Below are 72,089 nucleotides of genomic sequence, written 5' to 3'. Positions count from 1 at the left end.
TTCTTAAGGCCCATACTGCTGTTAGAAGTTTATTACCAGAGAACTTCTGCCTTTGCTTAAAAAAAAAAAAAGTTTCTAGCCCTCAGAGTTGCAGAGAAGCTTGAAAATGTGATCCCTAAGACTCCAGCACCAGAAGGCAAATAAAAAGAACTCAACAGTGATTTAAAAAAAAAAAACTTGTGATTTTTAAGAAAATTCTCATGATTCGGGGGAGGAGGGGCTGATGCATGTTTTTTGGATTGGTTGGGGTTGACAACTCATGCTGAGTAGGACTTTATTCTGTGAGGATACTCCACAGGAGTAAAAGGGGGCAAAGCCATCCATCGTAACTCCTGTGCCAGTTAAGTCCAGGGGGTGTTCTGGATGAACAAGGAATACAGGGTCAGGTCCACATTTTCCTTTATCATTTTTCTTGGTCCCTTCCCTTAGTTTGTTTCCCATATTTAAAAAAATCTAATAAAATGATATACCTAATAATAATCTACCCCTTTGTTCTCAGAGAGACAGGAAAAGTGGAATCATCAAAGAAGCCAACATGACTGTGATAACAGCATTCTTTTGTACCTATTATGGTACTGTACATTTGAATACATGTGTAAATGTGTGATCATTCACCTTCCTGTCCAGCCTTTTTGGAAAATACATTCTGTATTTAGGCAGCTGCTTTAATTTACGCATTGTTTCCACATTAACCCTGAAAAGGTCTCTTAGGAGCCTTCTCATTTACTAGTCAAAAATTGGATGTTGTCACCCTTTCTGTCACATTGGATAGTTCCTTACTCCACAAGTAGTTTCACGGTGGTCAGTAGCTCTAAGAAGGATAAGGTACTAATCAACTTAAGATATCAGAATAAGATTGTAAGTGCAAAATTTCAAGTCTTTTGAAAATGCATTGTTTTAACCACCAGACCAAAATGGTACGAGCAAGCCATATTCTTTACTCAGTTCTCAAATCAAGTAGTATGTTACATTGTCAAAACCTTTAGAAAATCTGGTCCTTTGGTTAGGTGTCTCATCGAGAGATGAGATCTTTTGAACAATCTGGCCATTTAACTGGGTGGCTGACGCAGGTGATGAGCATTTTGGGAGATCTGGCCCATGGTGATCATGGCTAGAACAAACACGTCTTATTAGCAAAAAGAAAAGGCGTACTTGTGGCACCTTAGAGACTAACCAATTTATTTGAGCATCAGCTTTCGTGAGCTACAGCTCACTTCATCGGATGCATACTGTGGAAAGTGTAGAAGATCTTTTTATATACACACAAAGCATGAAAAAATACCTTAAAAAGATCTTCTACACTTTCCACAGTATGCATCCGATGAAGTGAGCTGTAGCTCACGAAAGCTGATGCTCAAATAAACTGAAAAGGAGTACTTGTGGCACCTTAGAGACTAACCAATTTATAAATAAATAAATTGGTTAGTCTCTAAGGTGCCACAAGTACTCCTTTTCTTTTTGCGAATACAGACTAACATGGCTGCTACTCTGAAACATGTCTTATTAGCTGCATGTTCAGCTGTTAGGGTTTTTTGTTTATTTCTCTTTTCAATGCTACTCCTTACTCCTGACCTTCAACCCCATTGGATCATATAAGGAATCAGTTAACTCACAGGATAGATAAATGGAATAAGCAGATTACCCCAGGTATTCCCTGTATTTACCTGATTAAGTGAGGTTAGCTAATTGCAAAGACAAAGTTGTAAAGATTTTATTGGAGGCTGTATTTGGCTTGTAAAAATCATTCTGAATTGCACTATAGCTACTTTCCCAACTTATTTTTTTTCTTTTTCACATTTTTCTTTTAACCATGCCTTTTCTTGTGTTAAGCCCTCATCATGTTGTGCAATATCTTATTCCATGAATAATCCCATTGCAATGAGTCAGACTAGTCACAGAGTAAGGTGCTACCCAATGGAAGGGTATCAAAGTCTGTCCCCAAAAAGCACATTAGAAATCTAATTCCTGGGTTCCAATCTGGAGTTCTTACTCAGACAAAGATTCTGCTGATGTTAATGGGCTGTTCCAAGGACTCAGGAATTCTAGGTCTGTGTCTGATGGGGTTTAGATTCAGAGGGAAGCCTGTACAATTGTGCAAAACTCTCCAGGTAAAACCCAAACCAGACAAAAAACTCAGCTTGTTTTAGGTTTTCATTACAGGCTCAAAATTCAACCTAAGTGCTGTGAATTCTTCACTAGCTTAGGCCCAGCTTTAAGTGCACCTGGGTAGATTTGTGGTTTCAGATGGAAATTATGTAATATTTAGTGATCTCTCACAAGATGGACTGCAACCAGGAAAAAATCTTGCTGGTTTTGGCTATCATTGAGTTTTGGGGGGTTCATTAGAACTGGAAACGTGAAAGGAAACGTCTAAAAAGATTTTTCTTAACTAGAGCTATTTCTGCGGGGAAACTGCAAAAAAAAGTGTTTGAATTTTTTTGTGGCCAATTTTGATTTTTTTATTTAAAAAAATTCATAATGATATGAAAATTAGTTTTCTTTCCAACTGAAATTTGTTTCATTTCAGTTTTGAAAATACCAAATGAAAATTTCAATTAAAACACTAAACAAAAAATCTCTTTTTTTTCCAATTGAAAAATCAAAAATTTGGTAAAAATCAAACATTTCTACACAACTGCATTGTTCAATGAAGAAAATTCAGCCAGCTCCAATATGGACTGACTACTACAAATAGCAGCCACTAACTCTATAAACAGACCCCTATAATTCACACACAGTTCTATGGCCCAAGTCTTAGACAATCCTTCATAAAATGGAGAAAACATTACTTTAGAACAAATGTAGAGGCATGCAGGTAGAGTAGTGAATATTATAAGCAAACAGAATTAGGCATCTTCATGATCAATCCAAAGGTTTCTTGAAATGTCAGTTTACTATCCAATATAATAATTTTAAGAGGCACTAAACATAGTTCCTGTTTTGTAAAAAGAGAAATTAAAGCAAAATATTTGAAAAAGTCAGACATCATATCAAAATGAAAGTAAAGTTTCGAGCTACAATAGACTCTCACAGTTATGAACTGACCAGTCAACCACACACCTCATTTGGAATCAGAAGTACGCAATCAGGCAGTCGGAGAGACAAAAAAACCAAAAATGCAAATACAGTACAGTGTTGTGTTAAATGTGAACTACTAAAAGAAGGGAAAGTTTTTTTTAAAAAAAGATGTGACAAGGTAAGGAAACTATTTCTGTGCTTGTTTCATTTAAATTAAGATGGTTAAAAGCAGCATTTTTCTTCTGCATAGTAAAGTTTCAAAGCTGTATTAAGTCAGTGTTCAGTTGTAAACTTTTAAAAGAACAACCACAATGTTTTGTTCAGAGTTATGAACATTTCAGAGTTATGAACAACCTCAGTTCCCGAGGTATTTGTAGCTCTGAGGTTTTACTGTGATCGATATCAGAAATAATAAACTTTCATATTAACTCCAAATTACCCATCTCACAACCGCTTGTCTTTTCCAAACTTTGCAAATGAGCAGTTAGAAAAAGCTTAGCTGTGTGATAATCAAGACAAATAGACTATTGACCATTAAGGTTTATACACTGTTTAGCTGGAAACAAGATGGCCATATCCATTCCAGGTTAGCCATAACCATTTTCAAGGAGATTAATCTTTTTCTTTTAGGCTTGAGCAGCCCAGTCTATGCACATCTGCTCTCTGGGATACTGATTCTATGTCCCTTCCAAGCTGGAGAGAGATAAGGCTCTTTCCTTATCTCCAGCACAAGAAAACGAATCAAAGGTTTGGGAAAGGGTCAAATTCCATTGCCATTAGGATTAGCAGCCCAATTTAGAAGGAATACGGAAAGCCTTTGTAGTAGTTAATGGAGGATCACATTGTTCCAAAAGGCTATCTGGAAATCCTTACTCAGGTGAAACTCAAACTGTAGCCAAGGAGAGTTTTGTATGAGCAACCTGGGATTGCAGTACTTATCCTAATAACAGTAGTTACTCTCTCCTCCATACATTTTGCTTCCACCTCACAGAGTCCCAATGTTTGAAGATTACTCTTATTTTTGCAATAAAGTGTTGCCTGTACTGAGAACACCCATGAGAGCCTTAGAACGAGATAGATGGGGTTTGTAGGGCCTGAACAGAACTTTGAACTCAATATCCAGTGTTTAAGCCCATTTATTATGAGAGGCTCGCAGTTATTGAGGTTTCTCATTCACAGCCATCCTCACCAAACGGATATTCACAGAGGGGCTATTGGGGGAGAGGGTCAACTTTATTGTGCTTTTTCACTGGGCTGCACTAAGCTTTCCATGGCCCATGTGCTCCAGCGATCAGACCATGAACTCATCCAGGGTGAGACTGATCCAATCCCAGTGAATTGGGGTTTGGGGAGTGAATTTATCAAATGCAGGGGATACATTTCCCCTCCAGACCATAGGCAATTACTGCCTTCCTCCCCCCGCGATGAACTGTGTGGGTATGTCGGTATGGTTTCTCTCCACATCCGTCTTCAAGCCTCCGTGTTTGCTAGCTTTCTCAGAGCTGGCGTGGAGCCCCATCTCCAGCGTGCCAGCAGTGTGCATGACCCACTTCATGGCCACTCTGCCTGCACTGGCTTCTGTGGTGCAGAGAGCCCAAACTGAGCCAGCGTGTGTCAGTTAAAGGCAACTGATAGAAGGTGTTCCCAAACAAGTGCTTAAAATGCTGAGAGCAGGGAAAGGGTTCCATATGGCTAGAGATTGAAAAGATCAGGACTCAGTCACTTGGGGAAGGTAATGAATAAGAGGGTACATGATAGGAGTATGTAAAATAAAGCATGGAATAAAGAGGTAAACTAGGTGATCCTATTTATCCTCTCTCATGGTAGAAGAACCAGAGGACATCTTGTGAAATTGAATGGCAATGAGTTTAAACTTGATAAAAAGAAATACTTTAAAACACCCCCAAATAACCTGTGAAATTCTCTGCCACTAGATATCACTGAGGCCAAGGTTACATTTGATAGGATTAATACACATGTACGTGTGTGTGTATGTAGGAACTCTGATACTATAGAGGGGGCGGAAGTATGAAACCCAAAGATGAATAAACTCTCATGCTTCCCTTCACCACTGGTTTCAAGTAAAAATAGGTCAAAATAATTTCTCTCCTCCTCCCCCTACGCTCAGTTCTGGGAAGGACCCAATTCTCCTGCAATACTAAGAAGGAAGCTACTACTTTCTAAAAATGACCTGATTTCATCTTCAAACTAGTAAATAGCCAACTCTCCTCATTCATTTGAATGCACATCTGAACCAACGGGGACTGCCACTAGATGGCTCATGGGATACGGAGTTTTTAACTGGTTAGTCTCCGCTTTCCATTCAGCTGACATGGGTAGTGACTAAAAGTCATCCCCAGCTGATGACTGCCTGGTGATCAATACAAAATGCACTGGTGATCTTGGGTGTCTGCATCATAAAACCATCCCCGCAACTTGTACTTTGTTACGAAGACCCAGCAGAGAAGCCAAGAACTGAATAATGCAGGAACTATTCCTGAAAGGAAGCTTTTCCAGTTTTAGCCTGGATCAAGGCTATGGCTTTCTTACATGCTTGTGCAGTGCCTAGCACCATGGGGGCCCTAGCATCTAGGCACCAACATAGTACATAGAATACATAAGATTAGTAATTGGTGGGGTAGTGGGGGAAGCTTACACTGCTGCTGCCCATGTTCTGTAGATAAAAGAGAGGATCCCATGCTATCAGATGAGTACATTTCAGGCCTGCAAAGCACTTGAGAACCTGTTGAAATCTGAGCACATGAGCAGTGTCATTCAAATCAGCTGGGACTAACAGATTGCAGACAATGGGACTACTCATGTGCTTAAAGTTAAGCACCTGCTTAAGTGCTTCGTTGAACTTGGGCTTCCATGAGAGAGGAATACCCTGCTAATGCCAGACTTGCACATTCCAGACACTACATAAAAACAAAACAAATTCTTTACCACCCTATTTTTTACATATTTCAAACAAGGATACAAAAAATGTCACTCCATGCCCAGTGCATTACCCAAAAGTACAAATTCAGAGGATAGTGCCAGCCAGTTCTTCCCCCCACCCACCCCCCTCCTTTTTTTTTTTTTTTGGAGGGGGGCAGGTTACACATTTCATTACACTTAAAATGGCCTTGAACTCTTCAATCTACGTGCAGCATGATTGATCAATCAGCGTTTCACCCATATATTCATGCCTTGTGGTGGGGGAGGTGGGGTGGGTGAACTTGCAAAATTTGTTTGCTTTATTTTCGTTACTCTGGACAAAGCAGATAACAAGCTGCAACTGCGGCACATTGCGTAGACTCCAAGCAGTTGGTAACATATAGATAGATACACCCGGGCAGAGATGTGCCCTGGGCTGGAGATAGCTTTCTGTATAGGACAGCACATTTGGGCTAGATGCATTTCGTTATAACGCTGTTTAGCTAGGAAAGGGGGAGAAGTGGTAGAATGGTGATGAGCCAGAAAACATGCCTGAGGGGAGAGCGTAAAATCTAATCCCTCCGCTGAAATAGCTGTTCAACATTGTAACCCTATAACTCCAAGGCTTGCCCACTCAGCTGAGATTTTTAATAGCCCCCTTCACGCTTAAAGTTGCTTCACTTGCTAAATTACTCATTAGGCCATGATACTCCCTCACGGGGATTCAGACACTTGGCTGAGCTTTAGGCCTTGGGATACACAGTGGTGTAATTGTGTCCTGATAAACACACCCCTTCACGTTCGCGTTTTTCTTAATGAGCCTATTTCCATACAAAAAGCATTTGGCTTGGAGTAGAGCCGGTACTTCAGAGATAAAAACTCTTATCAGCTTACCCTTATGTTGTAAAGATGGGTATGAGTCTGCCCTAGGCCCCTGAGTGGGACAGAGTGTACTTCCTAGGCTATGAAGTGTGTTAGTTTCCCCCAGTGATTTATAGAGCTTTGCCACCGAGGACTTTCAATCTGCCGAGCCTGCAGCCATTGTTGTTGTGTTAAACAGAGCCAGACATCCCCAGTGAACCAAGAAGAGTGACAAACTGTTCAGCACATGCCTGGGCACTGCCAGCAAGAATGACTCGAGTACAGTAATGCTCCTCCCCATTGTAGCTACCAGCGTGCAGACTCCGCAGCAGACACTGAGCCTGGGACCTATAACCTCTTCACCACAACCCTCTACTGCTCACGCAGCGTCACGTCCCCCACCACCCAGTTCTCTCTTTTAACGTTTTGATGGGAAAGCCCAGGACCCCGCCTCCAGCTCAGCAGGGTGTAACGTCCTTCTTTTCTTCCCAGATGAATATATTCGGCGGCACCTCCAACACCGCCTTTCGCCTTCCTGGCAGTGTCACCAGGGCAGCTGGGAAGGAAAATTCTAACCCCAGGGTAACCCCCAGTTACGTGCCAGATAGTTGGAGACTCCCACGAAACAAAACACAAACACCCAATATATTCATAGTAATTATATTAAACAAGAAGTAAATATAACATAACAGGGTAGAACATTACTCAGGGTCACAGGTGCCGAGGCTGATAATTCCCTTGTATTTCCCCACTCACATGACCTGATAGACGAAGCTGGTACGCCTACTTTGTAGGGGCCCTTGGTGACCTGTGATAACAATCTCTTCTGTAACAACAATAAGCAACTTGGCTGACTTGGTTCAGCACAGCCCAAAAGACTCTCATGTGGGATAAGATGCAAGCCTCTCCCCAGGTTTAATAGGCAGCAGGTAACAAAACCTCCAAACCCTCAGCTCCTGGCCTGAAGATGCAGTCAGGGAACTGGGGGGAATGTCTCCAAAACCATTTCCCTGACTGGTGCACTCACCACTCTGTGAATGATCCCCAGGTTCAGAGATCCATCTGGACTGCTCAGACACTGCAGAGGGGCTGACAGTCTCAGTTGGTAGGCATCGTCTTCATGCAGGCTGCTTCTCTTTCTGAGATTTCCCCTCATCATAAAATGATGCAGGGATCAAGGTGCAAATTATAATAACTACTAAAAATCCTAGCTCTAATCTCCTACCTTCATGCTCAGCGACAATCACAGCAGGCAGGCAGCCCTGAATGAGCAGCCAAAGCAGAACTTGCCACATAGCAGCTGCTTTTGGAGCTGAAAGACTCGTTCAGCCCAAGTGGGTATGGAGTTTTCCCACCAAGATGCTATAAACTGGGCCTCATCTGGAACAGGGAAAGGGCCAAGCTTAGGGATATTGCTTTCAGGTACTCAGAGGCCAGTTCTGAAGAGGGAACCAGCCTGGGACTCAGGAGCTCACCATAAGGCAAGTCCTTCCCCTTTCAGTGGCTGGCTTCAGACTCCTCCAAATTGGCTTCTTCCTTCTCGCCATGCTCCCAGGGGAAGGCATCTCACTGAGGACCTTCCTGTGGGTCAGGCTAACTCTTCTTCCCGGGCTTTTACTTGTCAGGCATTTGACTCTAACACGCTCCTTTCTCTGAGACACTGCTCCTCCTCTGAGCAGGCGGCTAGTGGCCATCCAGGCACCCTGCTATCGTCCTCCAACCTGAGTGGGGCCCCATTGCTCCAAATAGGGGCCACATTACTCTCCTCTCTTCCTATTGCCAAGCAGACTCTCAGTGAAGCAGTGGCCCCCCTTCCTCCCTGGGATAGCTGTGCCTCTTCCCGAGTTACAAGCACACAGAGATCCAGGAGCCAAGCTCCTTGGAAGGTACAGCAGTTACCACTACACTGTTATACTCAATGGGCCTAGCCCCTCAAGTGAGGCATGATCACATACACACACACTAAGCCAGTGAGTCACGCTATTTTGGAAGCCTTGCAGTCTTCATAGGAGATAGAGCAGAACAGGCATGTAAGAGGAGACATAAGGGCCAAATTCAAACTGCTCCCTCCCTGGGATGCTAGAAAAGAAAGGGTACAAGAAGCCCATTCCTCCTGCAGGCATATGCCATAATTAGCCTGATAGGAACAAAGGGGCAGGGTGTGAGGACTGCTACTGCTGATTGCAGAGTTAGCACCCCAAAAGGGGCATTTCTGGCCACTGTGAAGGTGGGGCAATGCCCTTCCCCACTAGCTAGTTTGGCTCTGTTATAGGGTTGTTTGCTATATCTGTTCACTAGATGTAATGGGGCCATGTCTCCACATGCTTCCTCGGTGTCATGACCCACAGATCTTGAACCTGGGTCTACAGGAGGAACCACACTACAACCCTCCCTCTGGCAGCCTGCTGATGCTTGCGTACCTGGGATCCATGAAGCCCAGCACCAGTTTGAGGCTCCACCCCTGCAGTCCTATTGGTGAAGTCCTGGAACAGCTGATTGGCCTGCTGGCCCTACTTAAGACAGCAGCAGGAACAGGAAACTAACTGAGCAACTGGGCTCTACTCTGTTCTGGACTCTGTGCTTACTGCTCCCCTGGCTTGATTTCCTGGCATTCTGACCTGGAGTGACTCCTCGCATCTGATTTGTGGTTCTGATCTCCAGTTTGTCTCCCGCCTCTGACCTCCTGGTATCCTGACTCCTGTCCTGTGACTGTGAACTCTGGCTCTGGCTACTTGGTCTGGCCGCCCATAACCTGGCTGTGACACTCAGCCTCCCCTCAGGGCCACAGGGACGTGCTCGGGGCCAGGGCAGGCAGGGAGCCCACCGTAGCCCTGCTGCACTGCCAGACTTTTAGCTGCCTAAAATCTCCTGGTTTGGCTTCAGTAGCCTTCTGGAGATAGAGCCCAATTCAGGGAGACTTCCAGCGAAACCGGGCGGGTTGGCAACCCTCTTAGTAATCTGTATAAACTGCAATGGGGAGCTCTAAAACATAGGGCCATAGCATTAACAGAGTTAATTACTTGGACAGATGATGTAGAATATTATCAGGCTTCTTCTTATGTGGCATAGCATTACTAACGGTTTTCAACCATGGTAGGCCATTCCATATGATCCTCTGATAATCTCTTTGTGTATGAACAGTCCTTTTGATCCACCCACAATACCATATTGTCCATCTAAGATCTTCTATTTCTGACTGGTATTCTTCTGCCATCAACTTTCCCTTCCAGTGTCCATAAACATACACTGCCCGCTGAGTCTCTTAAATCATGTCCTGCCATTCAAATCTTTCTTTTCATAACATCTCTGACTAGCATTGGCTAAGTTCCAATCATCTCCAATACTTTTTCATTGGTTATGCAGTCTACCCATAATATTTTCATAATTCTTCTCTAACACCATAATTCAAATCATTGAAGTTTCTTTATTACCAGTTGTTTGAACGTTCATGTTTCACAGACATAATTTAACACAGACCAAATGTAAGTTTTTAAGAGTCTGAATTTAGTCTTTAGAATTCAGGATTAGTTAAAAAAATAGTAACCTAAATGTATAGGATAGAGATAAAAATAGTGGTATAGTGATAGGTTTATTCATTTCAGAGTATTGATTTAAGTCATGCAAATATGCCACACTTCTTTAATTTATATAATAAATATAGTCAAATCAATTTGATCCATTTAATTCTGCTTGCTCTGATTTCTAATATCCCACAGTACATATAACACAGCCTGTTCTGAACCAGCAAGCCCAACATTATAAGACTGTCCTAAACTGATAAAACCAACAACAGCCAAATACAACAGAAAGGTTCTCAAGCCATTCCACAGCTCAGGTACCCATAGCTTGGACAAGGGAGCTGTACAATTGCACGTGTTCTAAGAGTTAGCGGCAAAGGTGGGGATTTAGGTGACATAGGCCATAATGTTCAGAAGTGGCTTCTAATATGGGGTACCTGTCTTGAGAAAAGATGGGCCCGAGTTTCTGAAGCGCTGAGCATAGGGAACTGGGGGTGTTCAACACCTCTGAAGACAAGGCCCAGGTTAAGCACCCAGGCACTGAGGAACCCAAGAGCAGTGACCATTTATAGCCATAATGCCTTTCATCTGTGGAGACTCTGGTTTAAATCTATTTCTATTCCTCAGGAACTTTCAAAATTGCATTTTTTTGTTCTGCTTTGGAACAAAATCTTTTGAAGTTTTGGAATTTTCTGTGGAACAAGGATTCCAGTTTCTGGCCAGCTCCAATTTACACACTTAAACAATACAGACCTTCCAGGTGCATTTCTTTCTGAATTCTCTAGCCTACTCAGTGACCACTCATGTCCCTTATGTGCACGTGAAAAGATTCTCTTAGATACAGAAAGTAACATCAGAGTTCAACATAGGAAGCAGAAGTGAGAAAAGTGGTGAACAATGGGGGCAGTTAATCAGGGGCATGGCCTTCTTTTAACAAGAGGAGAAGCTGATGCAATAACGGTGAAAGCTGAAGTCTCTAAGGCCATGTCTACACTGCAAAATTAAGTCGACCTACCTTACGTCGGTATACAGCTGCTGCAGTAATTACAACGCTTGTGTGAGTCTACACTTTGCTCCTTGTGTCAGTGGTGCGTGTCCATACCAGGAGTGCTTGCATCAATTGTATTGTCACTGTGGGGCATTGTGGGAAGGCTCCTGAAAGCCAGTAACAATTGACATAAGCAACGCAGTGTCTACCCTGGCACTGTGTCGACCTAACTACATCGACCTTGACTCTGCGTTGCTCGTGGAGGTGGAGTTATTAAGTCATCGTAGCAGGGCAGTTAATGTTGGTAGGAGCGAAATTTAAGTGTAGACACTTAGACTCATAGACTTTCAGGCTAGAAGGGACCAAGATGATCATCATCGTCCCACTTCCACAGTCAGATCAATGTAAGCTGCCTTGCGTGGATCTATCTCTGTAGTGTAGACCAGGCCTAACAGAGTTTGCTAGTAGTGAGAGATATTATCAAGTGTTGTGAAAGAATAGGCCTTTCCAAAGATCTTCTGCTAAGTTCTCGTGATTAACACACTGGTGGCGCAGGTAATGGCATGCAGCTGTGACTTAGTTTGTTTCAACCCTCCTTGCAGGTTTTCATCCATAATCTGATATTATAAAATGCCTGTGTAGGCAAGTAGTGTCACTGAATAAGAAAGATTCAACTGAATTAAACACAAAGCTTTTGCTGGGCTCTGAAATGACACAGGGATGCCCTTAACCACAAGGGTTGATTTTTCTAATGCTATTCATTTCTTTTCAGCTTTATGAGTTTCTGGACTTCAGCATGGAAAAGTCTCCCTGTTGTGTACTCCAGTAATTTTGTTCTCTCTCTCTTTTGGACAGAATGCAGAATCCTCTCTCTCTCTTGCCCTCTGTATCTCACATCAATCAGAGTTGCAGCCATGGTGCACTGTACAGTGTTCTTTGCACCTTTTGGGGTAGATTAGTGCCCGCTCTTCCCTTCCAGTACCAATAGCCTATGGCAGCTGCAATTCTGTTTTCCACCCCTCCAAGAATAATGAGCTTATGAACTCTTACACTTCGTAAGGCTTTGCGGGATCTGATCCCACTCAGCTGAGTGGGTCTGTCATTTCTACCTGTGAACCCAGTGGCTGGAACTGCAGCACTAACAAGATTTGATTCCTCCTTCTTCCAAGCCAGTTTCCACCATTATCCTACTGAGGGCTCCCCACAGTTGGGTTAGGGTGAGAGGCCTAGAGTATAGCAGGAGTCCGAAAATATTTATATGAATAAGGAGAACAGCCACTGTTACAGTAACAAGGATTAAAAAAGTCTGAGAATTCTGGGAAACATAAATCCTCATGCGTATGGATAGAACACCTATTTGGTAATGTGCTTTACAAAAAATATTTCCCTGTAGACAGGTTCATCTACTGGCAGGTTTCTTGCTTCTTCACATGAGACAGGTGGTACTGGCCTCAGTTGGATATAGGATACTGGATTAGATATGCTCCTGATTTGATCCAGTATGGGAATTCCTATATTCTTCTGCCTAGGTTTCAATCTAGGCTGATGGCACCCAGTGCAGAACCTCTAACAAGTAGTGTTTCCACTTCGGCTGCTCTGGAGAAATCAGTGGGAGTTAAGAGACTAAATACCTTTAAGGATCTGAGCCTCAGTCTCCAAAACCATCAGTTTATAATCCCTGCACTGAGCTCCTGAGCAAGGGAAGGTGAGGATCTGAGCTGAAGTTAACCCCTTGTTCACTGGACACATGGTAGTACCACTAACCTTTGTCACATGACAATTATTTTTTAGCCAACAGAGCAAAAAGAACCTGTGAAGAATTCTTTATGCTTTGTTTTTAACTGCTGGAGGTTTTCCATTTCTTAACATTGGAAGTGGCAGTCTGTATCACTGCTCAATAGTAAGAGACACAGTAAACTCACACACATACCTGGGGTTTTTTGGTGGGCGAATCACAACTCAAAACTGTTAGCAGATGAATTAGTAAGAGTACCTTCTAATGCAGAGAATGTCCTTAATTACCACCACCATCTCCCATACCACATTTCATTAGCTCAGTCTCCTCTCCTGAACCAGACCTAGGTAAATACTGATGAAAGACTTGTTGTTTGCTCAGTTGGTTCCCCACCCCCACCAGCAATACCTTTGCACTCTAGTTTGAAAAACAGAGATAAATAACTAACCATACCGAAGCTGAATTAATCCCCAGAGCTCCCTCAACCAAGCATGTAAATTTTTAATATTGTATATAAACCTTGTGTTTAATATAGTGTATAATATTTTTAACTACTAGTATATAAACCTTCCCCGGCACTTACACATCCCAGAAGAACTGCCAGAAGACACACTTCCATAACGTTATTCCAGAACTGAGTGGTATGCAGCACTGCAGTAGCCTATGCATTACTCAGTTATTCAAGAGGAGCCAGCACCAACAAGTCCATCCAAGACAGGTTCTTGACACTTCTGTAGTGGGAGCCATTTTAAGTGCTGGACCTTAAGTGCTCCTCCAAGAGTCCAATGGCCTTGTCTAGGCAGACTCCACTCCTGAGTAGGGGGGATTGCTCCTGGGAGGCCTAATCTGTCATTTTGTGGCTCCTAGAAAGGGGATGTAGGAACTAGACATGAGCCAAAGCTCGAAGCTAAACATCTTCATGTTTCAAGGACAGGGGAATAGATGTGACTTTCTGGATCTGAACCTGTTTTGATTGTTCTGGTTCTAGGCCTGATCAGAAAGCCTTCAAGGGCCTGTTTTCTACTTCTGGTTCAGAGAAGACCAAAATCTTACTAGAACAGCTGATACCGAAAGATTCCCATGATTTGAAATGTCCATAATCTCAAGGGATCAGCTGAGCAATCAAGATACCCATCATTTGGCACCCATATCTCAAAGTAACTTTGAATGCCAACCTTAGACCGACTTCACTTTCAAACCAGATGCTAGCCTCGCTTTTAGCCCAGATATGGATCACACACTACCTCCTTTGCCCATTTCTAGTAGACATCTTTATGACTACAGAGCCCAGGAATTTCACGAGGTCCTTAGGCATGAATTTTCAAAGCAGCACCGGAAACTACAGGCTTGCAGAATAACAGGCATAATGCACTGGCAACAAATCTCAGCATCATGAAGCAGCAGACGATCTAAGAAGAGGGAAACAAGAATTATTCCTCTCTTTGTGAAGAATTTTGTGCTGTGAGCAAGCATGTCCCCATCTTATTTTTCTCTTTCTCCATTCAGAAAGAAGGGGACTGTGCATGTTGTCATCCTGTGTATAGCAGGTGGAGGACACATCCACGTAACACGAGCCCTCCACTTTGGCCTTCTCAAACACGCTGAGTAACAAGGGTCAAAGGAACATTCACTAAAGAAAGTGAAAGTGAACTTGGATGAAACTCAGTAATTGCCAAGCGGAGAGATGTAAGGCAGAGAATGTAGCAAGGAAATCACTCGGATGGATTTGAATAGCACAGCTAGTTAACAGAATTTCCTCACTTTTCAATGGCTCAGCTTTCAGAAAGAAGATCTACACAATTCAAAATAAGATTTAAAAAATGCTAAAGAAATATCCTACTGCCCCTCCCCTCAAAAATACCACGGAAAGGGAGAGCAAGAAATCCTTTCACACGGAGAGCTTTGTTCCAGGCAGTGACCCATCAACAGATGTCACTCCCTGGAGAAGAAAGCAAGGCAGGATATCCTGGCACTGCAGCGTGGCATGCATCTGAATGATAGGCAGATGTACTGCATCAGGCCAGGAGGGGATGAGCAATCTCTTTGAAAATATCAGTACTACAACTTCAGTTTTAATAAAGGGGAGGCGGTAACACTGAGTGCTATTTATATAAGTAAGAGACAGTCTTTCCTGTTAGTGAGGAAAGTTACCCAGCCACGCATTCCTGTAGCACACTTGTAGCATGCTGTTGTCAATGCTGATTAAAACCCTGATCCTGCTTACACCTGTGCTTAACTTTATGCAGAAGAGTAGCCCACTGAAGTCAATAGGACTATTCACATTTCAAGTTTAGCATATGCTTAAGTCTCTGCAGGATCAGGGCCTAGTTGAAATTCTTTATTTTTGGGTTGATTTCATTTGTCATTAAAGTGAAACCTTATCATACAAAAAAGCAAGGGTCAAAGCCTGGCTAGTCATTACTGTTTGGTAGTGCTGTGTAGGCACTGTGGAAAAAACCAAATATGGCCCTGAGCCTGCAAACAGTTACACATGCACTTAACTTTACAGATGAGTTACACGCACGTTTAAAACTTCACACACACAAGTAGCCCAATTGATATCAATGGGACAAATCAATTGCTGGCACTGCTTGTGTTTGCCAGGTGTGCATGTGTAACTGCAAGACACTGGGCTGATTTTTGCAGGTGCTAGGTGACCACATCTCTCTTTGACTACAAAAGATGCTGCAAGAGCTTTGTATCTCCAGAAGAAAAAAAACCCACTTATTTAGATGCTGTCACCAAGCTTCCTGTTCTTCTCTTGGCCCACCCTGTGAGGCATGGCTGTTCATAATGTTGGAACCCACTGGGAGATGTGAATTGATTCTGGCTGACTCCCAGTAGCAGGTGTGGCTTGTTATCGCCACCCAAGGTGGAAATGGCTCTATAGGAAGAGTCATCTAGGACAGAACTGTGCTACAGGAGGATTTCTAAGAATACTAAGGGTATGTCTACACTACGAAATTAGGTCGATCTTATAGAAGTCGATTTTTAGAAATCGATTTTATACAGTCGATTGCATATGTCCACACTAAAAGCACATTGAGTCAGCCGAGTGCATTCACAGTACCGTGGCAAGCGTCGACATTCCGAGCAGTGCACTGTGGGTAGCTATCCCACAGTTCCTGCAGTCTCCACCACCCATTGGAATTCTGGGTTAAGCTCCCAATGCCTGATGGGGCAAAAACAGTGTCACGGGTGGTTTTGGGTACATGTCGTCAGTCGCCCCTCCCTCCGTGAAAGCAACGGCAGACAATCATTTCGCGCCTTTTTTCCGTGCAGACACCATACCACGGCAAGCATGGAGCCCACTTAGCTCAGTTCACCATCACCGCTGCTGTTGTGTCCTGGGTGCTGCTGTCAACAGACGGTGCAGTAGGACTGCTAACCGTTGTCATACTCTGCTTCTGCTGCAATTCTGCTCTCCTGCTCCCCAGTGCCGAGCTCGGGGGATCTGTTCTGGTCCTGCTGGATGCTGTACGACTGCTAACCATCGTCATCCACCGCTTTCGCTGCAACTCTGCTCTCCTGCTCTGCTGCAGGTGCCATACCACGGCAAGCATGGAGCCCACTCAGCTCACCATCACCGCTGCTATTGTGAGCATTGTAAACACCTCACGCATTATCCTGGAGTATATGCAGAACCAAGCTAAGAGATGCCAGCACGAGGAGGATTATGTTGAGGACATGGACACAGATGTTCCTGAAAGCACGGGCTGTGGCAATTGGGACATCATGGCGGCAGTGGGGCTGGTTGATACAGTGGAATGCCGATTCTGGGCCTGGCAAACAAGCATAGACTGGTGGGACCACATAGTGTTGCAGGTATGGTATGATTCCCAGTGGCTGTGAAACTTTTTCATGCGTAAGGACACTTTCCTAGAACTCTGTGAGTTGCTTTCCCCCACCCTGAAGCGCAGGAATACCAAGAGCTGCCCTGACAGTTGAGAGGTGAGTGGCGATAGCCCTGTGGAAGCTTGCAACACCTGACTGCTATTGGCCAGTCGGGAATCAATTTGGAATGGGCAAGTCTACTGTGGGGGTTGCTGTGATCCAAGTAGCCAACGCAATCACTGAGCTGCTGCTATCGAGGGTAGTGACTCTGGGAAATGTGCAGGTCATACTGGATGGCTTTGCTGCAATGGGGTTCCCTAACTGTGGTGGGGCGATAGATGGAACCAATATCCCTATCTTGGCACCGGATCACCTTGACAACCAATACATAAACCACAAGGGGTACTTCTCAATGGTGCTTCAAGCACTGGTGGATCACAAGGGACGTTTCACCGACATCAGCATGGGATGGCCTGGAAAGGTGCATGACACTCACATATTTAGGAACTCCGGGCTGTTTGAGGAGCTGCAAGAAGGGACTTACTTCCCAGACCAGAAAATTACCATTGGGGATGTTGAAATGCCAGTAGTTATCCCTGGGGACCCAGCCTACCTCTTGCTCCCATGGCTCATGAAGCCTTACACAGGCAGCCTGGACAGTAGTAAGGAGCAATTCAACTATAGGCTGAGCAAGTGCAGAATGGTGGTAGAATATGCCTTTGGACATTTAAAAGCTCGCTGGTGCTGTTTGCTGACTAGGTCAGACCTCATTCCCATTGTTATTGCTGCTTGCTGTGTGCTCCATAATATCTGTGAGAGTAAGGGGGAGATGTTTATGGTGGGGTGGGAGGTTGAGGCAAATCGCCTGGCGTCTGATTTTGAGCAGCCAGACACCAGGGTGATTAGAAGAGCACAGCAAGGCACGCTGCGCATCAGAGAGGCTTTGAAAACCAGTTTCATGACTGGCCAGGCTTCAGTGTGACAGTTGTGTGTGTTTCTCCTTGCTGCAAACCCACCCCCTTTGTTGATTTTAATTCCCTGTAAGCCAACCATCCTCCCCCCTTTGAAATAAAGTAACTTGTTTTCAAACCATGCATTCTTTCTATATTAATTAAAAAAAATAATGAGATAGCGGACAAGGTAGCCCAGGTGGGGTCGGGGAGGAGGGAAGGACAAAACCACATTGTTTATTGTAGCCATACTAAAAATCAAACTGTTTGAATGACAGCCTTCTGTTGCTTGGGTCATCCTCTGGAGTGGAGTGGGTAGGTGCCTGGAGCCTCCCCTCCACCCCCCAGAATTCTTGGGCGTCTGGGTGAGGAGGCTATGGAACATGGGGAGGAGGGTAGGCAGTTATACAGTGGATGCAGCAGGGGTCTGTGCTCTTGTTGGCTTTCCTGCAGCTCCAACAGATGCTTCATTGTGTCCGTTTGCTCCCCCAACAGACGCTTCATCATGTCTGTTTGCTCCCCCATTAGCCTCAGCATCGCATCCTGCCTCCGCTCTTCGCGCTTTCCTTAATTCTTAAGGAAATTATTCTTTCCTGGCCTCTGCCACTGAATACCTCCATGCATTAAGCTGTGCCCTATCAGTGCAGGAGGACTGCATGAGCTCGGAAAACATGTCATCGCAAGTGCATTTTTTTCACCTTCTAATCTGCGATAACCTCAGGGACGGAGATGATAGGGAGGGTGTAGAAACATTTGCACCTGGGGGGAGATAAAAAGGGAGAGTAAAATTGGGTTGGCTTCTTATGCCTTCATAACATGTGGGAATGTTTTCAAACTGCAGCACCCCCATTTACCAGAGCAAGCAATGGGTTGGGTTTCACATTTAAAAGGAGGGGCTGCAGTATTCAGGTAGATGTGCAGCACACACCTACCCCCACCCCACCGCGTGGCTATTCTCCAGGATGATCCCTTCAACCTGCCTTCCCCCCCACCACCACCATGTGGCTATTCTCTGGGATGATCCCTTTTAGCCAAGCGCAAACAGCCCAGCATGAACAGGGTCCTTTTACTGTTCCCTTACAAAAACTCCCCTATTTCAACCAGCTGACCATGAACACTATTGCTTTTAAACCCTGTACTGTAGTTACAAATGTGCACTCACCAGAGGTGCCTTCTCCGGCTTCAGGGTCGGGGATCCCACCCTGGGAGGGTATTGGCTCCAGGGTGATAGAAAGGACCTGGCTGCCGGGGAGAACAGATTCACCACTTGCCTGCTGCACATTCTCCCCCTCTTCATCCTCCTCCTCTTCCTCATCCACAAAATCCTCCTCCATGCAGCGTGAGACTCTCCCCTTGCAGGTGTCCACAGACAGTGGTGGGATAGTGGTAGGGTCCCCCCGTACAGCAATCAGACCCAGTGTCTCCCTTTTGGTCCATGCTGGAGCTCGTTTGCGATTCTGGGGGGACTGCATGGTCACCTGTGCTGCTGAGTGCTGCTGAGTTCGCCACACTGACCAAATAGGAAATGAAATTCAAAAGTTCCCGGGGCTTTTCCTGTGTACCTGGCTAGTGCATCAGAGTTCAAAGTGCTGTCCAGAGCAGTCACAATGGAGCACTGTGGTATAGCTCCCGGAGGCCAATACCATCAATTTGCGTCCGCACTACCCCAAATTCGACCCAGCAAGGTCGATTTTAATGCTACTCCCCTCGTTGGGGAGGAGTACAGAAGTCGATTTTAAGAGCCCGTTAGGTCGACAGAATGGGGTTGGTTGTGTGGACGCAGTCATTTTTAAATTGACCTAACGCAGCTAAATTTGACCTAACCCCATAGTGTAGACCAGGCCTAAGACTGTGGAGACAGCCTGGGCTGGAATTGATGCCGTACATTTCTTTATTATTTAAGGCCAAACCACAATCAGTGGGGGAGTCTGACCCTCCACAGTGGGCCCAGACTTTGTTTGGAGAGGAGTGAGAAATCACAGGTGCCTAATTTCAGGCTCCCAAGTTTGAAAATGCTGGCCTTAGTATTCATGAAATATACCAGTTTCCATGTGATGTCCTTGGAAGAGGTCAGCTAAGCCCAGGGACAACCAAATAAGTGGCAGGGACAGAAGTAAGGGTACAGAGTCAAAACAAGGGATCCAAAGGGAGTCACTGGGTGGAGAACCCCAGACAACGCCCACAGCAAGAAGTCAAGGGGGGACAGAATATGCATGAAACACACCAGCCTATCTAAATGTTGAACTTGGAAACATGAAACCCACCAAACAACCAAAGCCTACTGTGACAGAATATACCCATGTGTTCACACCCTACACACTACTGTAATAATTTTTGTACATAGTATGCCTTATGAAGTATCATCCAAAAACTCATAATTTGCTCATCATTATTGTCCTGGTAAAATAGGTGTGGCAACATTGTATGTAAAGTTATAAGATTCCACTGCATATTACTAACACATGTTCCAAACTGAGATTAGTAAGCATGTCTGTCTTAAACAAAGGAATGGGTGCTCTGCTAAGTTGGCATATAAGCAGTAAACAGAGTCATCAAGCAGGAATGGAAACAAAGGAACCTCAAACTGGTGAGAAAAAAGCAGCAGGGAACAATCTTCCACATACACTTTTTGTGTCATGGTACCCAACTGGAAATGTTTTTCGTGTGAGGAACTGAAATTATAAAAAGGAGGAACAAACCCCCTAAAACTTGCCCCCCTGCTCTCTGCCCATGGATTCACTGCACCTGGAGGGATAAAAGAAGCAGCTGTTGGACTGGGGGAGGGGTCCTGACTTACAGAGTTTGGTCAATAAGACTACAGAAAGCATGTGGTAAGAAAACGTTGCTTTGAATTTAACAGTGTGTTGTTAGGCACCAGTAGGGTTGCCATTTGTTGTTGGACATATTCCTAGAGGTTTCATCACAAGACATAATCTTTAATTAAAGATGAATCTTTACTTCCTGGAGACTCCAGGACAATCCTGGAGGATTGGCAACCCTAGGCACCAGTAGCATTTTATCATTATTTTTCTTGTAACCATTCCTGATCTTTATGCCTCATTACTTCTACTCACTTGAAATCTCTCTTTTTGTAGTTAATTAACTTGTTTTATTGTTTTATCTAATCCAGCGTATTTAAATGGAAGTGTCTGGGAAACTCCATTTGGAGTGGCAAGTCGTGCGCATATTATTTCTATTAAAGAAATAAACGACTTTATATAACTTGTATGGTCCAGGAGAGGGCTGGGCTGGACAGGACATACATTTCTGAGGGAAAGTCTGAGACTGGTGGGGGTGTTGGGGTCACCCTGCAGTGTAACTCAGGCTGGTGAGAGCCAGAGTGTAGCCCAAGCATGGCTGGCAGGTTGCAGTTACACATGGACACTCTGGGTACAGTTTGCCTGCTGGAAGGCTGTTTGTGAGTGCCCAGGCGGGAACTCCTTCAGCAAGGCATTGTAAGGCACCCAAGGTTGCAGGGCAGAGCTGATACAGCAGCTCATTAGTCTGGATTGTACCCTGGTATGTCACACCCACCCCCTTGGATGAGGGAGGAGCCAGGGGACCCCACACCAATGTCCCCTATAAGCTGCGTGGCCATGCAGCAATCTTGTATATAGGGTGCAGGCAGAGAAACTGTCACACGTCTCCAGCAGGGATGTGGGGTGTCCCTTTATGAACCTGCTCTGCTCACCCACAGCTCCTGGGATGGGGCATGTGCAGCCCGGCTCCTCCCTGCGGCGGTGTGGAAGGACTTCCCATTCTGGGGAGGAACATGCCCGGCCTGGCCAGGAGCAGCAGCAGCAGCTCTGGGACGCTCCTTGCACAGGAGCTCGGGTGAGGGGCTGGACAGGGTCTGTGGTGCTGGCCTGGGGCAGCAGCGGCTCTGGAGCTGCGGCCTGACGGCCAAAGCACCAACCCCCAGCCTGGCAATTAGTGTTCAGAGACACAGCAGCTTCCACTGCCAAGAGGCAGTGTGGGAGGAAGCTATGGCCCAGGCCTCTTCCTGGGAATGCCTGGAGGGGGGTCTGAAACCCCTGGACTGGGGAGGTGTGGTGTGACCCCTCCCCGCAGCACAGACCCCTGGCCTGGCTCCTAAGACTGCTGCTGCAGAGCAAATCACCTCCCTCTGGCACCCCACAAATGGCAGGGACAGAGACTAGTATGTGATACTGAGGGGACCCACCCTGGTGCAGTCCTCTACACACCCCTCTTTTCCCCATACACAACTTCCCCTGCAAACCCCTCACCTCCACCACCTCAGTAGACCCGTCATCCCCCTCACAACCTCCCCTGCTTACCCCTCACCTGCCCACACTCCCACCCCAGTTTACCCCTCACCCCCTCACAACCCGCTCTGCACACCCTTCACCTCCCCCCCAACCCCAGTACACCCCTCATCCCCCTCACAACCCCCCCTGCATACCCTCACCTTCCTCACCACAGTACACCCCACATCCCCCTCACAACTCCCCCTGCATACCCCCATCTCCTCCTACCCACTATGCCCCTCATCCCCCTCACAATTCTCCCTGCATACTCCTCATCCCCCCTACACAGCTCCCCCTACACACAACCCTCTGTACACACCCTTCAGTCCCCTTACACCCCTCACACACACACCACCCTCCCCCATAAGCAGCCCTCACTTACAAAGTATAAGCTTGCCCAAGGACAAAAATTAGTGCTCAGAGGAGTTTGTCGCCTGCTCAGTAAACAAGAAAAAAATTAGAGGGAACATTGCCCAGGACCTACCTAAATACAGGGAACAGCAAATGGTAAAAAACACGGATGGGAGAGAGGAGCAAAGGTTCAGAACAAGGATACCAGATGGGGGCATTGAGCCATGAACCCCAGACAGTGCCCACTGCTCTCAGAAAAGATCAAGGGAGTCAGTGACGCATGAAATCCACCAGACTGACAGCCCTGGAACTGAAGCCCTCTCTTTACCCACTGAGAGTTACAGTGTAGGGTACTCATGTCCCATGGCTCTGGATGTGTCATAAATACCAAGGTGCAGTAACACACTCCAAGGTGTTGCTGCGAGTGCTGCAGAACACCAAGCCACTTGATATTTGGTAGCGTGCTGACTGTACCACGAGGCCAGGACTATAGGTGCTCCAAGCACTAAGTCCTTTGCAACCTATTCACTGGTGGGTTCCTCTGAGTAACTCTGAGTAGCACAGAATTCCTTTATTAGGGCCAGCAGAAATAAAAGGTGTAAATGCCCTAAGCACAGTTGCTTTAATAATTACAAGAAAGCAAGAGAAACCTGGCCTTAGAGACAGTCCTGGTGTAACTCCTCTGCACAGTCCTCTGGGCTGCAGCCTTGCACCTTCACACTGTGCCTATGGGTGGCTCCTGGCAGCATTAGCGTGTGTCTTGACCCAGCTCTCAGGCCACCTGCTATCTCGGCTTCCCAGGCTGCTGCCTTTGACTTGTTGCTCCTGCTCACACATTGACCCCAGCTCCCAGGTTCCACTCTGGCATTTCTTCCCTTCTCTGTGCTGGAGGGAAGACAGAGTCCTCCACTGATGTTGCACTTGGTGCTAACACAGTGCTCAGTAAGAAGCCAGTATGATCATTAGCAATAAAGCACAAATGTTTAACAGCAAGGTGGTTAAATTAACCATTTGAACTATGTAAATTGTGTGGATTCTCCACCACCGCCAATGTTTAAATCACAATTGAATGTCGGTCTGAAAGACATGCTCTAGTTCAAACAGGGAAGTCCTATGACCTGTGTTATGCAGGAGAGCAGAGCAGATGATCACAATGGTCTCTTCTGGCCTTGGAATCTATGAATCTATGCATTACTATCTAGACAAAGCATAGCAAGGAGAGCAGCAATACAAGCTTCTCCAAACAGTCTCACCAAGATACATGACCTGGAGGGATCACCTCTCTCCCGATATCTGAAACCACAGACCTTCTTAAACAAGACAAATATATTTATTTATTTATTATTTTTCATCCTTTGAAATGGTTTAATATGAGAGAAAGTGAATCCATAATACAAAATTTAAAAACCAGCCCTTTGGTTTCCCCCCTTTTTTCTACCCATTTAGGAGATGACAAAAAATGAAATAAAATAAGGGAATGTGGCTGTCCAAAGCGCTGCATGGCGGTGGACAGGCCCCAGGTGGAACATCGGGATGGCAGAAGGACTTCAGACAGAGAGAAGTGGCTTACAGAGACTTCTCCCATCCCGACAGTTTCTCCGGATACACACATACAACACGATGCTGATACACAATTGGTCTTTTTATCTTTATCCCTTGTGATGTGGTCTGGATCCCAGCCTGGCCTGGTCCCGACATGCCCATCCTGGCCCAGGCGTGCAAGCTCACTTCTCTTTTTTATCTGTTTCCCTCTTTGCGTCTTTGGAGTCCCCAGGCTCCTCCTTTGGTGTGGAATTCTCCTCATAGCTGAACATTTCAGTTACTTCTCCCTTCACCAAGGCCACGAGGAGAGGGAACCCAGTGCAGGCAGGGACCAGGTGCAGTAGGGCTGGCTGGGCATGTTTGAAGATGTGCATGATGAAGATGGTCAGGTCCAGTCCAAAGATGTATTTATTAGGGAGTAGGGACCACAGTCACAAATGACAAACTAAGCAAACTGACTTCCGTTGCGGCTTGTGACGGGAAAGCACAGGTTATCTGGCATGCTCACTATAGCACAGTGACATCTAGAGGCTCAACTGGAAATCTGCAGCTAACTATTGCTACAACTGCCAGAGTCGTTCATTTTCACCCCCAATGGTTCAGTCATAGGAACAATGGACTGGAAGGCACCTCCTAAGTCCTTCAGTCCAGTTCCCTGCTATCACAGAAAATTCACTCACATAATACCCTTTATAATCCTTGGCCGCTGTGCTGAGACTGCTAACTATTTATGCAGCTAGAGGTTTTTGTGCTGTCATCTCCTTCCCATTGGAAATCGGAGTGAGGCTGCTAACGAAGGACCTGATTTTCTCAACTTGGCGGTTTTCCTTTAAAATGAAAGGTTTTATCACTGCAAGGCCAATTATGATGCTTGCCTTGCCTGAAAACCTTCTGTTTTGCTTCAGAACTGCACTATGATTTCCAGTGTCTTACTATGTCAAGTTTTGACCAAGATCAGATACAGTGAGCCATGGCTCTAATCTTTAAGAACAACAAAGTTGCGAGGATCATTGCTGTTTTATGGATAGTTTTATGATGGAAATAACATCTGATTTTGTTTTATGTATATATTTTTAAAGGGGAATAAAATGCATTGTAGGCTTTGATCTATGAAGCCCACTCTGGACTGCAAGCTTTTGGATTTAATATCTCCAGCTGTGCTGTTGCTGAATAAATCATGAGTAAGAGAGGCGAATGATTATCACTGGGAGACTCCGCTCTCTTGTTCTATCCTTTCAGAATTTTGACTAGGGAAGAACCAATGAGGAAGAAGAAACCAGCAGCATTAGAGTCATGGGGAGAGAGAGTCCGAGTATATTAAACATGATGCCAATTTTTGAAAAATCTATCTTCAGAAGACACTTAATGAAATGTTTGGGGCAGGATATTTCATTTCAAGGCAGAAGTATTGAAACAGCTTGTTTCAGATCAAAATGGAAAATCATCAGCAGGGCATTGTGAGGCTATAATTAACTAGCTAGGGTTGTGTCTGGGAGGATGGAGTGGGTAACACTTCCCATCTACTGGATGAAATCAGAACTGCTCAATTTTTGTAGGTCCCATACTGCTAAAAGCTAACAGGGATTCTCCTTTAATGCATGTGGTGGTGTCCTGTGCTTTTGGAGCAGGAGATTCTGTGTTCTAACCCCAATATTGCCATGAAGCTTTGAGTGCCCATCATGTACTGAAAAATTATGTCCTAGGTGATCACAGTTTGTTACAATATTGTATACATTCTCCGCTCAAAACCAAAAGATTAAGGACAAAAAGGGAGATGCCTCAGGCACTGAGGTACAGTGAACAAATCAAACCTTCTGTTTCTAGGTTGCTTTTCTTATTAATTGATGAAAACAGGAATATTTGTGATAGGATCATCAGCTGCTGGAGAGCGGTTTGACCTTCAGAAATATGATCTCGGCAAACCAAAAGAAATTAAAACCCAGCTGCTCTCGGCTAGCGGCAAGTTGTTCTGATGTTTCATAAATCACTGACAGGCACACTACTGGAGCTCCTGTGTCACTTTGTGGGGACAGTGACAACTGGACTGACTGCTTTCTAAATGAGCAGATTTGCACTGTTTAAGCTTTTCACTAATAAACCCAGAATGACTGGTATTCTAAAACTAACATGGCAGCAGCTTCTCTTTCTCATGCTGATTTCCGTAAGTTTGTTCCTCTACTCTTTTCATCATTTCCACGTGGTGTGTGGCTTTGGGGAGATTAGTGGGGAACCACAGTACATTGCCTGGCCAAGTGATGTCAGCAGCAGGTCACACCTGAGTCATCTTGGGCACAGTCAGCTCCAGAGAGGCCTAAACTAAACTAAATGGGACATGGACCCATTAAACAACACTACATCCAAGTAGAATCTCTTGTATTGGGGGTTGGCTGAAGGGGAGAAAAAAGATGATAGTTTGGGGAAAGGATCTTTGATATTAAGTGGCTATTATTTTAAAAGAACTTGAAATGAATAAGGGATAAAAGAAGTTCTGAAGATAAAACTGTGCTTTATGTTAGATCTTTGCTGTTGAACTGTAAAGAGGATATAATTCTAACATGGGAATATCAGACAATATTACAGGGCTCTCTATAACTCTCTGAATTTTGACATGAGCAAAAGTCCCAACACTATTTCTGCCAATACTCTGCTCACTGATCTGAATGCTAACATTTCACAACTTGTCTGGTTCGCCTTGAATTTAATGCAATGATGGCAAGATTTGCAGATTAAACAACCAGAACTATGTACTGTAGGAATCACTGTGCGGAAGGGGAGTTGAAATTGAAGGTTACTGTATTTTCCCCACTGCCTCTTTGAATAAATTACACTCTTTGATCTTTAATTTTATAAACTGTAATACAGAAAAGGACAAAAAGGACATATGGACAGAAAACTGGAAAGTACAATACACTATAATCCACTAAAAGGTGAATGCAAAAGCCTAATTTTTTACAACATATTCTCTTGTATGTTCCTATCAATGGCAAATGAAAACAGTTCCAGTACACCCTTATGTCTGGACCTTGCACTTGGATCTTTTTGGGTTGCAATGCCACAGAGCCCCACGGTCTGTTAGCAGGGCTGTGCATGGGCCCAGGGGTTCAGCCATATGGATCCAACTCCTACCTGGTGTTCTGCCACTCCATGCATTTAAAGCCCAGATGCATTTAATGCTGGCCTCATCCAGCACCTCCTCGCTGAATTGTGAGACACAAGGGAGTCTGGAATGCTACAGTTCCGGAGTGCACCACACTCAGGGTTGGCATGTCCAAGATTGCAAATCAGTGAGTCTGAAAGAAGTTGCTGTTGACACACTTCTGGCCCTAGCTGCTCAGATACCATCAGGAGAGCAGATTATAACTTTCCAGGCCGATAGGTGGTAAGAGCTGGACTCAGGAAGCTATTTGTAGTGTGCAACAATTCTATTGAATTTACATCTTATAAACTATATCACATATTCTTATTGCCAGCAGAGGGCAATCTTGATATGAACTGTCTCCATAGACACACAGACAGCTATAGACTGATAGATAGATTTTATGCAGAACTCTTGTAACAAGAGATGCACTAGGGGATGTGGCCCTCAGCAGGGTTTGAATCTAAGATTAAAAGCATGAGCCTCGACTGCTTGAGCTAAAAGAGTAACCCCTGAGCTCGGAGCAGGCCCGATGTTCAGTGAGTGTTCAGGTGAGGGGTATGATAAGAGTTTGACATACAGGAGTGTAGTGAGAAACTGCATGTTATTTCCCTGGGTCCACCAGTCACATAATCTTGACAAAGATCAAGTATCCATCGATTACAGTAGGTACTGTCACAAGGGGCAAAGGGCTCAAGAAAGTACTTCCCTTTGTGAAATGCTCTTTCAATCTCCTCCTCTTTCATCTGCCATCCCCTGGCTTTCCCACAAGGACTAGGGTCAAACGCCCTCAGCAATCCACTTCAGAACATTAGATGAGGCCTGTGAACCCCATAAAATGTCATCTACACAGCTACCACAACCATCAGCAGCCTCTCTTCCTGTGACAACACTAGAAACGGTGGCCTAATTCTCAGCCCCAACCTGGTTCTTCTGGCAGAGGGTGAATGATGAAAGAGAGTCAGGGGAGTGGGGGAGCTGGGAGTGCTGCAGCAGCAGATCAGCGGATCGTGGTCCAGGCAGGAGGGCAGATGCTGGAAAGGCCAGCCTCCTACAGCAAATTTGAGAAATTTTCAACTTCAAAATAGGGATCTATTTCCTTAAACTGCTGCTGCATCTGCCACTGACCTGCTGGGTGACCTTGGGTGAGACATGTTGCCCCTCTGTGCCTCAGTTTCCCCTCGCAACCATGTCTGTTTAGACTGCACGCTCTTAAGGGCAGGTCTGTCTCCTAGTATATGTATGTACATGGTGCCTGATCTCAGTTGGGACTGCTATAATACAAATCATAACAATATTTTACAGAAAAATACCATTAAAACACCCCAGAGCAGAATTCTGCTAGGAAAGGGACAAGTGTATTAGTCTTATAAGCAACGTTAAAAATTCTGCTGTGGATGAGTGTAAGATCAGGTTGGCTATTTACCTGACTATCTAAAAATAATCAACATATTATCTAGCTCTCTCCATTATTTGATATGAATTATTCTTAACCCATCTTACCCCTTAAAAAAAAAACCCTTTGGAACTTGGCAGAACACAATGTGCTGGGGAAAGCGCAGCAGAGCCAGGAGCTGCGCTCAGCTTCTTTCATGAGCTCAGCATTGGGAGCACTGCCCAAAAGTTTGGACTGGCATAAAAAAATGCCCTGCAAAAGTAGACTTCCCTCCCTGTCTCTTTAAGAAGCCGAAGGTGTGTGTGTGTGTGGCTGGGACTCCAGGCCCTCTCGAGCTCTCATTGGCTTGTGGCAGCAGGAAGTGGGAGGTGGAAAAGTCAGATCTGTGCTTGTTGTTGTCTGAGCTGCAGGGTGAGGTGGGGGGAAACGTGGTTTCATGTCAAGGATTCCTTCTGTTTTCCAGGCAGAGTTGTATGGTTCAGGAAGGGGTGGGGGGGGAGGATGTTAGTAAGCTGTTGTGTTGCTTCTTTAGATCCCTGAGATCTTCTCTTGTGTGTTCGATTTGGGTGCAGCACGCTGGTGCAGCTGCAGAAGCTGGCTGGCCTGCCTGCTCTGCATCTCCCAGGAAGCTGGGGCCTGGGGGCAGGTAGCTGTCATAGCAGCAAGCAATAGCCTCAGCCTGCTCACATAACTGGATCCCAGCTTTTTCTCTTCACTCTCTTGCAGGTTTGCTGTTGCCATTATGGCCCAAAGGGCCTTCCCGAATCCCTACGCGGACTATGACAAATCCCTGGCCACAGGATACTTTGACTCTTCAGGGCGGGTGAGTTGGGGCTCTAAAGCGACTTAATTTTACAGCGCTGGAGTGTTTCTTTCTTAACAGGTGTCACGGGCTTGTGTGAGCTTAATTTTTCTTTCCGCTGTTTCTGTGGCATGGCAGCAGTGCCCGGTCGATCCGGAGAAAGGCAGGGATTGCACTCCTAATATGCCTCAAGACAGGGCTTGCGCGTTCGATGTTAATAGCGTCCCGGACGTTTCTTTTTGAAATGTTTTTATGAGCTTCCTTGAGCCTTCTCGTAGGCTTACCTGAGCACCCAAGCCAGGTCAGCATTCAGGTATCTGCCATTGTCCTCTGGGACAGTTTCCCCATTTATAGCCGCCTCATCCAGTTACTGAAAACAACTATAGCATCTAGTTTAATCCTATGAAATCATGAGCCAAGTTAAACTTTTGTAAGGAGTGGGGGGGCAAATGCTAATGGAAAAATCCTAATGTAGGTTAAAGGTTTGGATGCAGGAGAAAAAAGCCAGTCTATGCACCTGGGCAGTGGTGCTGTGTGACCAAAATCACTGGCTCTTGTGAGAGGGTTCAAAGGGGTGTGTTAACAGTTTGGAGAAGAGAATGTATATGGGGAGAGAACCAATTTCCGAAGCAGCTATCTGTGACATTGCAAACAGGATTCTGACTTCACTTATGTAATAAACTCCCTGAGACTATGAGCAAATAAACAAAGCTTTTGCTTTCCCACTTGCTGTAGGTTTATTGGATATTGACAAGACAAGAAGCCACTCCATGTGGACATAAATCAGAAACACTGACCCTTTCCCCTGGGGACTTTATAAGGCCCCAGTAGTTCTGAGTAAAAAACAGAGGGAGATTGTATAGTTTGTGTGTCTAAATCTCCCAGTCGATTCCCATACATCTGTTGATATGGATCTTGAGTTAGGAGCAGTGTTGCATTTTATTGTAATAGCGGGAAAGGTAAGATGAAAGGATCTTGCAGCCATTCGGGCGCAGGTGTGGTCTGAGAACATGTCTGGGAGCCAGAAACTCCTGCATTCTAGTCACTGACTCTCTCAGTGGCCTTGGGCAAGTCACTTTATCTCTCTGCTTCAGTTTCTCAATCAGTAAATTAAAATTTCCTGCACAGAGGTGCTGTGAAGCTTAAGTAATTAATGTCTTTGAAGATGAAATGTGCTGTGTAAGTGCTAAGTATTGTGAAGACGATGAAGCATTCAAACACCACAGGAGTGTTTGCTTTGGCAGCCTCTCATCCACCCCGTTTAGACTGGCTCTGTATTTTCTGAGCAACGCATCTCAGAGCCAGGAAGAGATGCCCTGACATGTAGTTATTACAGAGGGGCCTTGAGGCTTTCTGCTTTACTTTGGCAGAGGAGATTTACAGTCTCCCATTTCTGAGGATGCATCATATGCACAACTACAGAAGTCTTCCCAGTTGAAGGTGCAACATATCTGCTGTCTCATCACTGCTAGGAAGCACCTTAAAAGCTTTAACCTTATATCTCTGGATTTGGAAGTTCTTAAAGATCTTTGGGCATCTGGTGTTTATCTTGATTTGGTGGTGTTGCTACCTGAAGTTTTTATTCCACAATGTTTCACTGAGATTTGCTTCCAGAGTCTGACTCCAACAAATCAGTTCTGAGCCACTGCACTTTTATCCCCTCAGCAATTTTAGAAGCATATATATATATGAAAAGTCTTTAGTCACACATTTAACAGAGCAGATCTTTGTATCTAACCCAGATTCCCTAGACTAAAAACAATAATCACAATTTATTGCACAAAGCACTTTTTGTGACATGTTCTGGAAAACAGACTCAAACAAGCAGAACTAGTTCAAAATCTTTAAGCTCAGGGGATTGGACCCACGAGATGTGCCTTCTTTAATGTATTAACCCAAAGACCACGGCATGGATTACAGTCTCTGAGTTACTTAAGTGGCAGGCTACAAAAAGAAATGAAGGGATCGTGACATGGTTAGATTTTTAAACTGATGAGCTGGATCTGCCTAAACTGCAGCAGTCTTTTCTAGCCTACACAGCTAAGTACAGTGTGAATGCTTGTGGCACACAGTTTAATAATACTCATCCACATCATACCATCACTTTTACTACAAACGGTCCAAACAGAAAAATACTCTTTCCTTCAAAACATTGGTCCCCCCAGGCCTCTGCAAAGGTGTGTAGGAAGCAGACTGTATGTGTGTGTGTGCATACACAGCCAAGCCTTGGCATGAGACATTCTGATGCATCTGAGCTCTCAACTACTGTTCAATCTTGTTAAAACAAAACCTTTTGTTATTGCTTAAGGCTCTTACTACATTGGTGGGTGCTGCTGGAATTATCACAAAAGCATGTACCCACACAGTATGGTAGATACTTTATCATAAGGTGATGCCATCTTGTGACATACAGTACCATATCACAGCCCTTAGACTGTCTTATGCTAGAGACCTGTTCAGTCAGTTGTGGTGATCCAGAGGTGGTGATCCCAACGGTGCTATGAATGGACTGCAGTTATAGTAGTAAGTATGGAACTAAGCTCTACAAATTAATTTCATTTTTTCCAGCCAATTGCTTAGTTTCATTATCTTTTTTTTTTTTTTTCAGGACAAAGCAATTAAAATATGCCTGTAGGGGAATGAACAAAATGTTGCAGTTCACATACCAAAATCCAGCAGCTTGGAAAACCACAGCAAATAGGCCTTGATGAATGCTAGGTTTTTAAAATATAAAAAAGTCATCATGTAGCATGTTTAGCCATATGGGAGACGGGGTGTGGAAGGTTGAAAAGGGAAGGATTTCCATTTCGTGGATTGCTCCCTACAACCCATTTTATTAGTAACAGCTAGGTCAAGCCTGGCCTGGACTAGCCTACTTAAATTAGGGCCTGAATTCTTAAGATCTTATTTTGCCCTGATGGACAGCAGGAGTAACTCCTTTAACATCAGTGGAATTTTTATGCTGGTGTGAATGAGGAGAATCAAGCCCATGCAATTTGTTATTATTAAAGTGAGATCTCAGTGCTGGGCAATCTATCACCTCACAAATACAGGGATTAAATCACAACACCCCAGTCACTCCTGCAGTACCACAGCTTTAAGGACAGAGAATCTAGGTAGCTAACCAAGGGCAGTTAGTGAAAAGCCAGCCCAAAGAGCTGCACCTTGCACCACATTCTGGATGGGAGCAGGCTGGAGCTGAGTTGGATTTCTTTTTGGAGCAGTGGCTACCCTGCTCTCAACTTCCTCAAGCCTCACCTGTGGGCCAGGGCCAGGTGGCGTGTTAGAGCTGTGGAAAAAGGCTGCCCCTGAGGTAACAGGCCGAGGTTCCAGTCCATTTTACTACTGCCAGCCAAATACAAAATTGAGCATTTCTGGCTACACTCGCTGACTGAGAATCCCAGTTCCCCAGTGTAATCCCTGCTCTCCGCCATGCACACTCGCAGCAATTTGATGAGCCCTCGCCCAATCTGTTTGCTGATATTTACTTATGTGTGGTATTTCTTTTCTATCCACAGCTGACTCCCGAGTTCACTCAGCGCCTGAACAATAAGATCAGGGAGCTGCTTCAGCAGATGGAGAGAGGCTTGAAATCTGCCGACCCCAGGGACTGCACTGGCTACACTGGCTGGGCAGGTAGGGCAATGACATGACAAGGACATTTGAACTAGCCGGCTGTGTGGGGAAGAGCAAGTCTGCTTGTTAGCTGCCTTTGAGGTTAGGCTCATCCAGCCTCTGCCTCCTCTAGTAAAGAAAAAAACAGTGCTGCTTTATTGACTATGATGCATGGTCTCAGTCAGAAATGATCAGTGTAGACTAATGCCATGAAGCAGCCCTGGCACTTCTTGTGATAAAAAAGACATCCTATATTTGAAGCTGGGGTCCACCTGTCCTCCCCATTTCTGGCTGCTGTGGTCGGAGGGTGGGAACATGGTATCCTTGGCATTGCACTGCAATATAGGGCATGCTCTTGATCCATTCTGCTTAGGTGCTCTTACAAATAAAGCTCGGCGGGTTAGATGCCTTGTGGGGCTGATAAACATCAGAGCCTTTTACTTTTAAGGTGCTGGCTCAGATCCAACCCATCAGTTGTGACAGAGTTGTTGGCTCCCTACCCACAGTTAGGTGAACATGAAGTGAGCAGGTGGGTGTCAGTCCAATTCCTGGTGGACATGGATGCCCATGACAAAAGCTGCACTCGGCACTGTATAGGCAGGCTCAGCAGAGAGGCTCCATGCCTGTGGAGACCGAATTCCTCTCAGCCTTAACGGTGGCCCTGCCAGTTTGGATGGAACCATCTGGGTTGGCCAGCATGTGGGAGCTTCCATTGCCACCGTCCACAGCTACCTCTGCCTACTGTAGATAACGGGTAACTGGCTTGGTTACGGAAGATGCCTCAGCACTGAAATCAGAGTATATTTATTTCCTAGTAAATATTTCAGGGTAGTTTATTTTTTACCAGTATTATGTGATGTAGCATGATCACCAGGCTGTTCTTGCTCTTGTTCTGGGTTACCTGTTAATGCCAATCGACTGCTCCAAAACTGGTTCTGGCCCAGTGTCTTTGAGAGGGGGAGGAAGAAGAAATGCAAGACAGCATCTAAGTCAGGAGAAACCCTGTCCTTGAACTGATTTTTCTCCTCAAAGCTACCAAAAATAGCTCTACCTCAGATCTGGAATGTAGCCAGACTTGCCATGACAAGCACCAGGGGCTGCTTCAGGTAACTGGTCCTCAGTCCCTTGTTCATCCCAAGCTTCCCTACACGAGGACCAGGATTGGCTTTGTCTTCGATCGCACTGGTCAATAAGCTTGTCTGGGTTAACAATAAGAAGTCAGAGTCTAAGGTTACGTCTACACTTGGAGGGTGTGATTCCAACCTCAGGTAGACCTACTTGGGCTAACTCTCGTAGAGTTAGTGCGCTACACGCTGTGGTGTGACCGCAGAAGCATGGGCAGCAAGGAGCAGCTGCCCCAAGGACAAACCCGCCCAGACCCCCTTGGCACACATTCAGGGCAGCTAGCCCATTCTGCTGCTCGCCACTGCCCGTGCTTCTGCGGCCACACTACAATTTGTAATGTGCTGGCTGGATGGTGCTTTAGTATAGTCGCAGCCTAAGACCATTTCCCCCTGGTATTGCAGCAGCCTGTAGTGTTTAGGACGAAACCCTGCCTGCTCCCTTCGTAGACAGCATTAAGAGAGAATGAGCCAAGGGAGAAGACTGCCACTATCCCTGCCCATTTTCTCTGTTGTGTGACTGTTTTTGCTTTCCCTGTACTCTCCTTCTCTGGACCTAACCCAGACTCTCTGTTCCCTGCCAGCTGGGCCCTCCATTGCCACCACATGCTCTCCCTTCCCCAACTCTTTTTCTCTTACTTCTTCCTGTAGCAGGCCCCTCTGCAGAGAGAAGCCCTGCATAGCACCCCGATGGTGGAGAACCTGACATCACACACACCTGACAGCAGTGACATGGTTTTTGGTGACAATTCAGGGGGTGCCAATTTCTCTGCAATGCCCATACTTGTACCCATATTTCCTTATCCTGAGATCTTCACGCTGGCCTTGGTATGGGTAGGTCTGTGCTAGGTGCTACAGAAAGTGGTACTAAAGAGAACACTTCTTGCTAAATCACTACTGGTCGAGTGCCCAAGCATGGTGTTAGAAGGCATAGTAATGCTGAAGGTGCCAAGCTTTTGAATGAGTTGGCAAACTGGGGCCCAGACAACTTGTGACTATTACTGATTCCGAGGCACCTTTATAAAGCGGTGAATTGTGGCTTGCTGGTCAAATTCCAACTCAGGAGGCCTTGCCCAGGTTCCTTTTGGAGGAACCTGTATCCTTCACTTCCTGTCCAGCACTGATCTGTGATGTCGCTGTTCAACACCTTCTGTATTTCTTCCTGGTGGTGACTGATCTGATCCCCATGGACAGCCTGTATTTCCATCTGCTTGCAGATCCCTTGGGATGAAAGGCACTGTGTGCAAGAAATCTACTCTTAATGTGCCAGTCTCATAAGTGAATGGTGGCCTATGGAGTGGGGCATAGGCATGTTATTTGAAGTTCTATTGGATTCTGCCTATTTCCGGTACAATTCAGTATGGAAGGTTGGAGGATAAATAGCTCACATGGGCAAGACTCCTATAGTTTATTGGGAGGAAGAGCTCAACTCCCACTGCGGGGAAGGCTTCTACCTCCATAGGGTAGCCTTAAGGAGCATCCTGCACACCTTGATTAGGAAGGAAAATGACTTGAGGGATGAAGTAATGAGCAATGCTATGGCTAGGACTTCCACCCATTTTTATTTGGAAGGGAGTTACACAAAAGGGATTCTTCCTTCTCCCCTTTCCATTCCTTCCGGGCTTGTCATTTAGAAGACTATGAAGATTTCCTGTGAGTCGCAGCCAGAGAAATGGAACACGCTGATATTATTTTGTATCCGTTTTCCCCCGCTAATCGTCGCTAGATTAATTTATTCAAAGTTGTTTCTGGATAGAAAATTAATTGGGCCATGACAGCAGCTTTTCCTCTTAATTGCTTATGTAGAAAAGGCTTGTTGAGTATCTTCTCATGTAAATCAGGCATCTGAAATCAGTCGGCACTCTGTGGCTGCTAATAAGAGATATTTGAAATGAATAGCTGTGGCTTTCAGTGAGCATTCTTCCTCTGTATGATGTAGCACACCTGAGTGTACTCCATTATGCCTAGGCATACATGGCACATGCTGGAATGGAACTTCAGATGTGTTCGGTGTGTTCCTTCCACTGTACATGTGCAAGAACCCCCATCCTACTGGCCTGCATTAGTGTCAGGGGATCCCTATTTCTAGTGCGAAGAAGCACTAGTGTAATGGGGAGGAACTTCACTGCCTCTAAATAACAGAAACTTACAACTCACTTAAGCTGCTGTACTGAGCTAATCCAAAGTAATGAACAAACGCCCTTGGAGCACAGGTTTAATGTGTATTACAGTAGCACCTATAGTCTCCAAGAGAGATCAGGGCACTGTACAGACACACGAGCTGGGTCTATATCCAAAGTTGCAGCAGTTCACGGTTTGGGGGGTTTTTAACCAATTTAGCTAAGTTGATGCAAAACTCTGTGTGGACACTTAAATTTAAAACCTGACTGATATCTGTATAGCCTGCATGTAAGTTACTGATCTCAGTTAAACTGTGGTAAGCCCCTTTTGAACTGATACGCTGGTCCTTAACTGAATTGTTCTTAAACCACTGCAATTTGTGTATTGACACAGTTCTGAAGAGTGTACAATCGAAACAGGCAAGACATGGGTGACCTCAGACAAGTCACTTCACCAACTGGCCAGTGGTAGAGCTGGGACTAGAACCCAGGACACCTAAGTCCCTATCCTGCCCCCTGTCCACTGGACCATACTGTATCTCTAAGTCTATGAGCCTGATCCATAAGCTGAAATGGAACAAGGAAAATCTGGCCCTCCAGTGCATTTGCAGATCCTCTAGCCACCTGTTCTCCAGGTTCTTGGGCATTTCATCTATTTATACACACGGTGCTACACTTGCCTGAACTAGAAGGAGACAGGGCGAAGATTTATGTGCCTGAAATGTGTGTCTGTTTCAAGATTGTTAGGCAACATGTTAAAAAACGAGGGCAAGTAACTGTAGCCCCAGGATGCTAGTAATTTACATGTTGATCTTTCCAAGCCATTATTATGGTTTCAAGCAGTTGTTTACTCTGCTGCTCTGAAAATGTATGCACTGTTTGAGCTGCTAGTTTATCATACGCTTCTCAGCTGCCTCTGGGACCCTGAGATCTTCTGAAACAAATAAGACCACAAAGCCCATGTGTCTCACCTATGTTTTGCTGGTGGGGAGGAAGTATGGAAGGAAGGTGCATTGTGTGCCACCAAGAAATGACTGTCCCTCCCCAGAGTGAGGAACCAGGAACCTCCAGAGCTAGAAGCATCTAGAAAGCCAAGCTCTCTGGATGGGGGCTGTAACAGACTCACACCCTTTGCGAGTGGGGCACAATGGGGACACGAGCTGACTGGTGGGCTACATCTGGACCCAAAAGAGAGGCTACCAGAGCTATGTGGGGCAGGTTGAGGAGCAACAATGGGCAACTGCGTGGGGAGGCTTGAAGGCGAGTTACGAGGGGAGTGTTTTGAGGGGCAGTATAACAACTCAATGCGTAAGATCCCTTTTTCCATTGTATCTCTTGATCCCAGAAAAGCAGATAAGATGCCAACATAAAATGCACAAGTATTCCCCAGGTCAGGGGTTGTTCCCCAGACCCACTGCTCCAAGTGTCAGCAAAGAGCCTCCTTCCCCACAACCGCTCTCCTTCCTGTTTCTGGAGCAGCTGCTTTCATAGCCCTCCTTCTGCTCACCTAGCTAGGCTTGCAAGTCCTTGTTTGCTAGTAGCAGGATAGGGTTTCTACACCCTGTCACAAGTAGAGTGCAGGGGTTGGAAGGAAGGGTAAGCTGGGGTATATGGAGGGAGTCTGGGTTCTGATAACTACTGACATGGTATCTCTGCGGGTTTCCCATCACCAGGGTATACTCAGACAGCACTGTGCCATGGCCACTAAAGGTCTAGGAGCGCATGAGCTGCAATGATTCTGAAGCTATCCTTTGTTTTTAATTTAGGATCTCAGGCTCTTCGTGGTTTGGGAGGCAGTAAAGTCAATATAAGGAGCCCTATTTAAAATGGTCCCCAACGTATTTACTAGCTTGTTAGTCTGAAAGCGGAGGCAGAATCTAAATGACTAACGCCATTTTGTGGAGGTCAGGATGAGTTCTACCGTCCTTTAGTCACATCACTTGAAAGGAAAACTGCTACTTGTTAAGAAAAATTTAAAACTCAGAAGTCTTAAGGGGGAGAAAAACATTGGCTCTTTAGACTGAGTGTTTAAAAGTTAAAGTACATATTTAAAACAACCACCGCAGACTGTCCCACAATGAATAAATATATGACTGAACTGTTCCGTCACCCCTATACAATTCACATGTCAGGTGAGCCCACCGGGTCAGTTATAGCTGGTCTCTGCTCCAGTCACACCTATTACCCTAACATTACAAGGGGGGGTTTCAAAGGTGCTCAGCATTGCCATCACTCTGCTTCCATTGAACTGACTTCGGAGCGGGGGTGGGGGAGCAGAGCTAGGCCAACACTTATCACTTTTGGGAATCCCACCCTGTTGGTTTTGAGGCAAGGGCTGGTAGCAGCGAGGACTGTAGAAATGGCACAGTCAGATCTCTCTCTAGCCGTCCATTGCCCCTGTCGTGTAGTATCTGAATCCCTTGCACCATCCCTGTGAGATATGATAGTGCTGCTGTCTTCACTTGCACATGGGGACCAGAGGCCGCAGACAGACTAAGACCCAGATCTGCAAAGGTATTTTGGCTCCTAACTTCTATTGATTTTGCTGGGAGTTAGCCCCAGATCCACAAAGATATTTAGGCTAAGTGACTTGCCCAAGATCACACAAGAAGGTGTCCTGGGTCTTCCAAATCCCTAACCACTTTCGCCTCTGGGAGAGTGTCTTTCCTATGGCTGAATTACCACATTTGTCATTTTATCTGTAGAGTGAAGCTATAGAGGAGAGATGCAGGTACATCTATTTGTATGAGCATAGGTTTGTCACATATTGATCACTTCTCCAAATCCATTGGGTTTGTGGATTTAATGGGCTGGTGGAAAGGGAGGATGATGCGTTAGCGTTTGAGTTGCAAATGGTACAAAGGGGGGGGTGTCTTATGGTGCATTTCTGCTCTGAAGAGTAATGATGTGAAAATGGCACCTTTGTACACCACAGATTATATCCTTTGTTTTCATTCTTATCACTGTCTTTAGCAACCTATATCAGCCATGATATTTTTTAATTTCTGTTCCTATTCTCTTGGATGAGTAAACCCAGCCAAGAACGCAAGCTTGGTTCTATTCCTTCTGATGTGGCAACAAATTTGTAGTAAATTCCAGTCATTTACATCCTTATAATCCCATTGACAGCAAACAGATTGCACAGCTGTTAGTGAGCCCCTGGTTTGGCCTACAGAACTCTTCTGAGTGGTGACTTTGTGTGAGATGGAAAGAATACAGTTTGACTTTCGGAATACACGTTGCGTTGCAGGGCCAACCATAAGAAATTAACTGTCACACTTTAATATAAAGTTCCATTTATAAATGGTTTTTGAAAAGGGTTAATAAATGATTAATAGATGTTATAAGCACATTAGACATGAGTAATACATTATAGATGGCTGTAAACACATCACTGGTTACAGATGATTATGCATTTTTGTATAAGCAACCAAGTGAGCTGTTGGACTCTTTGTCAATCTATGACAATTGAGGAATACTTAGAAAACATCTAATCATTTCTTAACACTTGTATATACTATTTATAAATAGGACCTCATTATAATGTGTGATCAAAAATCTTTTTGAAAACTGAGCACATAGGGAGACCCGTAAGAAGCAAAAAATATGGATTTTCCCCCCTGTCGTTTTACAGAGTCACTTTTCAATAAAGGTCTATGCTTGCAGGGCATGATTCAAAGCCCACTGTAGTCAGCAGAAGTTTTTCCATTGCCTCCCATGGGCTTTGGATCACACCATAAATAAGTAATACTGAAAATACTAAATACAGAAAATATTCTGCCTGAGGGTAGTCAACTGCAATTTTGCCTTTACTAACTGTATCTTGGAGATAGACTGGTCAAAGGGTGTTTAGCTTTCTTCTGTCTTCATGGTGAAATTAAATGGCATTTCTACTTGACGTGCTCCAAGCATCAAATATTAACTAGCCCTCAGTCGGCCCCTCTCCAAGGCCCCAGCCCCTCCAAGATACCTGTGTATCAGAGACAAGCAAAAGGAGAGAATTTTTGTGAATTTTTTCACCCCTGAGATGCAGCAGGGCACCTGCCTGTATGAGCTGCAGCAAAGCTGAGACAGAAGAGGTAGCAGGCAGGCATGTGCATCAAAAAGAATGGGAAGAGGGATGCGTCCAATAATCTTTGAAGGTGTTACTTTTGAAAGACTTATAAGAACAGAGCTGAAAACCTCTAGTTAAAAAGTTAAAGATTTTTTTAAAATTCTGTACATACCAGTGAAGGTGTGCACCTTGAGAAATGCTCTTTGAAAAACTCAGTTACTTTAATAATAATACTTACCTAAGTGCTAACACTCTTCTTCCATAGATCTCAAGTTGCTCTACAGAGGAGGTATCATCATCTATTCCCAGTTTACAGATGGGGAAACTGAGACACAGAGAAATGAAGTGACTTGCCAAAGGTCACCCAGAAAACCAGTGGCAGAGCCAGGAATAGAAGCCAGGTCCCTAACCTCTGGACCACACTATTTAAAATTCAAGTTGCTAGTGTCCCTTTAGGAGAAGTCAGCTAGTTCTCCTCTTTCCCCCCCAACTTCACTCGCATTTGGTGCCTGTGGATTCTGGTGCTGAGAGGTGTTACAGAACATTACAAATGCACATGATCTTGTGAGCTCAGCAGCATGCTCTGTATGCCCAGTGCATGATCCCCCATCCTCAGTTTAATTAAAACAACTTAATATTTTCCATTAGATGGCAATATAGGTGGGTTTTACCCCATTTGTAGCTTCCTGCTTTGAGGCCACAGGATGGTTTGCTTTTCAGGGTTGATGGAGGGAGTGTGAAGCCTTTTCTCCCTCCAGTTCGCAGGTCTGAATCTGGCCCAAGTTGGCAATAACCAAAAATCTCCTATCTCATGGCAGTTGCATGTCCTTTGTTACACGAGTTCACTGCAGTTCAGTTCCTAGTGGACTGCACGCTGAAAACCACCATCTAATTGGTGTCCTTAGCAGCAGTCTGGATAAAGAGACTAAGATTGAATTGATATTGAAAGTATGCTATCCCCTTGCCTTCAATCCCTTCTGTTCAGGGTTGGCGTGGTTCAAGTCAGCGAAGTTTGCATTGCTACTGCTTATGCTGTCCCTTAGCAGTGTATCACAATGGCCTGCAGTTTGCAGGTTGCTGACAGTCCAGCATCAGTCACAAGCCCTGAACTCAGTATATACCTAAAGCAACATCTCAGCCTCTCCATTAACTAGTGTGTGTGTGTGTGGATGAAATAGTCTTTTAGCTGGATGGGAAGATTGAACTATACGCGCCCTATACTGTGACAAGATTTTAAACAAACTAAAACATCTTACAACTCTGGTGCTGCTGCAATTAATGGATTTAGCAGGTGCTAAAGTAAAGGTCATAAGCACTAGATCTCCCGTGTCGCTGTACAAATGCACCACTGTGCCAACACAACCCCCCAGCACAAAACCTGCGCACTCCACTGGACACACAGTTCGTCCCCTGCGGAAAGGATGAGAGCAAGAACCAACGACACGTGACAGATGTTAGCCAGGTTGCTGAATGCACAACAGGAAGATGCTCAGATTTGGACACCACCGTTATCGCCATAGTGTCTATCTAGAACAGACCCTGCAGATCCCCTGCTACGGCAGGCCATCGACTGCCGGCTGTGTGGTAGTTCTGAGGGGCACAAATGGGAATCGGAGTGAGACAGCCACATATGTTTGAAGCAATTCAACTGGATCCAGGTTTCCAGAGATGCAAAGCTAGGGGAACTGACCTCTGCTATCTAGCCCCCCGCACCTCATTATGTAGTAATTATTTGATATGGTACTTTACGCATTAGAAGCATATTTCAAATATTATCTAGCTCATCTTCAACCCACCATGCACATGTGGGAGGTTAGGTATTTACCCTTATTTTACAGATGGGGAAACTGAGGCAGGGAGGCGCAGTGACTTGCCCAAAGCCAGACTGAGTGTGTGGCAGTGCTGGGATTATCATTTAGGACCTCCTGATTCCCAGCCCCATACTCTGTCCTCCAACCATGCTGCCTCTAATATACATTGACTAGATATTAATCATGGGTCAGCCTACATTTGATGCTCTTATTTTTTTAGTCTATCTACTTAAACATGCTTGCTTTCCATGTTGGATGTTGCTCTTCACAGTTCTAGGGAATGGTTTGTATACCAGATTATAAAAACTTTTTGGTGTAGAGAAAATCTTGCCCCATTTGGGAAGTGATGCCAACATTCCAGTTCTACAAACCCTCTCAAACCTAACTGTGTTTTGATGCTTTTGGAGCTTTTAAGAGCAGTCATACTGGGTCAGACCAAAGGTCCATCTAGCCCAGTATCCTGTCTTCCAACAGTGGCCAATGCCAGGTGCCCCAGAGGGATTGAATAGAACAGGTCATCATCAAGTGATCCATCCCCTCTCCCTCATTCCCAGCTTTTGGCAAATAATTGTTCATTGTTCAGGATGGGGAGGGAGGGAGTTGCTAAAAGAGATTTTTATGGGAAAAGGGGAAGATGGGATTGGAAGAAAAACTCACCAGGTAATTTTATTTTTCCAGACTTCAATCCTGGCATTATTCTTATCATGGTAGGTACATAAACAATTAAGCTTGTTCCAGTGGCAGCTGCTTATGAAGTGAAAAGCTAAACATTAAAACAGGTAACTCCATAGTCTGAGCTGTTTAAATGGATATCAGGCCTATTGAGAACCTAAAGATGGTGATAGGTCATAGAAAGACCTAGTAGGTGAGTATTTCCCTTTAAAAAGAGCTTCATGCCCACATCCTTACAAACATGAATGATGGTACTGTACATCTGAGCTTCTCTCTGTGGAAATACTAACACTGAACTGCGTAAAGCGCAGACAAGGTTATTAACTTTGGCAAGAAATGGAAATTTGCCCTTAATATACATATGAAATTGAATTGTCTGTAGCACGAAGCTTTGGAGATTACCCATGCAAAATGAGAAAATGATCTAAATTTAAAATTGTCCCCAGTACAGTGGAAAGTAATTTTTCAGGCTGCCTTTTTTCTTTTTTCTTTTTTTTTTTTACTGGATTGAAATCTGCAGAGACTGGCTCTATTAATTTAGGCTTAAACACAGGACCTGTGTCTTCTTAGAAACGGTTAATGAGATGGAAAGCATACTGTAAGGGGCAAAATGAGATTTTTCTGGAAGTGATGCAGGCCGCTAGCTTCTCTGATACATATTCTTTGAGGATACCCCGAGACCATATAACGTTTTGAGGGTGCCTTCTGATTAGCGGATGTTTAGAGGGGAGATTCTATCTACTGTGACAGACCTTTTGAATAACGACATGCTGATGATTCCTCAATTATGTATAACGGGCAGGATGAGAGAGGGACAGAGCAAGGCTCCGGGCAAAACCAGCGACATAGCCTTTTAACAGAAGCATTGTTTATGTAGCTGGATGCCTGGTATGAAAGACTCAGAGGCAGAAGAATGCATTTTCCTGACTCTTGAATAGCTTTTTATGTTTCAGACAAGGGCTGCACTTAGAATTAGTGTGTGGTGTGTGCTTGCAGGAATTCTCTTTGTTTACAATACTTTTCTTGAAAGCAGCTGATTCTCTGTGCAGAGAGAAATAAAGGCCATTCTCAGTCTCTCCCCTTTTCTATGAAGGTCCAGTTTAGTCTACCGCTGCTCTAATTTAGGAGTCACCAACAGGTGTCAGGGGATTGCAAGCACCCTGCCATTACCATATTGCTCGATGGGAGGGATGTCCCAGACAGATGACAGGCTGGTGGGGGTGTCCTGCTATGGAAAAGGGGGTCCCAGGATGGTTGCAGTTGAGAACAGCTGCTATAATGCAAATATTTTCTTGTCTATCACTAATGCTTATATATTTGTCATTGCGTTTCGGCAGGTGGCCTGTTTAATAAAATAAATTATAATGATACCACCTTATAAGATGCTTTTCAGCAATAGAGCTAAAAGAACTTTACAAAGTTACACTTTGTACACTTCACAATTATTACTATTTTACAGATGGGGAGACTGAGGCGGAGAGGTGCAGTGACACATCCAAAGTCACCTAGTGGCCAAGCAGGGAGATACTAATGTCCCAGTACAGATAAGCTGATCAATAAATCTGTTTCATATTTTTTGTCTCCACCATAAGCAGCTGGGATTTTATGTTTTAAAGTTAGAGCAACAAAAGTATATAGTGCCAGGGGAGAGCAATAAAACAGCTGATCCATGCCCCGCGCTTAACCCATTTATTTCTTTGCAGGCATTGCTGTCCTTTACTTGCACCTCTATGATGTGTATGGAGACCCTTCCTACCTCCAGGTAGCAGAGGCGTACGCGAAGAAGAGCTTGAATTGTCTGACAAAGCGCTCCATCACCTTCTTGTGCGGGGATGCTGGACCTTTAGCAGTGGCTGCCGTAGTGTACCACAGACTGCAGGATGAGACGCAGTCGGAAGCCTGCATCACTCGGTAACATTTCAGGGTTTGTTTTTGCCCACCTGTTTCTAAAGTTGTTGCTTTTGGGACACACGAGCTGGTGTCCAAAACTACTGGGCTTTTCCCCATGTTGAACATCCCTCTCAACCTTGTTAGGGTGTGCTGTGGTGCTCTGTTTGAAGGAGAGCGTTCACTAGCTGGACAAGAAGCATGCAAGAGAATCTTCACATCCTAGAGAAATGGTTGTCATTAAGGACGTAAACCAAGTTCGGGTGACTAACTGGCCCTTTGTTACAGCCTTCTTTTCTGGATGGGAGGGTAGAGTGGCTGTACTGTCATTCAGCAGGGATTGCCACAGCACTAGAGCTGGCCAGACAGGCTGGGGGAACTGCATGTGGTTGGTTGGTTTTGTTATTAATGTTTCCATTTTTCAGAGTCTTCAACAAAATTAGATTTTTTTGAAAACTTTACACCAGTTCTATAGTTGGTTGAAAGTGGGGAAAATCTTGGAAATATTTAGTCTGGACTTTTCCCCATTATCTTTTTCTTGGGGTGGGGGGTAGAGAGAAGGGGGAGATTTGGAAATTTTTTACCAGTTCCACCCTTACAGTCAAAGAGACATTTTGTCAAGGTGAGGCTTATCTTTTCCATTTTATCTTATGTCTTTTTTCATCTGTATTTTTGTTGTTATTTTTTAAACACAAGCCGCTGTACGCTACCTGAATAGTGCTAGCATGTGATAGAGAAAAAACACTTAGCAGAGGAGCAGATTTCAATTGTAAGCTTTCAAGGGTATATGATGGAAGGAGTCTTAAAATGATGAAAAATACCTTGGGGCAAACTTTCCATTTAAAGTTGACCAGTAAACAAATCTACCCGATCCTATCAACTGCAGAAACATATGCTGAATTATCTGGCTATGAGGGTCATACAGCACAATTGTTTAAAAATGAAGTGGGGGGGGGGGTGAGGTTCAATTGCCTAAAGGATTTGGAAACCCAGTTTCCATTAATTTTAATTGAGATTGAGATGTTCTTCTTTTTGGTGTGAATTTAGTGCTCATGAAATATGCAGCTTGGACCAGTCTAGAGACAAAAGTCCCTTTTTTTATTCTGGAAATATGTACATGTGATCTTAACAATACTGCATTGGTCAACAACATTGCATCATATTGGTGAAGCTTGCTAATGTGATGTAGATATATTTGCCTACAAAAGGGACATCTGGAAACCATTCTTTCAAACTGTGATGTACAATTGTAGGGGGAATTAAACCCCAAATTGTAACAGATCACAAACCATGTCCCTTTATTGTAAGTGTCCCTTGCTGCATCAGTTTTGTGGCAGAGCAGAAATTCAGATTAATTCTGCACTGCCATCTAATGGCATCTGGAGGACAAAGCACTGGAAATGGGTCACTTCTGAAAGGCAAGCAGAGAAAAGAAAATGGGGTATTCAAGAAGCAATGGTTAGGTCAAACTCTCCTACTGCCTGCCCCCTGATTGTTCAGAGCAGGCCATAGTATCCTTTAAACAGGAAAAGCTGCTTTCTACAAGAAATATTTCCATTAATCAAAATGCGGAATGGGTTTTCAGTTTATTACTGAGCTCCCGAAGAGTTTGCTGAGTTCTGGAGTGGAAAGCTCTTAGCTTCTCCTGTGGAGAAGGATAGCAATCGCTGTGCCTGTTTCTCTTTGGTTCCCTGTGCTTTAGAGAGTGCATTCGATCTGTACAAGAGCTGAAGAGGGCCTCTCAGCAGAGCTTTCTCTGCAGCGGAAGACACACAAACTTCTTTTTTTCTGGGCGGCTAGTACTTGCCTAAATGAGTTCATGACCCCAAAATGTGCTTTATCCCCCCGAGAGGCTCCAGCACTTCAAGGTGGCCAATTTTCCAACTGCCAGTAAAAACCTGGACTACATTCTTACAGACTGCGTTCCACGGTTTTCCTGCCATCAGAAGATCAGGTGGTTGCTTCTAGAGTAATTGGCGCACAGAATCCTGTCCCACTGCTGCATTTTCCCTTCTTCCAGAAACTGTTACTTTTCAGCCGTTAATAGATTGGTTTAGTATCTGTGGTGTCTAACTGTCAGGAACCTTTACTGCTGTCCCCGTGCTGGAAAATGGCATTCTGGGTACTGTCAGAGCTGCCAGGAGTCTGGCACCTTGTGTGACACACCCAGGATTGGCAGCCCTGCCACTCTTGACCATATTACCTTTGATTCCCCTGTTTACTCTGCGGTCTGGTCCCCCAAATGCTGACCGGAACTGCTCTGTGGGCTTCCTCTCCTCCTCCCCTCCCTTCTCCAGCTGGGGGGAGCAGCTTGCAGCAGCAGTACAAACACCGGCCGTAGGTGCTCCAGACCATCCCTCACCCACCAAACTGCCCCAGGGAGCTCGTCACACGCTCCCCAAAGACCCCTGCCGTGGCATACCATCTACCCACCCCCTCACCCATCCGGTTTCCCCAAGCACCTCCACCCAGTTACAGTCCCGCAGGCTCTGGCATCTCCCCCAGCACTGCATCAAACCCCAGGCATTCCCACTCCACCTGCCATAGGTATCCCACCCCCTACTACAGCCTCCCAGCCCAGCTCTTCCAGGCACCCCTTTCCTCCCACACAGCACCCAGGAGACCACACTCCAGCTGCTTCTCCCCAATCCTCCCTGGAAATAGGGTCACCAGGGGATTGTGGGCAGCGGCATGAGGCAGGGAGATCTCCTCCTGCTGCCTGATTGGGGGGAGTGTGTAGGAGACCGGCTCCTGCCCCCTACTCCCATCCACATTTGCCCGCACATGCTTGGGAGGCAGGGTGAGACGTCCGCGACTTGCTCTCCCGGGTGGGAAACATCTTGTGGGGAGGGGTGCAGCACTCAGTTGCCGCCTGTTGTGAGGAACCTGGACCAAATCTGCCTCGAGACCCTCGCTCTCTAAATATCTCGAGTCACATTGAATCCAACACCAAGCAAAGATTTGTCGCTGCAGGGGAGCCGGAACACAGCGCCTTCCATCTGATCCCAGGGGATTCAGGACAACTGGCCGTTGCCTCCTTTTAAAAAAGAACAGGCTGCCCAAGAGCAAGCGCAGACATTGTACCTTTGCTGTTCCCGCACGCGGCTGTGACGGGGAGCCCTGCCCCAGAGGTTCCTCGGGGCTGCTGTTCTTGTGCCTCTCAGAGTGGCAGCAAGAGGCGCTGAAAGGCGCAGCCTCGAGGAAACGCAGCACCCATGCTGTCATTTTGAAAGTGACCGTGTTTTCCGGGCTGCTGATCTGGGGGAAGGGAAAAAATACGACTCAATGCTCTGACAGGGAAGAACTTCTGACCTTGTTGGAAGAGCGGCGAGAGGCAAAAACGGAGGGTAATTTGCATCTGGAGCGACTGGGTTGCAAAGCACCCGAGTGAAGAGTTGTCAGTCGTTCTTAGCGCTGGCGGGAACGTCACCAACTTCTGGTGCAGTCAGGCAATCCATACGCTCACTCCTATGGTAGGTGACTGCACTGAAAGAAGCCAGTGGTTAACCCAGCCTAGATGGATGAAGAGCGAATGGCTGCTTCTTTTGAACCCCATAGAGGCTAGTTATTTCATAACCACCCCTTTCCCACTCCACTGTGCACTGTTGCCTAAGTGATTCACATTCCTTCCCTCAGCCCCCTCGCCTCCCCTCCTCATTCAGATGACCCCAGCTGTTTTGGAACAGCACAAGAGAGCTGTTGGGTTTTCACAGTCAAGACTTCTAAACATAAGGGATGGAGGACCTTCAAAAATGGTCAGCCATGGCTTAGGTCTGCTCCCATTTTGGTAACACTCCCTTTGACGTCTACGAAATTAGAGTGAAACTGTTGCCGATCACTTCTGGAAGCGCCTCTTGGCACAGAAGCTGAATTTCTGAAAGCAAGGCTAGGCCTGTGATGGGGGAGCTGGGAACGGAGGAGAAGTTTTCCTTGCTTTAAAGGGTCATCCTGCCTTACCCACGCAGTTATCAACTTGGGTTTGACTATCAACGTTATTATCTGGATTCCAGTAATGCCTAGAGTCCCCAATTGACCCATTGCACTAGGCGCTGTACAAATACATAATAACTGACAGCCCCTGCCCTGAAGAGCTGACTGTCTAAATAGACAAGACACAGGCAGGATTATGTCCATTTTACAGATGAGAACTGGGGCACTGAAAGATTCAGTGATTTGCCCAAGGTCACATAGAGTGAGCCTGTGATGGACCTGGGATCTGCACTCAGATCTGCTGAGTCCCAGTCTAGTAGCCTTCAACTGGAGTTACAGTTTGGGGGTGTTTTTGTATAGCTCCATCCCTGTCAATCAACTTCCTCACCTGAATCTTTCTTTCCAGCTTGCTTCAGCTGCACAAACTTGACCCCCGAGCACCTGATGAAATGCTTTATGGGCGCATGGGATACCTCTACGCACTGCTGTTTGTGAACAAGCATTATGGAGAGGAAAAAATCCCTCAAAACTATATTCAACAGGTACTCTGTCATCTCTCCAGTTGCTCGCCAATGTAGGCTGAATTAGCTTCCCGCATCCTACTCGTTTGTCCTCTGTGTTTTGTCGCTTCTCACCCAGCACATCCTTGGAAGGGTTAAAATAGATGCCGGTCTAGATAACTCTGGCATGTGTGAAAACATGACATGACACGTGTGAAGGCCACAGCACGGAACCTCCAGCTGTTGTTGCAGGCCCCATCCTTCCAAAGGGATATTGTGCCAAATGTCCTTCCCAATCCTAGGATTCTGTGCCTAGAGTCGAAGAAGCCCCTGTTCCTCTCCCCCATTCACAAGCTAGGATTTCCACGTGCAGAATAACAAAGGTGCATGACTGTATTTTGCACTGATACCTGCTGCACTGGCTACTGTCAGCCAGGCTGGAGGGGAGAGATTATACACCTCAAAGCTGTTGTCACTCACGTCTGCTTTCCACCTGCAGGTCTGCGATGCAGTCGTGGCGTCCGGGGAGAGCCTGGCCAAAAGGAGGAACTTCACAGCCAAGAGCCCATTGATGTATGAGTGGTACCAGGAGTATTACATAGGGGCCGCCCATGGCCTGGCAGGAATTTATTACTACCTTATGCAGGTGAGAGACACCTGGAGAGAAAAGGCCTTCCCAGCTGTTTCACTTCTAATGTCCTCCAATTAGAACGTGGAACACCTGGGGAGCTTTCTGATTGGCTATTAGTGATGTCACAGTGGTGTCAGTCATGGTTAGTTGTCCATCAGATGCTCTCTTTTGTTTGGTTTAAATCCTATTTCAAAACGGCTCCAAAACGCTCCAGACTCTGTGTTTCTAGGGGGCTACTACACCTTTGCGGTGGTTAGTCACTCAGGGCTAAATTCATAAAGAAACTTAAGTGTCATCATGCCTAATTTTTAGGTACCTAGAAAATCAAGGGGATTCAGAGAGCCTGAGTTTGACATCTTGGCTCCCTATACAGTGACGTTACAAGCTGAATCTGGACTGCATGGGATATAGAAAAGAGCAGCCAAGCATAATGCACCATACACTTACAGGGAAAGCGTACCAGGGAAGGTACATTGGAGGACATTTGACTCTGTGCATGTCTTTATCACTGGTGGCTTTACAGCACAGGTATTGATTTTCAAATTGCACATTAGCAATTTGGGAATGAGATGATTCTTAGCTCAAAATGCTCATTCCAAGGGGCTCAGAGCTGCCAAGTTAAAAGAGAACTCTGTCTATATAGATTTTGGCCAATGCAGTGCAATTAGGGGAGGACATGGAGGATCCACTCCTGCTTTCAATGAGGTCAATGGTGACATTGCTCCCTTAGTTTTAAACTAGTTTTTACCCTTGAACCTGTTTACATGATCTGTGTACAACTAAGAATTGAGATCTTCAAGTTGGGCTGGCCTTGCAGCTCACTATGGGCCCGTGGTGCTCTGCCTGGGTAACACTGATCTGCTAGGTCTCCGTGTCTGGGAATCATTCCTGATAGTCATCCTGAGTTTTTCTCTTTGCTTCATTTCACCTCACTAATCCTGATCATATCCTGTAAGCAATTCCTAACTGCTTCAGATTTGTAGGATAGGCTTTTCCTTGCCTCTTAAAATCCAAAGGGATCCCCTTAATTTTCTCCCTGTAATGGGGTTCACTCACCAATTGGGGCGCCCCCTTGTGGCTGGGTCCGGGGATCAGCCCTTGTCGAGTCGAGCACCCCCTTCTGTTGCTCGCCTGCCCCGCAGCCCCTCTCCGGGCCTGGGAGGTGCTCTCTCTTTGTAACTCAGCCCTCCAGCCAGGTGACGATATAGTTTTCCCCTTCTGGTGTATCGAAGTCTCGCCAGACCAGTGGTCCAGATGCCACTTCACCAGTCCTGCACCACTTCCCGTTGGCTGGTGGGAAACCTGGGCCACCCAGCAGACAAGGTCTACACAGTCTGAATCCTCACTGCTCCTTCCTTGGAGCTTCTTCCTACTCTGCCTTCTACAGGCTTTCTTCTCCACACCTCCCCAGGGTGAACCCTTCTGTCAGGGACAGGAGCCCAGGTCTTTTGTCCCCCGTCGGGTTTCCCAGAGAGCGACTGCAGACTCCCTCCCTGCAGCCCCCTTCTGCTGCAAACTTCCTGGCTTTATACCTTACCCAGCTTCTCCCCAAGCTGGGCTTTTTCAGCAATTAGTAATTTATCAGTCAAATCTGACTCTCTCTGAGGTGCAGCTTAAAGGTTAATTTGTCCCTTCTGAGCTACTCTAACCCCTTCAGGGCTAATATAGGGTGAACACTCCATCACACTCTCCTTGCTGGGGACTGGCTGGGGCACCCTCCAGAGCCAGTCACTGTTGCTGCCGACGAAGAGGCATTAAAGGATGACCAGGTGCACGCCCGCACCCGAGGCATTGAGCAGCCTGCCCCCACAGTTCTCCTAGCCTATCTGTAGAGGAGGAAAGATATGAGCCGAGGTAGCACAGCTGAAGAAGCTGGAAGGAATCTGTAACGCCAAACTCTCTTCTCATCTTTGAAGCATAAATTGCTTATGCCTCTAAAACTAGCACTGCCGGAAGGGGGAGGGAATAGTACAGCACTTCTTTCCCCGTTTAACAGCCTCTCTTGTCTGTCTCTTTCAGCCCGGCCTTGGCGTGAGCCAAGTGAAGTTGCATAACACAGTCAAACCCAGTGTGGATTATGTCTGCCAGCTGAAGTTCCCATCAGGCAACTACCCCCCTTGTATTGATGACGCCAGAGACCTGCTTGTCCATTGGTGTCACGGGGCACCTGGCGTGATCTACATGCTCACACAGGCCTATAAGGTACAGGACGTCCTGGGAAACGGTGACAGGAGAGCTTTAATGTGGAACTTGATCCCAGAGCATCCTCTAGCCAGGAGTCCCTGTCAGGGCATGTAATATTCTAATGAAATAACCCACCAGCACCTCCATGCATGCCCACACTTACACACCAATCAAAATGCAAATTAGACTTTTAATGAATGATTTCTGAACATGTCCCAGTGTCTTGTCCCAAGTGCAGGATGCTCTCATTGCTTGAGGAGTCAGCCATGTGTTGTATTCTTTCTGTGGCAGGTGACTAATGGTGACAGCTTGTTGTGAGTTCATTTATCACTTTAAAAATCTTTGACAGTAGAAGGCAAAGTCACGGTGCCATTGCTTAAGTAGGAGAGGTCACTCTTGATAGGAGCTAATTAACCAAGTAGGTGGGGGCCTGCTCCACCCCAGCATGGATGCTGAGGGGATAATTGCAGTGAGTGGAATCTCTCTCTTGTCTCCACAGGTGTTTGCTGACCAGCAGTATCTGAGTGATGCGCTACAGTGTGCAGAAGTGATCTGGCAGTGGGGATTACTGAAGAAAGGTTATGGGTTGTGCCATGGGACAGCTGGCAATGCTTATGCCTTCCTAATGCTGTACAACCTCACTCAAAACATGAAATACTTGTACAGGGCCTGCAAGGTGAGCATCCAAATGAGCAACAGACACAGAGAGAGACTCCTGCCACCGGGTCATGGAAAGACTGGATGCTGGCTGGGATAGCTCACCTTTTAAAAAAGTTATCTGATAGAAAATCATGGGACCATCTTTGGTGAAGGAGAGGAACCAGTCAGGCTAGTGTGGCATGTAACTAACATTCTAGAGCCAGTTACCTTGAAGGATGGTTTGATTCTGCACTCTGCGTGATGGTTCTTTCCTTTGTAATCTAACTTCTAGCCTGGCAGAGATGCAGCTAGCACTAACCAGTTCATTTCACGTAGACCAGGATGGTCCTTAAACAGTCTCTCATTACTGTCCGTCAGACCAACAGTGTGCTGGGCTCCAGTCAACAGCAGTGCCTGGCAACCGCCTGTGTTCTGTTCCATTGTCACGACTAGTTGGGAGATGGAGATCTGGAGGACAGTGAGGTGGGGGGGCGTCTGTATTTTTAACGTCCATGTCACGTCTTCTACAAGGTTTGGACGCTTTGTTCTTCCTTCCTCAGTTTGCAGAGTGGTGTTTGAGTTATGGGGAGCATGGGTGCCGGACTCCAGACACTCCCTTCTCTCTCTTTGAAGGTAATCCCTGTCCAGCATTTTCTACGTCATATGTTCTGAATTCTGAGTCTGATCTCACACTGGTGTAAATTGAGAGTGATTGCATTAAAACCCCATAAAATCAGTGTCAGGAGAATTGCACCCACTGTTTTGACCCCCTCTGAATGAGGTTTTAACAGCAGTGGATAATGGCTACAACTGGAATTCCTTGTTCTGTTGCAACCCCAGCTGGGAGGGCTGGAGGTTGGCATAGCACGGAGTCCTCCTGCACTCAGCTCTGGTACGGTTCATAACACTCACTGAAGTAATTCTTTATTGGGGACAGTTTAAACCTACAGTAATTGCAGGCTGGCTGCCCAGACAACCTCTGCACTCAGAGTGCTTACTGTTTTGTGCAGGTCCTTTTCCGTTTCCCTCCAAAGAACAATGAAGCAGCCATAAAAAGCAGCCATAGATCTAGTCCATGATTGGGCAACAGAAAGCGTTCCCAAATGCTGATACCTATGCTGCTCCATAAATCTGCCAGCAGGGGGCACCCTGGGCCAGTTCCACAGCCATCATAAATCACAGAGTCACTCCCTGTCAATGGAACTAGGACATAAGGTTGCCAACTTTCTAACTGCGCAAAACCAAACAGCCTTGCCCCACCCCTGCCCTGAGGCCCTGCCCCTTCTCCAAGGCTCCACCCCCACTCACTCTATTCCACCCTCCCTCTCTTGCTCGCGCTCCCCCACCCCCGCTCACTCACTCATTTTCACTGCGCTGAGGCAGAAGGATTGTGGGGGAGCTCCGTCTGGGGGTGCGGGCTCTGGGGTGGAGCCAGGGATCAGGGGTTTGGAGTGCAGGAGGGGGCTCCGGGCTGGGACCGAGGGGATTGGAGTGCAGGAGGGCGTTCTATGCTGGGGCAGGGGGTTGGGGTGAGGACTCCGGGAGGGAGTTTGGGTGTGGGAGGGGGATCGGGGCTGGGGCTGGGGGTCACGGCACAGGAGGGAGTTCGGGGTGTGGGCTCTAGGCGGCACTTACCTCAGGTGGCTCCCCGGAAGTGGCGGCATGTCCCTTGGCTCCTAGGTGCAGGGGTGGTCAGGCAGCTCTTTGCGCTGCCTGCGCCCACAGGTGCCGCCCCCACAGCATGGTTCCCAGCCAATGGGAGCTGTGGAGCTGATGCTCGGGGCGGAGGCAGCGCGCGGAGGCCCCCTGGCCGTCCCTCTGCCTAGGAGCCGAGGGACATGTTGCCACTTTCATGGAGCCAGGTAGGGAGCCTGTCAGCCCCGTGCCAAACAGACTTTTAATGGCCAGGTCAGCAGCGCTAACCGGAGCTGCCAGGGTCCCTTTTTGGCCAGGCGTTCCGATCGAAAACCAGACACATGGCAACTCTACTAGGACGGTTTACACCAGCTGAGGATCTAGGGTACAAATTTCAAAAGCATTGAAAGGCCAGATCTTTAAAGGTATTTCAATGTTTACAACTGCAAATAGGCGCCTAAGGAGATTTACTTGCATCTTATTTGCATCTTAGGCACTTACATACCTTTAAAAATCTGGCTACATCCCTTTGGGAAAATGGGCTTAGACTCCTGAGTCACATAGGTACTTTTGAAAATGGCCCCTGGCTCCCTGTTTTCCATGATGCACACTCACACTCATTATGATTTATTCTATAATAATACTGACGTGCAATGAGAATCTCCCTGTTATATACTTTGAGAAATAACAATTTTCTTTTTTTCCTTCAGGAATGGCTGGGACAATATATTTTCTTGCTGATCTTCTGGTACCAAAAAAGGCCAAGTTCCCAGCATTTGAGCTATAAAACCCTTCCCAGCTGTTCCCTGCACGAATCCCACTGCACTCCACATCCGTTGGACAAGAAGATAGAGCTTGCTTGAGTCTCTTTTCAAACTCATCTCTTGTAAAGTAAAGGCGTTCTGTTGTTGATGATTTCAGTTCTTTTCCATATTTAAATTTCTCTAGTGCTCTTTTTGCTTTGTTTAGATTTTAAAAAAACATGATTTTTGTTATTGGTTCCTAAAGATGGGAAATGTACAGTATTTTGTTGGATATGCAAACTCAGAGCTTTGCTTATTTTATGTATCTGAATTCCAGGGAGAAAATTTTTTCTATTGAATGTAACTTTGTCCATTTAACTTTGTCATGAGTAACAGTGATAGAAGCTTAGAGTATTGTCTTTAGAAAACAAGAAATGAAATCTTATGACTGTTACCTCCTATTGGCACCTAAGTATTCTCTCTCCTAATCATGGAGGTAGGCAGTTCTAACTGAGCTCCTCCTTGGGCAGTTGACTGTGATGGACTGTGGAGACAGAAGGTATTTCTTATGCCATCCTCTTGACAGACTGCAACTGTCACAGCTATCACTGACATGCCAGAGTCCTCTCTGAAACCTCACACCTTTCTGCTTTTATAAGCAGACTGTGTTTCACTCTTTGTGCATTTTGTCAGTGACAAGAATACAGGACATAATCCATAACCTATTGTTCAGATTCACCATATTCTGCTAAATGCTGCAGGAGAAAACCCTCAGTCACTGAAGTGTCAGTTCAAAAGAGTTAAGTTACTGCCAAGTGTGATCTTTCATGTTCAGTTTTGAAAGCTTTCTGCGGTCTTGACTTAAAATTATATGTAACACTGCAGCTGTTAGCCTGGTGAACCAGGCCTGGAAACAGAAGTTGTGGGAAAAGAAACCTATTTCTTTAAGTTTTGTCAGTGTTTAATGTGTTATGTATGTAGGAGCTGTTTGTAGCTTTACAGGCTTCTTAATCCCTCCTACTTCTTTAATCAGCTTCCATGAACCTTAGTAACTTGGCTCGCTTGTTACTACTCATTGTAGCCTAGTACGTGAACAAGAATCCATCTGACCAGTAGCTGGAAAATCTGCCCCAAATTGGTATTGATTGAATACCTTGTCCAGTCAATGGGCAAGATCTTCGTTGGCTGTAAATCGGAATTAATCCATTGATGGAACTTCACTCATTTACACCTGCTGAGGACCTGTCCTAGTAAACTCTTGTCCTGCTAATGAAGGTGCTCTGGTAAAGGAGCACTCTCCATAGCTGCTGGAGTTCCTGAACCTGTTTCATGGCTCTTCTATTGGCCGCTGGAGGTGACCTCTTCTTCTTCACCTTGCCCCAGGCCTGAAGAAGGGTGGAAATGGTTTTGATATTTCAAGGCTGCTGATAGTGAGTAGCTAGAAACACTAATAGAGCCTAAAGACTGCATTTCTCTTAGAAAATCATCTCCAGCTCTCTTCCCTGAACTGCCTGAGCAAGCAGCGTAAACTGTATTCTGCACACAGTCCTTTGCCATTGCAGGCAGGGCTTTCATTGACTTTCTCACAAAAGGTTTCAGCATTGATTGTGTGGACAGCTAATTAGAAAAATTGGAAACACAGTGGAGCTAATTTGCTGTTCGCTGGGTGTCCCAGTTAAAAGCATCAAGCTCATTTGGACTAGCGAAGACTCTCACTGCAGTGTTTCTCAGCGTTTAACACTGCAGTGAATAACCAAAAAAAGTGACCTCCAGGAAGGAGGGTTTGACTAATTGAATAGTTCTGGGGAAGTGCTATAGATGAAGCCTACTGTAAGTTAACTTGCATCTTGCCTGTAGTGACAACTGACTTGAGACCCCTGTCTTGGTTTTTTGGCTTTCTGTTAAACATAATTCCTAAAAAGTTCATGCAGCCTGTTGCAGAGTATTCCAGCAGCATGTATGCTACTGTTCTTGTGTGTGTACTACTTGAAAAGAGCTGGGGACGTGGGGTACAACTCTTAGGTTGAAAGCAGTTTAATAAAATCCTGAAACAAACAAGGGGTAGGTCCTTTTTTCTTAATCCTATTCACTGATAATGCCCAATAATTGTATCTTGAGAGGGCAGCGTATGCCAGCAGCTTCTGGGACTCTACTTTGGATGGCGCAGTCAGAAAGACCCAAATGGAACCTGTTTGTAGGATCCTGCCGACGTGCTGTGAATGCCTGCAAAGAGAAGTCCACCTGTGGCTTCACAGAAGTGTGTGAATTTGTCAGTTTTGCCAGCTAAATCCCATCGCTGTGGTACTCTGGTCACAGCCATCAAACGTTGGCTTTATTGCGAGCCTCTGACTATAGCATTTCCAACACTCACAATTCTCTCACGTCTTGCTTTCCTTAAAGCCCCAGCTCGTGTAACTGAGAGATTTCAGGTTTCATTTTGAAAAGTTACCAGCCCTCTAGAAAGGTTTGTCAAAAAGCCTGAAAACATGACTGAGTTTGACCTAAGGGCTCAGAAAGCAATAAAAAAGGAAGCCAAAACGTATGTTCTGAATCTCACGGTTTCAACACTCCTGATTTGCTAGGGGGAGGAGAGGGTGTCTGATTCATTTTTGAACATTTGGGGTTGTCAACACTGTGACCGTAACACCGCTGGTTTGTAGATACAGTACCTACATGGACCTGCGTACTGGTCTCCACTGGGGGCCCAATTACAGCTGACAAGAGATTTGCATGGCTGAGCTACAACTCCTCTTTCCCCAGTTTAGTTTGGCTTGCTCCAGTAACCATAAGGCCCTTTGCTGGCTGTTGCTTTTTGCAAACTAAACTGGAGGAAAAAAAGCTGAGTAGTTGGTCCTTTTTCCTTTGTGATAAATAGTGTTTTGGGGCTTTGTTTTGCTTGCCTCTTATCCTGCCTGGCCTTTTCTGTCCTGTTAGCGAAGGGGGAATGGAAATGCTCTCACTCTGTCTCTTGAACATCTTCTCCCCCACCCTCACCAAATAAAACATGGTTTTATTTTATCCTGAAGACAACTCTCTCATTTCAGCTCTATGTACTCTGTACCCCCTGTGGCTTTCACATAAAGTCCAGGCCTGAACTACTCTTTATTCTGGCAAAACTCCCTTGTAAGCAGCGTTAGTCTTTACAGACTGTGTGCACTCTGTTAAAGGGACTCGATCCGTTTGAATATCCTGTTCCCATTCTAGTTTAAAGGAGTGCTGTCGAGTGATTAAAAAAATTAATCACGTGATTAATCACACTGTTAAACAATAATAGAATACCATTTATTTAAATAGTTTTGGATGTTTTCTACATTTTCAAATATATTGATTTCAATGACAACACAGAATACAAAGTGTACAGTGCTCACTTTATATTTATTTTTGATTACAAGTATATGCACTGTAAAAAAGCAGAAATAGTATTTTTCAATTCACCTAATACAAGTACTGTAGTGCAATCTCTTTATCATGAAAGTTGAACTTACAAATGTAGAATTCTGTACAAAAAACCTGCATTCAAAAATAAAACAGTGTAAAATTTTAGAGCCTGCAAGTCCACTCAGTCCTACTTATTGTTAAGCCAATCGCTCAGACAAACAAGTTTGTTTACATTTGCAGGAGATAATACTGCTCAGTTCTTGTTTACAATGTCGACTGACAGTGAGAACGGGCGTTTGCATGGCATTGTTGTAGCCAGAATTGCATGATATTTTTACGGGCCAGATGCACTAAAGAGATGCACATATATAGACTAAAGATGCACATATATCCCTTCATGCTTCAACGTCCATTCGAGAGGACATGCATCCATGCTGATGACGGGTTCTGCTTGATAAGAATCCAAAGCAGTGCAGACCAACACATGTTCATTTTCATTATCTGAGTCAGATGCCACCAGCACAAGGTTGATTTTCTTTTTTGGTGGTTTGGGTTCTGTAGTTTCCGCATTGGAGTGTTGCTTTTTTAAGACGTCTGAAACCATGCTCTACACCTCGTCCCACTCAGATTTTGGAAGGCACTTCAGATTCTTAAACCTTGGGTTGAGTGCTGTAGCTATCTTTAGAAATCTCACATAGGTACCTTCTTTGGGTTTTGTGAAATCTGCAGTGAGAGTGTTCTTAAAATGAACAACATGTGTTGGGTCATCATCCGAGACTGCTATAACATGAAATATATATTGCAGAGTGTGGGTAAAACAGAGCAGGGGGCATACAAGTCTCCCCCAAGGAGTTTAGTCACAAATTTAATTAACACATTTAATTTTTTTAAATGAGAGTCATCACCATGGAAGCATGTCCTCTGGAATGGTGGCCAAAGCATGAAGGAGCATATAAATGTTTAGTATATCTAGCATGTAAATACCTTGCAATGCCGGCTACAAAAGTGCCATGCAAATGCCTGTTCTCACTTTCTGTGACATTGTAAATAAGAAGAGGGCAGCATTATTTCCTGTAAATGTAAACAGAGTTGTTTGTCTTGGTGATTGGCTGAAGAAGAAGGACTGAATGGACTTGTAGGCTCTGAAGTTTTACATTGTTTTGTTTTTGAGTGCAGTTACGTAACAAAAAAAATCTACATTAGTAAATTGCACTTTCACGAAAAAGAGATTGCACATCAGTACTTGTATGAGGTGAATTGAAAAATACTGTTTCCTTTGTTTATCATTTTTTCAGTGCAAATATTTGTAATAAAAAATCATATACATTTTTATTTCAGTTACAACACAGAATACAATATACATGAAAATGTAGAAAAACATCCAAAATATTTAATAAATTTCAATTGGTATTCTATTGTTTAACAGTGCAATTCAAATTGTGATTAATCACGATTAATTTTTTTAATCACAATTAATTTTTTGAGTTAATTGTGTGAGTTAACTGCGATTAATTGACAGCCCTAGTTTAAAGTAATGCTTAAGATACCCCGTCACTGAAAGAAAGGAGAAAACAGACAATATTAGTTAGTTTGGGTGCTTGTCAGTTGCACTTCCTGTCTCATGCAGTACCATGGCATTGCTAATGCCCTCTTGCAGGGCCTGGGGGAAAAGTGTGAAGCAGGTCTGAGCGAGTTCAGTGGTGGTGGTCCCATGCCTGTCAAGGCTCTTCTAGAGGTTAGCAGGAGACCAGAAAAAAAGGATGTCTATGTGTGCTGGGCAAAGGGGGGTGTTTAAAAGATTTTTTTTCTGTTTTCTCTACAAGCTACTCGAGGAGCGTGCTGTCAGATACACAAACTTCAACAAGTTAGTTTACAAACCAATCAAGTGGAATGTCCCATTCAGAAAACACAACTGGTTTTCACTTTGCCTCCATCCTAACTTAACTTGGGTTCAACTTCTATGTTTGACCAATGCTGGTAACATGAAAAATGCATGTAATATTGTTAGCCATGAACCATCCTCCGTTGTCCAGTCCTCCATCAAGAGCCAACTCTAACTAGCTCTTAAGAGCTGACAGTCTGTGCTGCTGTTAGCAAGCAGCAAGCACAATTATGAAAGAGGTGAAATAAAGACAGAGGGGGCATCTCGGGGAGGGACAGACCTGCTATTGCTGCTCATGGCCAACTAGTTTCTGCATTATATTAACTTTTCAGAGGCACATAAATAACCATCTGCACTGACAATAAGCCAGCCGTTAATGTTCTAGCACCACATGAATAAGTGTTAGAGAAATGTTTGTGAGGCATCATATCTTTATGCAGTCAAAGGGACAGCTCCTTTGATAAACTAGTTTATAAACCAGCTTCACAATCGTGTAATAGATTTTAGGTGATGGAGCTTGACTCTCTATGAAAACACTTAAGACTAATGTGGTCCACAGCAGACTTTGTGCTAAACTTTGTACAATCGTATTGATATATTTGCCAATATGAATTACTTATTACATGCACAAAAGCTATGTTTAAAGGACATAAAGATTGCAGAGTCAAACACTCAAACATTAGGAAATGCCTATCCATCCTTAATTCAGCCCCCTTTGTGTATGCATTATGACACAGTCTTCAATTACATGGTCACAAACTATTTTTCCCATAGGACCCCTGCCTCATTCAGTGCACAGGATGGACGGTGCTCCCGGAATAAGCAGCGATTTGATATTTTGTTTTCTCATTGTTCAAATTATGACATCAGGTCTTATTGACTGCTTACTATTCAAACCCTGCTCTGAAGACAGAATTATTAATCTCCTGATGGGCATTTCTATGGTGCACAATCACTACAGTATCTTAGGGCTTCACAAACATTAATGTATTTAACTTCAGAACACCCCCATGAGATGAGTGGGTGGTATTCTCCCTGTTGCGCAGATGGGTAACTGAGACAGAGAGAGTAAGGTCAAAAGTGTGTCCACTAGTTTTGGGTGCCCAGCTGAGATGCTCAAGTCCTGATTTCACAGAGCACTGAGTATTATTTAGCTCTGTACATGTTCTACTCCTGTGGGAATTCTGTGCCACTGTGCAGGCACAGAATTAACGTCCCCCGCACAATAATTGATTCTGACAGGGAGGTGAAGGGAAGCTGCAATTATATCTTTTGCCCACCAGATGTGGTGCCAGAAGAGAAGGCAGCTGCAGAGAGGGAGGGAGCAAAGGCTGCCTTCCTCATAGCTCCCTGCTCATGGGGTCAGGTGAGGAGGCATGGGATAGGGGGGTGGGCGCACAGGGAGGGAGGGGCACATAGGGCTGCTGGGGGGAGTCACATAGACTGGGGTCCAGAAGGGCTAATGGTGGCCGACCTAACAAGTCTCTATTTATCATGTAGAAACTGAGATTTTTCAAAGGCTATAGCTTGGCCAAATGTGAGTGGTTTTTCACAAGAACAACAAACGGAATATCCCTGACACCACAGCAACTACCCTGCCAAATTAAATCCCCACTCCAATGCATGGGGGTGCTAGACCTTCACAACAACAGGTTGCAAGAGGTTTGTATTTAGCATGAACAAAACAACATCCCCCACCCCACCCCCCAATTAATTCTCTGACATGCCAAACTATTTTAGCTGAAGCTTTCCAAACAAAGAAAAGGAGTACTTGTGGCACCTTAGAAACTAACAAATTTATTTGAGCATAAGCTTTCGTGAGCTACAGCTCACTTCATCAGATGCATGCAGTGGAAAATACAGTGGGGAGATTTATATACACAGAGAACATGAAACAATGGGTGTTGCCATACACCCTGTAACGAGAGTGATCACTTTAGAGACTGTCCAGTTTGAAAAGGTACATGGCACTACGGTGTTAATAAGCGATGGTCACATAAACACCACCCTATACCGGAAACCTACTGACCGCTATTCCTACCTACATGCCTACAGCTTTCATCCAGACCACACCACACGATCCATTGTCTACAGCCAAGCTCTACGGTACAACCGCATTTGCTCCAACCCCTCAGAAAGAGACAAACACCTACAAGATCTCTATCAAGCGTTCTTACAACAACAATACCCACCTGCTTAAGTGAAGAAACAGATTGACAGAGCCAGAAGAGTACCCAGAAGTTATCTACTACCATGACAGGCCCAACAAAGAAAATAACAGAACGCCACTAGCCATCACCTTCAGCCCCCAACTAAAACCTCTCCAACGCATCATCAAGGATCTACAACCTATCCTGAAGGACGACCCATCGCTCTCACAGATCTTGGGAGACAGGCCAGTCCTTGCTTACAGACAGCCCCCCAACCTGAAGCAAATACTCACCAGCAACCACACACCACACAACAGAACCACTAACCCCTTGCAACAAAGCCCGTTGCCAACTGTGTCCACATATCTATTCAGGGGACACCATCACAGGGCCTAATCACATCAGCCACACTATCAGAGGCTCGTTCACCTGCACATCTACCAATGTGATATACGCCATCATGTGCCAGCAATGCCCCTCTGCCATGTACATTGGTCAAACTGGACAGTCTCTACGTAAAAGAATAAATGGACACAAATCAGATGTCAAGAATTATAACATTCAAAAACCAGTCGGAGAACACTTCAATCTCTTGGGTCACTCAATTACAGACCTAAAAGTGGCAATTCTTCAACAAAAAAACTTTAAAATCAGACTCCAATGAGAGACTGCTGAATTGGAATTCATTTGCAAACTAGATACAATTAACTTAGGCTTGAATAAAGACTGGAAGCGGATGAGTCATTACACAAAGTGAAACTATTTCCCCAGGTTTATTCCCCCCCCCCCGACACACACACACACACACACATGCTGTTCCTCACACGTTCTTGTCAACTGCTGGAAATGGCCCACCTTGATTATCACTGTAAAAGGTTCCCCCTCTCCCCGCTCTCCTGCTGGTAATAGCTCACCTTACCTGATCACTCTCGTTAAGGTGTGTATGGTAACACCCATTGTTTCATGTTCTCTATGTATATAAATCTCCCCACTGTATTTTCCACTGCATGCATCTGATGAAACGGGCTGTAGCTCACGAAAGCTTATGCTCAAATAATTTTTTTACTCTGTAAGGTGCCACAAGTCCTCCTTTTCTTTTTGCAGATACAGACTAACATGGCTGCTCCTCTGAAACCTTTCCAAACAAAGGTGAACCTGAGGCAATCACCCGGCACGGAAAATTTCAGCCCAAATAGTTAAAGTTTGAGAAAGGAAACTGAAAACAAGGTTTTATACTGGGAAATGCATGAAATCTTAGAACTAGACAAGGATACCAGCTTTAGCCATAATATACATGAGGGGTTAAAGCCCAAACTAAAGTCAATGGGAGTTTTGTCATCGACGTCAGGGGGATCATGGTTTCATCCCCAGTGCTGAAAGTGTCCTTTTGAGCTGCTAGAATTGTGCAGCCCACCCTCTTGGAGAAGCCTTATTAAAAATAGCTGCATGTATATTATTTGCCTTTGTTTTTTGTGTTCATATTTCTATTGTGCTGCATATTTGTCTACAGCAGTAGCTTAAAAATCTAGAAGTGTTATTTTTTTAAAGATACAAGCTCTCTCTTTCTTACCACAGTCTTAGCATATAAGGTGAGACTGGAAATTGATGCAGGTCAATATTCTGCCAAAGAGCCAAACTTCGAAAGACATTTTAACCTTGGTTTTATTTCACAAGTCGGCACACACTGGGCATGCAGTTATGAGGCTTTTTACAAGGCATGGGTGCTAAGGCCTCAAGCCTGTATATTATTCTTAAAATGCAGAGGAGAACGGATAATTGTTTGTTTTGCTCTGCAAACACATACACCCCTTGTACGTGGGGGTATCTCACAGGCAAAAAGTCATATTTTCATGGAAGGCATGTTAAAATATTGGCAGGGGTGATTACAGAAGAGGGAAGTTTTCCCTCCAGTAGATGGCAATAGAGTTCAATTGTTTTATTGCTATGATGAAGCACAAGGACAATGACAGGTTTCTGAGTAGCAGCTGTGTTAGTCTGTATCCGCAAAAAGAAAAGGAGTACTTGTGGCACCTTAGAGACGGGGGGTATGTCTACACTATGAAATTAGGTTGAATTTATAGGAGTCGGTTTTTTAGAAGTCGTTTTTATATAGTCGATTGTGTGTGTCCCCACACAATATGCTCTGAGTGCATTAAGTGCATTAACTCGGCGGAGTGCTTCCACAGTACCGAGGCTAGCGTCGACTTCTGGAGTGTTGCACTGTGGGTAGCTATCCCACAGTTCCCGCAGTCTCCGCTGCCCATTGGAATTCTGGGTTGAGATCCCAATGCCTGATGGGGCAAAAAACATTGTCGCAGGTGGTTCTGGGTACATGTCATCCCTCCCTCTGTGAAAGCCACGGCAGACAATCATTTTGCGCCTTTTTTCCTGAGTTACCTGTGCAGACACCATACCGCAGCAAGCATGGAGCCCGCTCAGTTCACTATCACCGTATGTCTCCTGGGTGCTGGCAGACATGGTACTGCATTGCTACACAGCAGCAGCAATCCATTGCCTTGTGGCAGCAGACGGTGCCATAGCCCTGAAAACCATCCTCATCGTGTCCGAGGTGCTCCTGGCCACCTCGGTAAGGTCGGTCAGGAGCGCCTGGGCAGACATGGGCGCAGGGACTAAATTAGGAGTTACTCAACCAGGTCATTCTCTCTAGTCCTGCAGGCAGTCCTATTGTACCATCTTATGGTGAGCAGGCAGGATATGTGGATGGCTTGCAGTCCTACTGCACCGTCTGCTGCCAGCCAAAGATGTAAAAGATAGATGGAGTGGATCAAAACAAGAAATAGACCAGATTTGTTTTGTATTCATTTGCTCCCCTTTCCCTCCCTCCCTCCCTCTGTGAAATCAACGGCCGACAATCGTTTTGGTGAGGTCTGTCAGGACCACCTTGAAAACTTTAATGGAGATTCAGTCCTGCCTAAAATACCAGAGGGAGGGATAGCTTAGAGGGTAGAGCATTGGCCTGCTAAACCCAGGATTTTGAGTTCAATCCTTGAGGGGGCCATTCTGTGTGACAGCTGTTTTTGTTTCTCCTTGATGTAAAGCCACCCCCTTTGTTGATTTTAATTCCCCGTAAGCCAACCCTGTAAGCAGTGTCGTCAGTCGCCCCTCCCTCCGTCAGAGCAACGGCAGACAATCGTTCTGCACCTTTTTTCTGTGCAAAAGCCATACCACGGCAAGCCTGGAGCCCGCTCAGATCACTTTGGCAATTAGGAGCACATTAAACACCACACGCATTATCCAGCAGTATATGCAGCACCAGAACCTGGCAAAGCGAAACTGGGCGAGTAGGCGACGTCGGCGTGGTGATGAGAGTGATGAGGACATGGACACAGACTTCTCTCAAAGCACAGGCCCTGGCAACGCAGGCATCATGGTGCTATTGGGACAGGTTCATGTGGCGGAACGAAAATTCTGGGCCCGGCAAACAAGCAGACTGGTAGGACTGCATAGTGTTGCAGGTCTGGGACGATTCCCAGTGTCTGCGAAACTTTTGCATGCATAAGGGCACTTTCATGGAACTTTGTGACTTGCTTTCCCCTGCCCTGAAGCGCATGAATACCAAGATGAGAGCAGCCCTCACAGTTGAGAAGCGAGTGGCGATAGCCCTGTGGAAGCTTGCAATGCCAGACAGCTACCGGTCAGTCGGGAATCAATTTGGAGTGGGCAAATCTACTGTGGGAGCTGCTGTGATGCAAGTAGCCAATGCAATCAAAGATCTGCTGATATCAAGGGTAGTGACCCTGGAAAATGTGCAGGTCACAGTGGATGGCTTTGCTGCAATGGGATTCCCTAACTGTGGTGGGGCAATAGATGGAAGCCATATTCCTATCTTGGCACCGGAGCACCAAGCTGGCGAGGACATAAACTGCAAGGGGTACTTTTCAATAGTGCTGCAAGCACTGGTGGATCACAAGGGACGTTTCACCAACATCAACGTGGGATGGCCGGGAAAGGTACACGACACTCGCATCTTCAGGAATTCTGGCCTGTTTCAAAAGCTGCAGGAAGGGATTTTATTCCCAGACCAGAAAATAAGTGTTGGGGATGTTGAAATGCCTATAGTTATCCTTGGGGACCCAGCCTATCCCTTAACGCCATGGCTCATGAAGCCATACATAGGCAGCCTGGACAGTAGTCAGGAGCTGTTCAACTACAGGCTGAGCAAGTGCAGAATGGTGGTAGAATGTGCATTTGGACATTTAAAAGTGCGCTGGCGCAGTTTACTGACTCAGTTAGACTTCAGCGAAACCAATATTCCCATTGTTATTACTGCTTGCTGTGTGCTCCACAATATCTGTGAGAGTAAGGGGGAGACGTTTATGGTGGGGTGGGAGGTTGAGGCAAATAGCCTGGCCGCTGGTTACACGCAGCCAGGCACCAGGGCGGTTAGAAGAGCACAGGAGGGCGTGGTGCGCATCAGAGAAGCTTTGAAAACCAGTTTCATGACTGGCCAGGCTATGGTGTGAAAGTTCTGTTTGTTTCTCCTTGATGAAATGCCTCCCCTCCCCCCAGTTCACTCTACTTCCCTGTAAGCTAACCACCCTCCCCTCCTCCCTTCAATCACTGCTTGCAGAGGCAATAAAGCCATTGTTGCTTCACATTCATGCATTCTTTATTCATTCATCACACAAATAGGGGGATAACTGCCAAGGTAGCCCGGAAGGGGTGGTGGAGGAGAGAAGTGCCAGGAGGGGTGGTGGAGGAGGGAAGGACAAGGCCACACAGCACTTTAAAAGTTTAAAACTTTAAAACTTATTGAATGCCAGCCTTCTGTTGCTTGGGCAATCCTCTGGGGTGGAGTGGCTGGGTGGCCAGAGGCCTCCCCACCGCGTTCCTGGGTGTTTGGGTGAGGAAGCTATGGAAATTGGGGAGGAGAGTGGTTGGTTACACAGGGGCTGTAGCGGCGGTCTGTGCTCCAGCTGCCTTTCCTGCAGCTCAATCATATGCTGGAGCATATTAGTTTGATCCTCCAGCAGCCTCAGCATTGAATCCTGCCTCCTCTTATCATACTCCTCTCATCATACATACCTCTCATCTCACCTTTCAGCTTCAGCCCTCTCTTCAGCCTGCCACTTATTCTCCTCAGCCCGCCATCTCTCCTCCTGGTCATTTTGTGCTCTCCTGCACTCTGACATTGTCTGCCTCCATGCATTCGTCTGTGCTCTGTCAGTGTGGGAGGACAGCATGAGCTCAGAGAACATTTCATCACGAGTGCATTTTTTTCACCTTCTAATCTTCGCTAGCCTCTGGGAAGGAGAAGATCCTGTGATCCTTGAAACACATGCAGCTGGTGGAGAAAAAAAAGGGAAAGTGGTATTTAAAAAGACACATTTTATAGAACAATGGGTACACTCTTTCACAGTAAACCTTGCTGTTAACATTACATACATAGCACATGTGCTTTCGTTCCAAGGTTGCATTTTGCATCCCCTCACCACGTGGCTAGCCCCTCCCCCCTCCCCGTGGCTAACAGCAGGGAACATTTCTGTTCAGCCACAGGCAAACAGCCCAGCAGGAACGGGCACCTCTGAATGTCCCCTTAAGAAAAGCACCCTATTTCAACCAGGTGACCATGAATGATATCACTCTCCTGAGGATAACACAGAGAGATAAAGAACGGATGTTGTTTGAATGCCAGCAAACATATACTGCAATGCTTTGTTCTACAGTGATTCCCGAGTACGAGCTACTGGCCTGGTGTGGTAAAGTGTCCTACCATGGTGGATGGAATAAGGCTGACATCCCCAGAAACCTTTTGCAAAGGCTTTGGAAGTACATCCAGGAGAGCTGCAAATGCTAGGGCAAATTAATCATTAAACATGCTTGCTTTTAAACCATGTATACTATTTTAAAAGGTACACACACCAGAGGTCCCTTCTCCACCTGGCATGTCCGGGAGGCAGCCTTGGGTGGGTTTGGGGGGTACTGGCTCCAGGTCCACGGTGAGAAACAGTTCCTGGCTGTCGGGAAAACTGGTTTCTCCACTTGCTTGCTCTGAGCTATCTACAACATCATCATCATCATCTTCCTTGTCCCCAAAACCTGCTTCCGTGTTGCCTCCATCTCCATTGAAGGAGTCAAACAACACGGCTGGGGTAGTGGTGGCTGAACCCCCTAAAATGGCATGCAGCTCATCATAGAAGCGGCATGTTTGGGGCTCTGACCCGGAGCGGCCATTTGCCTCTCTGGTTTTCTGGTAGGCTTGCCTCAGCAACTTAAGTTTCACGCGGCACTGCTTCGGGTCCCTGTTATGGCCTCTGTCCTTCATGCCCTGGGAGATTTTGACAAATGTTTTGGCATTTTGAAAACTGAAACGTAGTTCTGATAGCATGGATTCCTCTCCCCATACAGCGATCAGATCCCGTACCTCCCGTTTGGTTCATGCTGGAGCTCTTTTGTGATTCTGGGACTCCATCATGGTCACCTCTGCTGATGAGCTCTGCACGCACCTGCAGCTCGCCACGCTGGCCAAACAGGAAATGAAATTCAAAAGTTCACAGGCCTTTTCCTGTCTACCTGGCCAGTGCATCTGAGTTGAGAGTGCTGTCCAGAGCGGTCACAATGGAGCATTCTGGGATAGCTCCCAGAGGCCAATACTGTCTAATTGTGTCCACAGTACCCGAAATTCAACCCGGCAAGGCTGATTTGAGCGCTAATCCCCTTGTCGGGGGTGGAGTAAGGAAATCAATTTTAAGAGCCCTTTAAGTCAAAAGAAACGGCTTCGTCGTGTGGACGGGTGCAGGGTTAAATCAATTTAACGCTGCTAAATTCGACCTCAACTCCTAGTGTAGACCAGGGCTAACAAATTTATTAGAGCATAAGCTTTCGTGAGCTACAGCATCTGATGAAGTGATCATTTATTATGCTCTAATAAATTTGTTAATCTCTAAGGTGCCACATGCACTCCTTTTCTTTTCACCAGGACGTTTGCTATTTTGGTTTGCAAATTTCACAATTAAAATTAAAGAACTTGCCAAGTGCATTTGGCTTTTTTGCTGCATAAAATACCCTGTGGCACTGGAAATAATGTTTGTGCATGTGTGAATTCTGTAGGAAGTGCTGCTATCACTAATAACCTCTGGGGAAAATCAGCTGTGGTGTAAGCGGGTCCGGTGCCATTGACTTCAATGAGAGTTTTACCTCCCCCCAGTGAGGTTGAATGTATCCCACTAACTGAAACAATGGATCGCCACAAACCAATTTATACATTGTTTGGGTCAGTCCTAAGCAGGAAACATGGCAACACAGATTGGTGACACATGGAAATAAAAATTTTGCTGGGGAGAAATAGTGTCTATTACATGGCTTAGAATTTTCATTTCTCTAGTCTGTTCCACCCGGGAATGTCCAGACCATTTACAAATATTTAATTAAGCATCACACCCTGGTTTGCAGAGGGATAGATGGCATGATAGAGCTAGCAATATAACCTATGAGTTTTAAATCCTAGTTTCTTTTAACCACTATATATCACTCTCTTCTATTTTGATAACACTAATCAAATTTGCTCTAACTCTGCCCTCTAGCAGCTGTCACATTGAAAAGAAAATTAAAAGAAACTAATTTAACAGATTAGATCTACAAAGGCAAAGACCCAGTATTAAATTGTGCAAAAATAAGAAGAGTTGGGTTCTCTTTAAATCTTGAAACAGGATTGGTGCCTGCTCTCTTAAAGTGGCAAGAACAATTGCTAACATGCATGCAAGATTTCTCCTGTGCTGCCGTGAACATCCTCCATCCCAAATCCCTGAATTCTTCCAATTGTTCTAACAAAGGATGAAAACAGGCAACCTTGACAATACTCCTTTGAAAATGTCTGTACTTCCTAGAGAAAGACTGTTCCCATCTTAATCTTGCTCTCCCTCATACCCTGCCTTTGCACACACAAGATGGGAATGGAAGTTCTGTTGGGAAAACATACCCTAAGAGGGGGAATAGTGAAGAATGTAATTACTTTGTTATTCTGGGAACATAATATGCCAATTACTACATTTAATGAGGAATTCTGATGGCACAGTTTAGCCTCTGGTTACCATCCTTTATTTTTTAAAATTCCTTCTACTGCTCCTTCAACACTGATTTCAGAAACACTGAGTTCTGCTTTCTTTAAACTGATTAAAACCCTTAAAACATTAAGGGCAGAGAACTAAAACCAATAGCACCAACTGAAGAAATAGATAAGAGAGCACTCAAAGCTGTCTAGTTGAAAGGGCCTAGATCAGAGGTGGGCAAACAAAGGTCCGCAGACCACATCCAGCCCGTGGGACCGTCCTGCCTGGCCCTTGAGCTCCCAGTCCAGCCCGTGAGACCGTTCTGCCTGGCCCTTGAGCTCCCAGCCGGGGTGGCTAGCTCCTGGCCCATCCCCTTCTGTCCCCCGCAGCCTCAGCTCGCTGTGCTCCCAGCGCTCTGGCTGGTGTGGCTGGCTCCGGCTGCCAGACATGCTGCTCTGAGCAGCATGTTAAGGTTGGATAAGGGGCTGGGGGTCCCAAGTGGCAGTCAGGGGACAGGGAGCAGGGGGCAGTTGGATGAGGTGGAGGTTCTGGAGCGGGGTGTCAGAGGAACGGGGGGGTTGGAGTCCCGGGGGGCCTGTCAGGGGGCGGGGGTGTGGATAGGGGTTGGGGCAGTCAGGGGACAGAGAGCAAGGGGAGTTGGATAGGGGGTGGGATCCCGGCAGGGGGCGGTCAGGGGACAAGGAGCAGGGGTGGGTTGGACAGGTGAGGGGTTCAGAGGGGGGCAGTTAGGGGGTGGGAAGTGGGAGGGGGCGGATAGGGTTAGGGTTTGGGGAGGCACAGCCTTCCCTACCCGGCCCTCCAAACAGTTTTGGAACCCCAATGTGGCCCTCAGGCCAAAAAGTTTGCCCACCGCAAACTAGATAACTAGAGTAAATGTTCTTTCCTGTGTTACTAATTTGATGTTATTGAAGTCTACTATTGTCTTCCCATTGATGTTGTGTAAGGCCCCAATTCTGTATCAGGATCCACTGATATAGATAGACCTCTGCTTCATGCAGTTGCATTCCCTTCATTGAGGCTCTGAAGCAGTCAGCACCACAAGATCCCAATGGAGAACTGGGGTCTTTGCCATCACAGTTATCTCTGAGAGTATAGGAGAGTTGAGAAGTACAATGGTGACTGGCATTATTAGTGAGAAGAAACACGTTACCAGGGAACACAAGAATTGGAGGAGCAGCACTAACTAGGCCTGACTCCACTTTCATTTTCACCAGTGTAAATCCTTTGACTTCAGAGGAGTTAATCCTGATTTAGGCTCTGATTCAGCAGGGTACTCAGCTTTCATCAAAATCTCTCTGTCACATACACCCACACCCACACAATATTCTATTCTTATCATGTGACTCCCAGAGTCGTGGCCCTATGCACATGCCTATACACCTTTATTTTAATCCAGGCCTGATTTCAGACACCGTTATTTTCTGTTGAATCAATCTACAAATTTAACCCTGGGTGAGTGAGCCTGCTCGATCTAGAGTGACATCTGCAAGCCAAGCTGATGTAGAACTCCAAACACTGTAACTGGACAACTGGAGTGCACAAGGGGCCTGATTCTCCACTGCCTGGCACCTGGTGTAATTATTTACACCTCTACTTAGGCAGAGGGTTCCAGGTGGCAGTCAGGGGACAGGGAGCAGGGGGCGGTTGGATGAGGTGGAGGTTCTGGGGCGGGGTGTCAGGGGAGGGGGAACAGGGGGGTTGGTGCAAGCTGATGCAAAGTTACTGGAGCTACTCTGATTTACGCAGGCTGAGCATCTGGCCCAGTGAGTGCTAAGTCCAGTATTGCCAA

The 72,089-nt window shown here is 45.5% G+C and overlaps 1 protein-coding gene across 1 annotated transcript; it reads left to right on the top strand.

Moving 5' to 3' along the window:
* The first annotated feature begins 28,937 nt into the window (after window positions 1-28,937).
* On the top strand, window positions 28,938-55,808 carry LANCL1 (LanC like glutathione S-transferase 1). The gene is made up of 10 exons (XM_084643682.1): window positions 28,938-28,987; window positions 29,243-29,339; window positions 32,837-32,954; window positions 44,415-44,622; window positions 48,935-49,070; window positions 49,528-49,674; window positions 51,679-51,861; window positions 52,343-52,519; window positions 53,043-53,115; window positions 54,828-55,808. The coding sequence occupies exons 1-10, from the start codon at window positions 28,953-28,955 to the stop codon at window positions 54,902-54,904; spliced, it is 1,251 nt and encodes a 416-aa protein (XP_084499808.1). The 5' UTR covers window positions 28,938-28,952; the 3' UTR covers window positions 54,905-55,808.
* Window positions 55,809-72,089: the final 16,281 nt, after the last annotated feature.

The sequence above is a fragment of the Lepidochelys olivacea genome (genome assembly GCF_965140295.1).
Source record: "Lepidochelys olivacea isolate rLepOli2 genome assembly, chromosome: 11".
Taxonomy (NCBI): Eukaryota; Metazoa; Chordata; order Testudines; family Cheloniidae; genus Lepidochelys; species Lepidochelys olivacea.
Note: the sequence above shows the minus strand (reverse complement) of the source record. Positions and strands in the feature narration are given on the sequence as shown.

Coding starts and splice junctions, on each gene's coding strand:
- LANCL1 (XM_084643682.1), top strand. CDS start 28,953: ATGTCAAGGATTCCTTCTGTTTTCCAGGCAGAGTT. Junction 29,340..32,836: donor ACTTTGACTCTTCAGGGCGG/GTGAGTTGGGGC, acceptor TTCTATCCACAG/CTGACTCCCGAGTTCACTCA. Junction 32,955..44,414: donor TGGCTACACTGGCTGGGCAG/GTAGGGCAATGA, acceptor ATTTCTTTGCAG/GCATTGCTGTCCTTTACTTG.